Here is a 72,089-nt window from a genome sequence, read left to right as displayed (position 1 = left end):
TTTGAGGCATATTATCAAGCCTGTGCGCTAAAATTATCGCCGATAAAGCGGCGACAATGGGCTTGATAATATGCTCTGTGGAATTCCAATCGAAGCCCATTTTAGATGTCTTCACATCTAGCATGTGCTTCGATTGGAAATCCATAGAGCATATTATCAAGCCCATTATCGCCGCTTTATCGGTCGTTTTCGGCCGATAAAGCGGCGATAATTGAAGCGCACAGGCTTGATAAAATACCACATTGTTATGAATGAATCCTTATTGAGACACAATGTCTGCACCAACTTGCCTTTTTTACAATGCCACAATTTTGTCGTGCACGGCAGCCATTTTACATGCCAGGCTGGTCTCAGCCTATCACCTAGCCCTGCGAATGTAGGGAAATATTATCAAACCTGTACACTAAAATTATCGTCGCATTATCGGCCGAAAACGGCTGATAAAGCGGCGATAATGGGCTTCATAATATGCTCTGTGGAAATCCAATCGAAGCCCATGTTGGATAACATGGCTAAAAACTACTCAGCACCATTGTTTGGACATTATTAACATGGCTATGTAACTCCCATAATCAAAATTTAAATTTGCCAAGCACACTTGTGTTACTGCATGCCAGAATGCTACACCGAATATGCAATTACAATTTCGCAAAGTAACAAAATATATTTCTATATCACTACAGACAAAGCCACAATTTAAAAACACAGCTTTCTTCATCATTTTCTCCTTAGCGATAAAAAGCGGTAGCAATGCATCAATATCACGCTGAAAAGTCAGCGATATTCATGCATTATCCTGCAAATGCTCTTAGCCATCTTATCCAACCCCCCATTGGATAACATGGCTAAGAACTGCTCGCAAATTTAAAAAAAAACGGCCGCAATGTATGAATAACGCTGAAAAGTCAACGATATTCATGCATTATTCAGCAAATGCTCTTAGCAATGTTATCCACCACCCATTGGATAACATGACTAAGAACTGCTCAGAGCCCCATGAGGAACGCTTTCCATTTAAAAGAGAAAAAATATCATCATAGAAAAGAATCGTTTTTAAACACAGCATATAAATCAATTGTATACCTGCATTCAAGAGGAAATGACGGAAAATGTCCTTGAGACACACAAAAGCGTTTTCTGGAATGCCCTAGCACCATTTTTCCGACATTATTAACATGGCTATGTAACTCCCATAATCAAAATCTAAATTTGCCAAGCGCAGGTGGCAACGTATTTACAAGACACTTGCCCCATGAGGAATGCTTTCCATTTAAAAATGAAAAAATAACATCAAAGACACTCAAATGCCTTATAAATATGACCCAAAACAACCTATGAAGCTCTAACAGTACATATCCAAAATTTAATTCATTTCAAAATGGTTTTTAAAAACAACATATCTGTTTGAGCTTACATAAAAGACCATGGAATGCGCTTCATATACAACAATACCTTGAGTTACTACATGCCAGAATCCTACACCGAATATGCAAATACAATTTCTCAAAGTAACAAAATCTATTTCTATATCACTATAGACAAAGCCACAGTTTTAAAACACAGCTTTCTTCATCATTTTTTCCTTAAATCATTCTATTCTATATCTAAAAAAAAAAAATCTTTTCTCACCTTAGCAAATACTTTTTGGATTTTAAAAACAGTCTCAGAAATACACCAAATTGTCTTCAGCAGAAGAAAAAGGATGCACTCCAGAGGCTGCAGCTATTGAAAGCACAGAAATACAGATATTCATTTCACATATCTCTCATATTAGCCAATCATAACTCTTCCCTCACTTTTTTCAAATCAAAACCCTTCCCCCCCTCTGCCCTCTCTGCCTTTTTTCCATAGCAACGACCTCCTAGAAGACCTCTCATGTTTGCAAATTCACACAACAATGTTTCAATTGAACTCTGAACTCTCAGTGCACCTGCGTATCCAGTGCAATCTTTCATTAAAAGTTTCTTCCTTGACCATTGAAATTACATCTTTCAAGAACACATCCATGCACCCTAACTTTCTGTTTTCAGAAATGGAAATGCGCCAATCACTGCTAATGAATCATTAGCATTGGAAATCCACAGTTTTTTTTCTTTACAAACTCCTACTGTTTCAACTGCCCTTTCATTACCACACTTCATCTGACTGCAGCACAACCTTCTCCCACCATGTTTAACGTCTGGATTGTTGGACATAGTTACATCCACTGGGCTCAAAGGTATGCTGACAACAGAAATTTACACAACCTCAATTTACAAGATGTGGAAATTAAATGGTTGGGCCAAGAGGATTAAAATGTCACCAATTGATACCATTGGTGAAAACCTTTATGCATTTGCCAAAACCTGACCTGTTAATAGTGCATTGTGGAGGTAATGATTTGGGCACTTTAACAGGAGTAGGTCTGGAAATGCTTTTAAAGGACACCTTTGAGCAATTAATGGCACTTTTTCCTCAAACTGCCTTGGTATATTCCAATATATGCCAAAGACAGAAATGGAGGTGGTCCAACCAATTTGGTCCACAAATTGAGAAAGCGAGGAAGCATGTAAACAAATCTGTTTCAGCTTTCATGAGAGACCATGGAATGGGCTCCCTGTACAATAATAACTTGCGTTACTACATGCAAGATATCTACAGAGGAGATGGAGTTCACTTCTCAGATGAGGGCAACAGAATTTTCATTCTGAATTTAAGACTGTGCATTGGTACCTACTTATAAGTACCTAAATGGAACATAAACCCAAAAGCTCTTCTCAGAGCTACCCTTCATCTGATCACGCACAATTAATACTTTTCTCTAACTTATTTCTGAAATTTTCAACAAACTACGCTCAAAGAGCGCTACCCGGTACGCGAACTGGAAGCTAACCGTCCAAAATTATTTAAAAAATGTTTTTTCTTCGCACATATGGTCCTCCTCAGCCACCCTCAGAAAACCTGGGGGGTCAAAATACTTGTACCGTGTCCCCTTCTACCCTTTCTGAACATTATTTAACCTCCATTTTATATGTTAATTCGACCGAAACACAAAATGGTGGACTCCCGTTACGCTTCTAGTTCGCGGACTAAACTGCTTCCCGGGAAGCGGCCCAAAGAAAAGGTTGGAAAGTAATTCAAAGAAAAAGGACTGGAGACACTCTCACCAAATATAGATTAACTCATACTACATAACAATCCCTTTCATTTTCACAAATTTGATTGAAATTCCATTTAGCCATTAAGCCTGTAGACCTCTCTAAATACCTTGAGGTAAATTACTTCACAAAACACATCTGAAGTGTTGGAATTGACAACCAATAAAAATCTTACTTTCATTTTCTACTTTTATTACCTGATATTTGATTGGTTATATACCTGAATATATATAAAGGAACAGAAGAAAACACAGCCATTTTGACTGCTACTTCTTGGTGTACATCACATTTCAATACTTACCTAAGACTTCAACTTGTTTCTGAAGGTAAGTTGTTATTTTTAAAAATGAAGTTTATTGTACACTATAACTTGATATGGTAGACTTTTTCTGATACATATACACTATCCCTCTGTAGTAGTTATGGATTTAGATAGACTTCTCTGTTATAGTTAGGAATGGAGTTAGGCTTCTCTTCGTTAAATTACATACACTTTTTTATAGTCATATTTCCACTCTGATACTATACACTGCCAAAAGAAAAATTCACTGATAAAAACTACCTATCTAAAATTAATCCCAACAGTGCCCAATCTCTACTAATATATATTTTTTTATTCAAAATTTCAGGCAAAATGGAAGGCGAACAACAAGTTACATTTTCAATTGAACTGAAGGAAAGCAGCCAAGACAAAATTGATTACTTTATGGATGACAGTAGAGACCACAAACTTCTACAATGTGTTGAAGCAGTGGACAACCTGCTTCAAAATGAAAAAAAATTACACCCTATAATAAATCAAGACATTTCTGACAATGAAATGTTAGATAGTTTAATAAAGTATGAAACACAATCATAATAAAAAATAAAAAAAAATAAAGAAAACAAAAAAAAAACAACAAAAACAACAAATAATTAACCTACAGTATTAGAAAAATCTATCATTCTTTTATCCTTATAGTACGCTGCCCAGAGCGCTACCCGGTTCGCGTACTAGGAGCTCACCACGCATAAATAATAATTTTTTTTTTTTTTGCCCTGCAGAAACCTTTTACAACCTCCACATAAAACCTAGGGGGTCAGGGAGGATCTACTATGCCCCCTTATCGAAATTTCCCCCTTTGTTTTGGCCTCCTCTTATCTCTCGATCCTACCGAGAGACAAGATGGCGGCCGCACCGGACTGTTTAGAATGTTGACAGACACCGGAGAGCCAATCAGCTTCGCTTCGCATAGTTCCGATAAGCGAAAAGTACGCGAACCGGATCGCTGCCCGGAGCGCTGTTACAGATATATATCTTGATTTAAACGTTAATTTCTCAAAATCCACTGAAGCACATATATTGAGACCTAGCAAAGGCACATCGGGCTAACAGTCCCTACAATTTTGCCAAGTTTCGTGGAAATCCATTCAGCCGTTCGGGCTAAAAGTGAGTCCAACCGCCCTATGGAAAACTCAATGTTAAAAACGCGTTTTGGGACCCCCCTTTTTTCTCAGCCCCCCCTTGACGAAACACCCCCAAATTTCCAGGAGCTGCTCAGAAAAAAAATGTGCCATTTTCCTGAAAATTTCAGCCGATTCCGTCCACAAACGCCAACGTTATTGGACATAGAATTTTCAGAAATCCCATAGGGAAAAAATCCTAACTATATATACCTACTGGCGACCGCCAGTAGGTAATATGTATATATATATTGACCAAATCCAGTAACTCGCGCTCTCAGATTCTTGCCCAGAAACCAGGACGCCTGCACCAGATGCCATGACCAGCGATTCAGAAACAGACATCTCAGGGCATACCTCAAGCACGACCTCAGAAGTAGAAGTTCTTACACATCCAGCTATTTTTTTAGACGAATACCGAACGCTGAGGAGAGGCAACAATCGGTGAACATCACCCCGCAACCAACACCAAGAGGAAGAGACCAACGGGGACGAGGAAAAGAAAGAGGACGGGGAAGAGGCAGGTGCGAAATAAACAACAACGAAGCCGGCGTAAACACCAGAAACAGAAAATAAAAAGCAACAAAACTAGTGGGAACCGGACTGGGCATGAGAACGAGGAAGTAGCCATGAAGGACACAACCATGGTAAATAAAACTATCATCAAATTAACCACTTGCACTCTTTCAGCTCTCGTAAAAAGTACTTTATGCCTAGGGTTATCGTTTAGTCCCACTGAAATGTGCAACTATTCTGACACTAGAATAGACATTTTTAAATTTGTCAGAAAACTTAAGCTTACCAAATGGCATACCTTAAAAGGCAACATAACGCATGGCCAGTATAGCACTAACCCAACAAGTCTAACCATTGGTGATTATGAAGTACTCACCACCATGCAAGAACTTGAAGACAGACAAGAAATGGAGGAAGTCCCTACAGATAGGGCTGCCAAACCTCTTTCAAACCCCGTTCTATTTTCTATTCGAACCTCCCGCATGACAATCTTGATACATTTCACGATGTAGTAACCAAGGGCCCGATGTAGGTAAATCCCATTTACCGATTTTGAAATACCGAATTTTACCGATTCGGTATTTCAAAATCGGTAAATGGGATGTAGGTCCCAACAATTTCATGATTGGCTAAGAAATGCCACCAACACCCTAGTTCCTACTAAAAAAGTCTCCACGAACAGAACGACCCCATCTGCACCATGGTATACTGACGGGCTTAGGAGACAAAAACAGCTCAACAGAACCAGGGAAAGGAAATGGCGAAAAAATTACGATCCCGACGAGAAAGTGAAATATAAAGAGTCACTATCATTGTATAAAGACATGATTACGGAAGCAAAGAAAACTTTCTTCTCAGAACAAATTGACAAAGCTAAAAACTCATCCAGACAACTATACGATATCACTAGAACACTATCGGGCAACGCCCCAGATCTTACCCCGCCTGTCTCTCAATCCTTTTGTGATGAATTGGCTAATTTCTTTTATTCCAAAGTCAATGACATCTATCAGGCTTTCTCTTCTAACCCCTCAAACTCGTCTCCCCTTAAGTCAGTACTGGACTATGAATTCACGAGTTTTAAACTTCTGACCATGGAACAAACCACAAACATAGTCTCCTCCATTAAGACAGGAGCCATACTGGATCCATGTCCTTTCTCGGTCCTCCTTCCAGTGATGAAAACTCTCATTCCGATGATCACTTCAGTCTGTAACACAATATTAGGCTCTGGAATCTTTCCAGAATCCCTTAAAAATACAATTGTGAAGCCACTGTTAAAGAAAGCCAGCTTGGACAAGACAGATCCAAAGAACTACAGACCAATAGCAAGCCTACCATTCTTAGCCAAAGTGGTCGAAAAGGCCATGAATCAACAGCTGGTTGAGTACATCGAGACATACCATCTACTGGATGACTCACAATTTGGCTTTCGAAAACACCACGGCACCGAAACCGCCTTAATCAAGGCTGCGGACGACATTAGGACCATCCGAGATCTTGGTGGAACAGCGGTCCTGGTCATGTTGGACTTGTCGGCGGCGTTCGACACGGTCGACCACAGCACTCTAATCGACCGTGTCGAAAAGATGGGCATCCACCAATCGGCGAGCAAACTGATTGCCTCATTCCTAGCTGACAGATCACAAGCTGTCACCATTGGCCCTCACCAATCCATTAATCTGTCATTACCATGTGGGGTTCCTCAAGGCTCATCCCTAAGTCCGACACTTTTTAACATCTATGTGTCGGACCTTGCCAATGTCATCAAGGCATATGGGATGAGCATAACCTCTTACGCAGACGATACCCAGCTGGTTCTGGGTATTAAAGATAATGGACCTGAGGTGGCTGACCGATTTCGGCGCGGAATGCTCGCAATCAGTGAGTGGATGGCTTGCAACTGTCTCAAGCTAAACTCCGGAAAGACGGAAGTGCTAATTTTCGGACCCCTCAGACCCGACTGGTCATCAACTTGGTGGCCATCGGAAATGGGTGAGCCTCCAAAACCAACACCCAAGGTCAGGAACTTAGGAGTAACCTTTGATGTGGACCTCAACTTTATGGCACATGCTAACAAGGTAGCGGCAACAGCCCACCATAAACTGAGGCTGATTAGGAAGGTCCTTCCTTTTCTACCAGCTACTGCTGCAAAAACACTAGTTAGCTCGCTAGTGTTAACTTCTCTTGACTACTGTAACGGGCTATTTTTAAATGCCCAAACCAGGATTATAAATAAACTTCAGTCATTACAGAATGCCGCAGCACGGCTCCTTTCAGGAACACCTAAATTTTCCTCAGTATCAGACACCCTTAAAAACTATCACTGGCTAACAATCCGCAACCGCATAAAATTTAAATCTCTATGCATAGTGTATAAAGCATTACATGACCAAGCTCCCCAATTTTTTAAGGCAAATCTGATACCCTATAAACCAACCAGAATGCTTCGATCCACCACTTTGAATCATCTAGTGGTACCTCGATCCAAGACAGTATCTTGGGGAGACCGTCGCTTTCTAGTTGCGGCCTCAAAGCTCTGGAATTCCCTGCCGATCTGCATCAAGTCCTCCCCTTCACTTATGCAATTTCGAAAGTTATTGAAAACCTGGCTTTTCGATCAGTAGTCCAATATAGCCTGTCATGAGCGATCAGGGATTTTAACGGAATCAATTAGCGCCGAGACGCCCACGGGTATTCGCCGCGCTCAACAAATCACAAAAATAAATAAATAAATAAATAAATAAACATCTGGAATCGTTACCGATTCCTTACAAATTCGGTATTTACCGATTCGGTAAATACCGAATCGGTATTTGCTATTGAATCCTATGGGCCTTTGAAGCCCATAGGATTAAATTCAAATACCAAATCGGTATTTACCGAATCGGTAAATACCGAATTTGGCAAGGGTGCAGGGGGTGTCACTTTGACACCCTCTAGCACCCCCAAAACGGGCATGTGTGCAATGTGGCACACAGACATGCCCTAAGGGCACGTCTGTCTGTCACATGGCACATGTTTACATGCACATATGTGCATGTACACAGGATTCGGTATTTTACCATGGATTTGTATTCCATGGTAAAATACCGATTCTGTAAGCCATGTGCTGATGGAACATTGGCTACCTACATTGCATTTTCGGTAATTTTACCGAATCGTTATCATTACCGAATCGGTAAATTTACCGATTCGGTAATGATAACGATTCGGTAAAATTACCGAAAATGTGCCCCTACATCTCGATAGCCCTTTACCGATCGGAAATGGCCGAAAATCGGTATTTTCGGCCGATTCCGATCGGTAAAGGGCTACCTACATCGGGCCCATAGTCACTTATTGAACACAAACACACCAGATCTGCACATAACTTTGCTGCAGGTAACCTGACAACAAAATAAAGAGCCATTATATCTTCACTGGCCAATGGCAAAGATATTATCATTCGTCTCGCAGACAAAGGAGGGAACATTGTACTTTTGAGCAAGAATATGTACATAGCTGAGGCACATAGACAGCTGAATAACACCACATTTTACATAGGGACAGACACCAAAACTTTCAATGATAGCATCTTAGCAACATGGAGAAAACTCTCCAAATGGCAAGAAGACGGCCTAATTACATGGGAGGAATTCCTATTCATGAAAAAAGACTACCGCAAATTACCCATCATTTACTTTCTCCCGAAGGTGCACAAAAATCCTCTTGTGCCCCCAAGGAGACCGATTGTCTCATTATTGGGGAGTGTTTTTGAAAACATTTCTAAATATGTCGATCATTTTCTCCAGACATATGTGACCTCACTTCCCTCGTATGTCAAGGACATGAAAGAGTTTTTGTGTAAAATTGGTGATATAGTTTGGACACAAAATTACATGTTTATTACTATGGATGTCTCAAGTCTTTACACCAATATTGATCATGATCAGGGCATTTGTGCATGCATTCATTTCTTAAATACCCGAAATATAGTGTATTTGAAACACACTAGGATGTTAACTGACATGATGAACTTTTGCCTACAGAACAACATCTTTATGTTTAATGGGGTACTTTTTAAGCAAAAACTGGGGGCAGCCATGGGCACATGTTTTGCCCCCATTTTTGCGGGACTCTTCCTAGGTCTGTGGGAAGAATAAATCCAGGAAAGACAAATGTCTATCCCAGGATTTCAAGAAGATCAAAACTTGGATGTGTTACATCAATGACCTCTTCATAATCCGGGAGGGTAGTGAGGAAGAGTCTAATGACTTTATAAAGAAACTTAACATCAATGCCTATAATATAGTACTCACAAAGGACACCAACTAGAAAGAAATCGAATTTCTAGATCTCAAAGTCAGAGCAGTAGATCACAAACTTGAAACCAGGCTCTTTAGGAAGGACACTGCAGGTAACAGCATTCTTCATGCTCTCAGTAACCACCCCGACAAACTCAAATGGACCATTCCGTATGGGGAGTTACTGAGAGCAAGAAGAAACTGCAGCGCTGATGAGAATTACCAATGGGAATAACAAACTATGATGAAATGCTTTAGAGAACGGGGATACCCGGAATGGGTGCTGAACAGAGCAGTCAATAAACATAAAAGTATTGACATAACAACAACTCTCTGTGACAAAGAAAGAGATGCCAGCTCCCTTGACAGTAGTGTTATCCTCACTTACAAGAACAGCTCTCGTAAAATACTAAAAATCCTCAATGACAATTGGAATATCCTGAAAAGTGATAACATTGTTGGACCTACCATTAGTGACAGACCAGAAATACTTACGGCAAAAGCCGAAGACTTAGAGACATGCTTATGCGAGGTGACATCACTACATCTCTCAACACTAGCACACATGACCTCAAGGGCTTTTACCCTTGCGGCCATTGCAAGGCATGCAGATCAAGCCAGATGGTTAAAGAATTTAGCACGCCAGACTCAAAAAAGAAAAAACGATTTCCCAATTCTTAACATGTAGTACGAATTATGTTATTTACATCTTGACATGTCCATGTAAAAAGCGTTACGTAGGGAGTACTACACATATGGCAAAGAAAAGAGTACTAGAATACCTCAGAGTCATAAACAACAGTTACCCCCAGTACCCAGCTGCCGGACATTTTGCTGAATACCATCTACCCAACAGCTCACTTTTCAGTTACTTTGTTATAGAACAGGTACTAGAAAGCCCAAGAGGAGGCAACAGGGAGCTGAAACTCAGGAAAAAAGAGTCAAAATGGGAAACTTTGCCATTTTTTGGTTTTACTAAGTAGTGCAGTATAGAGATTCTGTATAAGAAAATCTGGTGTGTTATTGACATTCGTCTTAATCTACAAATCAATTTGAACTTGAGACAAGACATCCTTCTGGCCACAACGTAGATGAGGAATTGGCAATACATCTGATTGAGGAATAGTGTGAGGGACTCAAGTGGGTCTAGAATTACTCCTAGGTAGCTGCATACACATTCCATGCTGTTTCTTGCATTCCTATAACTTTATCTTGCAAGAATATGAATTTGAATATGTAAAAGTTATATTTTAATATGTTAATCCATTGTTCTTTCTCTTTATTTTTCACAGGAGGAAAGGAAGAGGCCCACCGAACATTCTCGGGCACTTCATGGGCCACCTACCCTTTTCTTCACATCTCCAAAGAGTGCACCACCTGAAGTATAGATAAGACTTCATTTAATTTTCTTCACTATTATCACTGTTTATAGTCTTGTATTTGGACAGTACTTGGTATTCTTTCCTCAGCCAGTTGGCGCCAGTATGGATTTGTTCTCACAAACTAATACTGTTTGCGATGTACAGTATGAACTTGTTCTTACAGAACTAATACTGCTTGCACTACACTTATTTTTATTACTTAGTCACTAGAGCAAAAGCATACGCAATCGGAGTAAATAATTGCAGCTCTTGCGCATCTCCGCGATCTAGGCAGTCCCTGTACTTACAGCTGACTTTGCTGATGGCCGGGGTTGCACTTTAAGAGCCCCGCCCAGTCACAATCAGTTGTGCTTAATACACATCTCTGCCCATGCACGTTGTAGCATCTATGAGTACTATCGATCTCTCTCTCCTGTTTTTATTCCAGGACAGGATATGCGAATACAAGTTTGCGTTCAAATTATAATGCAACTGTATATATTGTTGTAAATGAATCTAGGACTAGTGTAAATTTTCCTGATTCATGCCCTTATATAGATATACATTATCCAATCCTTATATAGGCATAGAAATCAGTACCATATTTGGCCTGAGCCTTGCAGCCCAAATACGGCATGGCTACTTCCACTACGTTCCGAGAATCAACAATGATTTTTTGGAAAAACCCGCCTTCAGCAGCTAGGGAATTCCCTCTGCTTGAATTGATTCATCCAAGAAATCCTGGAGTTTTCAAAGAATTGAGTCTTTGAGTGATGTTATTAAGTCCAATCATACGTCAAACTCTGCACCTTCAAGGTATAAATATGCCTACATTTGCCCAGACAAACACACAGTGGTTTTGGAGCAGATCGACTAACTACTTGCCGACGCCCTGCAGCAGCAAGTGCCAAAGGAAGCCAACCCTCCAGCTGACGCACTGAGAGACTCTGTTTTTTTCTCCTGCTGAGAAATCCAGCTCCAGTGTTTCCGGCTTACCCTTGCGGGTATCTGGGAAATCGAGTCCTGAGAGAGAGATACAAGACCTCCTTCATTCTAAAACCAAGGTACGGAGCTGATTAGACCCTTAGTGAATTCTTGGAATAGATTCTTGCCAAAGAACTACTAAACTTAAGCTACTCCTCACTTACTTCTTCCCTTGTACTAGACTTAGTTTAGGTACACTGGGGTAGGCATATTTTAGAAGCACCAGTTGAGTACCTTTAGTCATTATTTTATCACTGTATGTATGTTATACATTTTAAACAACTTATGGCTTAGAGACCATATCATGCTTTTACAGTACTACTTTATAATAATGTTCGTATTATATGCCTTGTACTTTATAACCAGTATCACTATTCTAGCAGTACATTTCTTATGCTTGAGAAAGAAATGTTCAATAACTACTTTTTATTGAAAACGCCCGTCTCTCTATTTTCTCAGTACCTCTGGTGAAACGAAGCATGCACGATTGTAGTAAAATAGTTATCTATTGTTTCCGCGACTCTAGAGATTGATTTCTTATTCTTTGGAAACAAAGTTGTCATGTTTATGCGGTTGTCAGAAACTAATCTCTTCTTGTTTATTCAAGAAAGATTCTAGTGACCTCTGAGCTGGCTGGCACTTACGATTAAGTTTAATATATTCGGTAGAGACCTAGTCGACCTACGTCTAAACTACAGTATATATTATTCCGATGCGCAGAGCCTATTGGGAATATAGGAACTACACTACAATATGTATAATGAGATGTGCAGACAGACTTATGAGTGGAACTCCAATGTTGGTACAATTGCATGTGCAAAGATGGCCGCTGATACAATGTTTTTCTGTCTGCTTTTGACTACCATTACTGTCTCTATGTAAACTCACGCTCTGCACAGGGTTCCTCGTGTAATCAAGGAAGTCTGCTTCCGAAACGCGTAACCTCCAAATAAACTCTTTTTGGGAAAGAATCTGAGAGCGCGTGTTACTGGATTTGTTCAAAATAATTGCATGGCGGTTTGTGCGCAGCCGGCGGTCATCGCGCCACCGGTCGATGGGTGGAGCTTCCAGAAGAGGCATAACCTACTGGCAGTCGCCAGTATGTAGTTATAGTTAGGACCTATTTTCCATAGGAAATCCGCAACATTCTATTTGAAATTACTTTGGCGCCGGTTGACGAATGTTCGCAAACTGTTCAGAACTGGCGGGGCGCTCCGGTCCCCTCCTATCCTGAAAGTCTTGGGTTGATTCGTGAAGCATGGGCTGAGAAAAAAGGGGGTCCCAAAACGTGTATTCCCCATGCAATTTTCCATAGGTACTGTTCATCGCGGCTACAGCCCAAATGGCTAAACGGAATTACACCAAATTTGGCAAAGTTGTAGTTCTTGGTTCAGACCCGTGCCTTTTGCTTACATGGCATAAATCTGTTCAGTATTTCCTGAGAAAATTACAATTAAAAGTACATATATATCTATGGCCTCAGTGGATCCGTACATCTTGCGCGGATTATAAGCGCACTGTCCCGATCACGCGCTGAATGCTGATTGGCTGTCAAGTGATTGTCAGCATTCGAAATCAAGAAGTGTTGGCAGCCATTGTGTGCCTCCATAGAAGCGAGGATCTAGAAATTAGTGGAACAAGTGTTCAAAACGTATAAAGGGGACAGGTAAGAAATATTTTGACCCTCTAGGACTGCTTAGGGGGTCCCACAAGGACAGAGAAATGTGCGCTGGGTGCATGGATCCGCCGTAAAAAAAAAAAACGAAGCACGGGCTTCTGTGCTTCTTTAAAAATTAGCTACGTGGGAAGGAGAAATCCCGGGTTATAAAGTATTGCATTTGAAGCGGGGGCCGAGCAAAAAGGGGGGTCCCAAATCATGTTTTCCCCATGCAATTTTCCATAGGAACCGTTCATCAAGGCTACAGACCGAATGGCTGAACGGAATTACACCAAATTTGGCAAAGTGGTAATCCTTGGTTCAGACTCATGCCTCTTGTTTAAATGGTGTAAATCCATTCAGTAGTTCCTAAGAAAATTACAATTAAATGTATATATATATATCTATGACCTCGGTGGATCCGCGCATCTTGCGCGCACTCTAAGCACATCGTCCCGATCACGCGCTGAAGGCTAATTGGTTGTCAAGTGGTTGTTAACATTCAAAACCAGGAAGTATTGGCAGCAATTTTGTGCCTTGGTAGAAGCGAGGTTGAAGAAGTCAGTGGAAGAAGTGTGGAAAACTTATAAAGGGATCATGCCGTACACAAACAAATAAAAGGAAGCGCTGGCTTTAATAATTAGCTACCGGGGGGCCAAAGTCTGGGGGCAAAAGTTTTACATTTTATGGGGTCCCAGAGGGGCTTCCTAGCACCGGGGATCGCCACCCTCCGGGGCTAAAACATTAATGGGTGGCGTTGGTGGCTCAACCACCACCCCACCAGTAAAATAGATAGGTGGGGGGGGCTTAAAGGCCCGCTACCCCATGGGGCTTTTTTGAAAATGGTTGAGGGGGGCTCAAAGGCCCCTCTATTCCCAGGGACCAACATTTCTGTTTGCTATTGCTCCCTGGTGTGCACGCGTTGGGTGCACAACTCTAACGCGTCAGGTGCTCGACTCCAAGGGAAAAAAAAGTGATATTTTTCAGATATAAGTGAAGCTTATGTGTTTAGATTTTGGGTGGCTCTAAAAAGAGCCCTTGTGTTTATTGAGATAATTTTGGTACTTACAAGTAGGTACCTATGCACAGTCTAAAGTTCAAGAGGAAGACTCTGTTACCCTCATCTGTAAAATGTACACCATCTGTCCTATAGATGCCATCCATATTGAAACGCAGATTGTTGTGGTAAATGGACCCCATTCTATAATCTCAGAGAAAAGCAGAAACAGATTTATTGACATGTTTCCTAGCTTTCTCAATCTGTTGACAAAATTTATTGGACCAGTTCCATTTCTGCCTTTGGCATATGATAGAATAGACAAAGGCAGTCTGGGGAAAAAGTGACATCAATTCTGTAAAGGTGTCCTTCATAAGCATTTCCAGACTTACCCCAGTGCAAGTGCCTAGGTCATTGTCACCACAGTGCACAATTATGAGGTCAGGGTGTTGGAGATGTAAAAAGAATTTAACCAATGGCTTCAATTGGTGCCACTTTATCCCTCTCTATCCAATCCATTTAATGTCTACATTTGGTAAACCTAGGTCTTTGTCAATGGCTCATTTTCTGTGTAGTTTTGGCTCCAGAAAATATAGCTGTGTCCCACATTCCACACTGTAGCATCTTGAAAGGAGGTCTGGATGCACTGAGACGGTCTCTGTAAGTGAAATGGCAGTTTGACAAGTAAGATTTTCTAAAATGGTGGATAAGGTGTAGTTTTGAAAAAACAATAGAAATGATTGGCTGTTTAAAAACATTGTAGTCTGAAAAGGAGGGTGCATGCTTCTGTTTTTTAAAAGCATATTTCTTATTGGTTAAGAAAAACTGTTTGAATGGACCATTACATTAGATTAGGTGATATTTTGAAAAGTCAAGCACACTAGCTGTTTGCATTAGCAACATTGTGTGCTGAACTTGTGACCTGTGTGCTTACTTCAGTGTTGCATGTACTGTTACCATGGTAACAGGCAGTAAGTAGATTGGGAGTAGGGTTCAAACCTATGTCAATTGGAAAGGGCTGAAATGTGTAACCAATAGAAATGTGTGTTAGATTTGGAATTATTTTGGGAAGCAATATGACTTGATATTTACATGTATATGTGTGCAGAATGACAGGGAAACTTTGCCATTTTTTGGTTTTACTAAGTAGTGCAGTATAGAGATTCTGTATAAGAAAATCTGGTGTGTTACTGACATTCGTCTTAATCTACAAATCAATTTGAAAGGTAAATTAGTAATTTGTGAAGAGTTTTATGTTGGGGTTTTTGTTTTTAATATAATTAATGTGTTTTCCCGGTAAAATCCTGGTAGTAGTGTTGCTTGTCTAGAATTACAAGTGTGCCTGCTGTTAGGATCCTGCATAAACCGCAATTAGCGAGAGTTTTGGTATCGTTCCTCAAGTGCAGGGTTACCTTTTAAATACAACGCTACTGTCGTACTCCCCTGTTCCATCTTCTTTTGTCATAGGAAAACGTACCTTGCCTCCGGGAACGCCTACATTGTAACTCATTGGAGATACGAGGCGAGACGTTATGAAACCAGCTGCTAACATTTGGTAATGCATCTTATTGTCACCTAGTAAATAGGGCAATATAATTTTAACCACATTTTTGGAATTTTTTTAAAAATTGCGGCGAAATGGCACTTGTTAATATGCCCTCAATTTTGCTATGACAGAGCGGGAACCTAAACTCCGCCTTGCCATAGCAAAGAGCAGTGGCAGTGTCCCGGGGATAGACACCCTGAGATACAGCAGGAGCTGGTCCTGGTGGGTGGTGTTCGCCAAGGCTTTCAACTGCTCCAGAATGGGGGCCACCCAGCCTCTCTACTACAATATAAAAAGCCCCAGAGGGTGGTGATCAGCGGGCTTAGAGGAACCTTTGAGCCCTCCAACCCATTGTTTTTCAAAGCCTCGAAGGTCTTTAAGGCCTTCCTACCTAAGTTTTTTTCTGGGGAGTACCTTTGAGTCCCCCCACACATTTGTAAATGTAAATGTATAGCCAGTACTTGTATAGCGCACAAATCACCCCCGAAGGGGTATCTCGGCACTGGGGGCCATTGGGAAGATTAAGTGAGCTATTGCCCAGAGTTGCATGGTGCTGGGCATACCCCTGCTGCTGTAGCCGGAGATCGATCCCCAGCATCCAGCATCAGTCACCCTGGTCGCGGCACCACACCTCTTCTCCATTTATTTCGTAGCACAGAGGAATAGCGATCCCCGGGCTACAGGGCCCCATTGAACCCCAAAGAAATGTAATATTTTAGACCCCGGGATTTGGCCCTCTCCAGGTAGCTAACTTTTAAACAAGCACAGGAGCCTGTACATCGATTTTATTTTTTTGACGGCGGCTCCATGCACACTGCGCATATTTCTCCATTTAAAAAAAACAAAAAAAAAACATGCTTTAGGACATGGACTGTTTTAAACTCCTATACACTATGCATGTACTGGTCTAATCACCTTTAAAGTTGTGTTTTAGGCCTACAATTCTCTAGTCAGTATACCTACACTACAGCAAACACCCTCTCACTGATTTTGCAATGCAATAATGAATCTTTCAGTACTATGTTTTAATCCATTCAGTAAAGTAAAACTCAACAAGTTATACATTTACTTAGGGGCATATTATCAAGGGGGTTTATCTCCGCTTTTTTGGCTTTAAACGCCAAGAAAGTGGAGATAAAGTTATCTCCTATCACCTAGCTGTCGCTAACACCAGTTAGCGACAGCTAGTAGAAGATAGCGACCATCTTGGGCCCCACTTTGCATGTCAGTGATATTTATCCCTAATGTCATGCAAAGTGGGCGTGCCAAGATGTTAGCGACTGGAAACAGTCGCTAACATCTCTATCTCCTATTACCAACTTTTGGAGATATTCGCGCTAAGCGAGAATATCTCCAAAAGCTAACACCTGCCCCTGAGCAGTTCTTAGCCATGTTATCCAATGGTAGGTGGATAACATGGCTAAGAGCATTAGCTCGATAATGCATGAATATCGCTGACTTTTCAGCGATATTCATGCATTTCGGCCGATTTTTATCGCTTAGGAGATAAACCTTGATAATAGCAAGGTTCCTAAGCGATAAAAATCACTGCAGCTCGGCGATAAAAATATCGCCGCTAAACCAACATAGCGATAATTATCGCTAGTTGTTGGTAATGTGCCCCTTAGTGTCTTTTCTTCTACTATTCTAATTATTCAGTTAGTATGCATGTACTCATATAGTGAGCCAGGCTTTAGGGCACTCCTATGCACTATGCATGTGGTGTAGTGTAACCACTTTCACATTTGTATTTAAGGTATACAATTCCTCTGTCAGTATCTGTATTGAATGTGTTTGCATAGTAATAGATAAGTATAATCATAAGATTAGTAATATACTTTTATTTATTTTTATTTTTTACAGATATTGTTTATCATCATTAAAATAAAGTTATCATGCCTAAAAAAGGTCAAAAAAGAAAAAGAGAGCTAAAGGATATTTACTGGAAGAAAACTCAACAACAAGTATTGGATGAGCAACATAATGTGGCCAAAAAGAGAAAATCTTCTGGTAAGATTACTAAGAAGTTTATTACAAATGTTTCTAGACCGAAAAATAAGGTTCAAAATTTTGAAAGCAGTGATGACGCTTCAACGAGAAAAAAAAATCGAAATAATAGGAAAGGAAAAAAAGCAAATGTATCATAAAAAAATCAACTTTTGGTAAAGGAAGAGATAATCTGTATAAAGAGATTCAAAAGAAAATATTTTATAATAGAGTAGTACATAATTTGCTGAAAATGCTGAAGAAATATAAAAATAGATCACTATTTTATAAAAAGAAGAAGCATATCGAATCCATTGTTGAAAAGGCTTTTGAAGTAAAAAGAAAATTATTTATTTTAGTGTTAAACAGAATTCGATCACTAGATAAACTAATCCATTCAATGAAGGCCAAAAGTAAGAGGAAAAGAGTAATCAACAGAACTTGGGGGTGAATGGAAACACAGTTCAAGTTCAGAGCCTTTTTATAATGAACAGAGTTATTTTCAGACCAATGATTTGTTGCATGCAGTTGACACCTGTGGTTGAGCTTATGAGGTTAGAAATGGTTTTTCAATTGACAAAGAAAAAATGGTTCCCAGAAATGCCGAAAGAGTGATAGCTGATTAAGTTCTAGGCAGACGTGCTAAAGCTCCCGTGTACACTTGGGATTGTAGTAGTATTTGTGGTGTACGACAAGAATCTATTGACCTTTTATGTAATTTTTCACAACAATATAGTAAAAGAAGTGTTAAACAAAAGATTAAGATGTTGCAAGGACTAGACCCTTGCAGAGTGAGAAAAAATACTGGTTTGCAAGGTCATTCTCTTGCTTGCCTTTCTAGACAAGTATGTCAAAGTGTTTTTTCATCATTTCAGGATGTTGGCAGTACATCATACTCAAATGCGGAAGTTAGGCAGAAGATTCTATTATGCAAAAAGTCCAGTACTAAAGTTAAATGAGTTGAACAGTGCTCTTTTGCGTGGGTTAGTTTCAGATGTGAAGAAGATTTGTGATGATATTGAGTTTTTTTACTTTAGTCCTGAACAAGAGAGTGAAGAAACTCAGACATTAATAGAAGAAAATGTTGAAGAGAATGTTGAACATGTTGTAAAAAAAATGTTAAAGGTGAAATTACAAAGTTTAAGGTGATTCGAGGTGAAATGCCAAATTACTCTTGTATTTCTTGCCGGCAAACTCACTTATAAAATCAGACTAGGAGTGTTGATCTGTATTTAAAAAGTGAAAGAGAAAATAATGATATGTGGAAGGAATTTGCAACTTATTTGTTGGCAGAGAATTGTTTTGATTTGGGTTCTGATCAGCGTATTTGTAAATATTGTTATAACACATTAGATGAGAATAAAATGCCCTCTAGAGCTGTCCATAATATTCTGGAGTTGGTTCCTATTCCTCCAGAATTGGTAGATTTAAATACCTATGAGTCTTTTCTCATTCAATGTGTGCACCCGTTTCAGGCTATTGTGCTTATGGAGTCTAAAACAGGTAAATGGAAAGGGGCGACCACTCGGTCCCCCCGAAAGTATGGTTGGGTGCCCCGATCCCCCCGGGAAACCATTTTGGGCGGGAGGCGTGTCTCGGCTGGTATGCCCGAAGTGGCGTAGCCGGGGCGCGCCTTTTTTCCCGCCCAAGAGGGGTTGTCCTAGACACCTACACCGTTGGACACGCCCCACGGGCGGTTGAAGGAAGGTCCACGCCCTCCCGAGGAAGAATAAAAGGAGCAACAATCCAAGGAAGCATCCTCTTGTTCCTGTGCTTGGAAGCTGCACCTCCTCGTTGCACGTGAGCCCGAGACGGAACAAGAAGCCAATTTTGACCCACCCACCAACCCCTGATGGCAGTGATTTGTATTGCAATAAAGTCGATTAATGAGGATATTATCTCTTTTTCAGGTTGTTTCTAATAAAGTTGGGAATGTTTGTTGTGACAATAAAATGGTTGCTCCTTTAGCATGTACTTAGGCGAAGTATCGCAGCTGAGTTGAAAGAAGTGTTATTGCATAGTTAGAAGTTTATACTTGAAATGCCCAGTATAACTGTTTATTCCGTCCTCATTAGGTTAAAAATGTTGTATTTATTTTTTGGTCGGGCGGTAAGGTCATGATCGGTGAGCAGTAATTGGAAGATCCCTAGAGGTGGGCGCCACCCATTATGGATGGGAGCGCCAAGAGGGAGGTGGCCATTGGCCCCTCACACGGGGAGGCGGTACCCTCTAAGGATGGGACCGCCGAAAGGGAAGGCGGTCATAGGCCCCTCCCTGGGGAGGAGGGGCTACGGGCCCCTCCTGGGAATTTCCCGGGGCCAGGACATCCGCTACGGCGGATGTGGTAAGCAGTGTGGGGTGGGAGGGGGTCTACGCTACCTTCTAGACACCTCACACGAGTCCTCGGACGACCACCAAGATGGCGTCGAGTAAATATGGGGCCCCCGCTAAGACAAGGGAAATTGGAAGTTGGCACAGAGGTACAGTCCTCTGTGCGCCCGCCCCTCACAAGTAAGGGGGGGAGTTCTGGTATTAGGGATCTGACACCGGTTATCACCTTGCCGTTGGCCCGTAACGTTAGGATGTACAATTTGAATTTTGAGAAATGCATTTACAGGATGTTTTAGAATCGGCAAGGAGAACCTTTGTATTAGAGATATGTTAAGGTTAGCCAATAAACATCGTAATGTGTAAATGAAATTGTACATGATATGAAACTGTTATTTTAATGTTTTAATTTTGTTTCATATTTTAATAAATACGGCCGGGAGGGTAACTCCCTCCCGCCTTCCAAAAGTTCAAGAACCGTTTCCGTCTTCCCATTCTTGGGGATTGTGTTGGGAGGGGGTGACGGGTATCCCGGCCATATGGAAAGGGGCGACCACTCGGTCCCCCCGAACGTATGGTTGGGTGCCCCGATCCCCCCGGGAAACCATTTTGGGCGGGAGGCGTGTCTCGGCTGGTATGCCCGAAGTGGCGTAGCCGGGGCGCGCCTTTTTCCCGCCCAAGAGGGGTTGTAATAGACACCTACACCGTTGGACACGCCCCGCGGGCGGTTGAAGGAAGGTCCACGCCCTCCCGAGGAAGAATAAAAGGAGCAACAATCCAAGGAAGCATCCTCTTGTTCCTGTGCTTGGAAGCTGCACCTCCTCGTGCACGTGAGCCCGAGACGGAACAAGGAGCCAATTTTGAGAACTTGTAATTTTTGTGTTTCTCCTTTCAGTGATTCCGAAGCTTTGGATCCAGGACCTCGAGTCGAATATCCGTGACGATGCCTGGCAAGAAAGTCGGAAAGAAGGTTGGGACCGAACAAATGCTTCACATGCTGGTGAAGGACATGGCGAACATGAAGAAGCAGATGGCGCCAATGAATGGTACGGGTAGACCGAAGAAAGTCATCGGACCAGCATTGCCGGGAGTAGTCCCTGCCGGGAGAGATAAAAGGGCCAGGAATAGGGCGGCAGGAGGGGAGGCCCCGGTCCCCGAGTCACCTCCGGCGAGCCCGGTCAGTCCGGTAGAGGCCCCAGTTCCGATACCGAACGCGGGACAGCCGATCCCTGTGGTAGTTACACTGTGAACGAGGGGGATATGCCTCCCGAGCTGGCCGCCCAGTTGGCGGCGTGGTTAGGCAGGAACAACGAGGGTGCTGAGGCACCGGGAGACACGGCCGAGGAGGCCAGGTTAATAATGAAGCAGTTGCGGCAATCGAGAGATGCTGCGAAGGCACCTTGTCCTCTTGTTTCCCCGCAGGTTCCCTCGGAACAACCGGCGTCGAGCGTTGGAACAGCATCGACAACAGACCCAGCTACTGGTTCGGGTAAGCAGCCATTGCCAATGGCGGGGGAGGGATCGTTACCCTCAAGGAGGGAAAAGGTGGTCCAACATATCCCGATGGATGTGAAAGAAAGGATTTGGGCTGATAAATATGTGAACATGTTTTCTCTGTTGACCGATCACTATGAGATAGAGCACGTTAAACATCAGAAGGAGTTGTTGCATCCGAGTGTATGGCGTGCAAAAATGGCGGGTTTCAGAGTGGATGAAACGATCGCTAATTGGGCCAGGGCGTTTGGAATGTTCACTGCAATCATGGGGGAACGTAGGCCTGAAGTATTGCCGGAATTAGCTTGTTACCAGACACGTATTATGGAATTTTATGAATCGTATGAAGGCAATCAATGGATGGGTTATGATAACAAATTTCGTAAGGCCAAGGAGCACGACTCATCCCTGACGTGGGATTGTTTCAACTCCATTTCCTGGCAGAAACAGGTTATGCCGAACACGACAAAGTCGTCATCTTTTGGCGGGAATGGGGCGGAGCCTTCCCGCCATTATTCGGCGGCGCCCTTTCGGGCGGGCACCAGCAATGATCAACACACAAAGAGCAATGGGAACTCGGGGAGAAAAGGGGTCTGTTGGAGCTTTAACAGAGGCAAGTGCACTAGGCCACAAGGGACATGCAAGTTCAGGCATGAGTGTGCAGGGTGCGGACAGTCTTCACACCCGAGAGTTCATGCAGGGCCAAGAATGGTGATACAGGAGGTAGAGGAGGGGCCAAACAGGTCTAATATCGACCGAGGGGCACCGTTACCTACTCCCGTTGACATCATGGCAATGATCCCTTGGCTGAACGAATACCCTGATCATGTCTCCGCCGGGGTGTTGCGAAACGGTTTCTCATATGGTTTCCACATCCCGGCGGGGGACTTTCGGGGGGAAGCACAGTGTAAAAACCATCTATCGGTTCAACAAAATACGGCGGTGGTACAGGTAAAGATTGCAAAGGAGGTGGCCCGAGGTCGGGTTGCGGGACCATATGTAAACCGGCCAGTTGTTAACTTTGTTTGTTCACCGTTGGGAGTTGTCCCCAAGAAGGACCCAGGTGAGTTTAGGTTAATCCATAATTTGTCCGCTCCTAGGGGTCTTTCGGTGAACGATGCGATTGACCCGGGAGTTTGTTCGGTGCGGTATGCATCCTTTGATGAGGCCGTCGCCATGTTGAATCGCCTGGGGCCCGGAGCGCTGATGGCTAAATCAGATATCGAGTCAGCGTTCCGGTTGCTCCCGGTACACCCACAGGATCAGCGTCTCTTAGGTTTTGTGTTTCAAGGATGCTACTACATGGATAAATGTATGCCGATGGGTTGCTCCATCTCTTGTGCGTATTTTGAGAAGTTCAGTACTTTTTTGCAATGGGCGTTCACCAGAGCCACGGGATTTACGCAGGTTATGCATTACCTTGATGATTTTCTGTTTCTGGGGGCAGCCGGTGACACCGAATGTGCACAGGCTTTGAGGGAATTCTGTAATCTCATGAAGCGATTTGGTGTGCCACTGGCACCAGGCAAGACAGTGGGACCATCTACTTCACTTGAGTTTCTGGGAATTGAGCTCGATTCTGTAGAGGGGGGCTTCCGTTTGCCCAAGGAGAACGTAATGAAATTTAAGGCCTCGCATGAGATGTGCCTCGGCGAGAGAAAAGTAACTCTCCATCAGTTGCAACAAGCTGTGGGTCAGCTTAACTTTGCCCTTAGAGTGATACTGATGGCTCGCCCCTTTTCCCGCTCTATCGCACAAGCCATGGTTGGCCTCAAGGAGGGGCACCACCGCACAAGACTGTCAGCAGAGGTTCGCCAGGATATGCGCATATGGCTGGCATTTCTGGCGGATTTCAACGGTCGCGTCGTGTGGAACAAACCGCCAGCTTCCTTCGAGGAGCTGGGGTTGTGGACCGACTCGGCGGGGAGTGTGGGTTTTGGCGCCATATTTGGTAATCAATGGTCGGCGCAAACATGGCCGGCGTGGTGGCACGATGGTGGGCTCACAGGTAACATTGGGTTTCTTGAGCTGTTCCCCATTCTGGTGGCCTTGAAAACATGGCCAGAGGGGTTTTGTGATTGCTCTGTGGTGTTCTGGTCTGATAATATGACCGTTGTTGAATGTATCAATAATCAGGCAGCACGCTGCATATGGATTTTGAGATTGCTGAAAGAAATTGTCCTGCTATGTGTGAGACTAAACGTCCACTTTAGGGCAAGACACGTGCCGGGGGTACTGAACCAGGCAGCTGATGCACTCTCTCGTTCCCATATGCAGGCCTTCCGGGGTTTTCTGCCCTCAGCGGACTTGGTGGCGGCACCATTTCCCGAAGCTCTCTGGTCTCTCGGTGCCCCGGATTACAAAACCTCGTGGGAGAGAGTCTAGCACCCAGGACAAGGAAGGCATATGAAGGAGCGTTCCGTTCCTATTTGTCATTTTTGGGTTCAGCTAGTGGGGAGCATTGGGGGCAGGAGGAGTATGTCCTGAAATTTCTGGTATCATTACATCAGACAGGCAGATCAGTGGCTACAGCCAATAGGCACCGGGCCACCATTTCCTTCATGGCGCGGGCTCATGGCATCCAGGACCCCACATCGTCCTTCCTCGTAAAGAAGGCACTGCGTGTGTGGCAACGCCTTGAGGGTCGTAGAGTGGATGAGAGGCACCCGATAGGTCTAGCAAGGTTGTCCCTGTTAATGTCCGTACTCCCTGCGACATGTTCATCTCAATCAGAGACGGTGCTGTTCCGGGCCGCTTTTGCATTAGCATTCCATGGGGCTATGCGGGTAAGCGAACTGGTAGCGAGGAATAAGCAGGATACGAGGGGAGGTCTGTGTCGAGAACACATTCAAATTAAGGGGGAGACGATGGTAGTCTCAATAGCCAGGTCCAAGACCGATCAGGGAGCGATCGGGGACAGTGTGGTAGTCCAGCGGATTCCGGGGTCTCCCATGTGCCCGGTAAAATGCGTGGAGGAATATTTAGCGCAGAGGGCGGCATCATGGGGGGGAAGCTTGCTGAGGCACACCGACGCCACCCCACTGACTAGGTTTCAGTTTCAGCGGGTGTTAACAATGGCAATCGCGGCAGCGGGCTTGAACCTGAGCGATTTTGGGACCCATTCCTTCCGGATAGGGGCTGCTACAGAGGCTACAGCCAGGGGTCTGAGTGTTGAAAAGGTGAAACAGTTGGGGCGTTGGTCCTCGAATTGTTATAAAAGGTATGTGCGGTTGCACATGTTGTGAAGCTAATGTCATGCACTCACGCTTCTTGTTTTCTGTTTGGTTTACAGTTTCGCGAGCAGGCTTTGCGGGGCGGACTGTGCAGTTGACCCGACACCTGGGGACCAGCAGTCAAAGATCACCGGCTGAGGGAAGAGTGGTGTGGGTCGTTGGCTACTCATACGTGAGGCGCGCCGCAGACGTATTCAAAGCAGGTGACATGATTCACGTGGCTGGGGAATATGGGTACAGGGTGACCTTCCACGGAAGGGGCGGGCTCTGTATTGACCAGTTTCAAAGTTTTATGGAGGGACTGTTAGGGCGGACGAGGTCACCGCCATCTGTAATCATAGTGCATCTTGGGGGCAATGATTTGGTGACCATTGGGCGACGAATACTTCTCGAGTTAATTTTATCCACAGTAAGTTGGTTGGCGAGAAGGGTTCCGGGGTGCACGATAGCATGGTCACACATGATTCCTCGGAAGGTGTGGCGGGGGGCCCTCTCTGTGACAGCTTTGAATCAGTCGGTAAAGAAGGTTAATAACAAACTGGGTAGGTTGTTTCGTACAGAAAAATTGCATTGTATTCCACATGGATGTTTCCGGGGGGACCATATATATCTGGAGGATGGGGTCCATTTGTCCCGGGTGGGGAATGTCTTATAGGAGACTTCATAGCTTGGTTGAAGAGTTTGTGTAGCCATGACCTTTAGCAGGAGTTTTGTGGGGGGTCCGGATAGCCGGTCAACTATCCGGCCTGTGGCGGTACGGTCATGATCGGTGAGCAGTAATTGGAAGATCCCTAGAGGTGGGCGCCACCCATTATGGATGGGAGCGCCCGGGGGGAGGCGGCCATTGGCCCCTCACACGGGGAGGCGGTACCCTCAAAGGATGGGGCCGCCGAACGGGAAGGCGGTCATAGGCCCCTCCCTGGGGAGGAGGGGCTACGGGCCCCTCCTGGGAATTTCCCGGGGCCAGGACATCCGTGACGGCGGATGTGGTAAGCAGTGTGAGGTGGGAGGGGGGTCTACGCTACCTTCTAGACACCTCACACGAGTCCTCGGACGACCACCAAGATGGCGTCGAGTAAATATGGGGCCCCCGCTAAGACAAGGGAAATTGGAAGTTGGCACAGAGGTACAGTCCTCTGTGCGCCCGCCCCTCACAAGTAAGGGGGGGAGTTCTGGTATTAGGGATCTGACACCGGTTACGACCTTACCGTTGGCCCGTAACGTTAGGATGTACAATTTGAATTTTGAGAAATGCATTTACAGGATGTTTTAGAATCGGCTAGGAGAACCTTTGTATTAGAGATATGTTAAGGTTAGCCAATAAACATCGTAATGTGTAAATGAAATTGTACATGATATGAAACTGTTATTTTAATGTTTTAATTTTGTTTCATATTTTAATAAATACGGCCGGGAGGGTAACTCCCTCCCGCCTTCCAAAAGTTCAAGAACCGCTTCCGTCTTCCCATTCTTGGGGATTGTGTTGGGAGGGGGTGACGGGCATCCCGGACATATTGCCTCCTTCAGATTTACAGAGAGGATTAAAAGGGAGAGTTGGATATTTACCATTAGATTTAAAGAAAAATGTTGAAACTATTGGTCTAGAGTGTGTAGAAAATGAACCACTAGTGATTCTAGTTAATGGCATTCCTACTAAGAGTGAGAAAATCTGGCAGAAGTTAGTGGATGTTAGGAAAGTGCAGAAGGCGACTTTGTATTTAATAAAAAACAATGAGTACTATAAAAATGTGTATATCACAAAGAAATACTTTTAGCAGAAGATACTGAAACGTCAAGTGGACAAATTGAAAAAGTGGATATGTCAAGATGTGAAGAAATCTATGAAAATTACAGTGTACATCCACTTCATTCAAAAGAAATGATGGGGAACACTATTGAGTTGTTTCAAATGAAAAAAGGAAAGGGAAGTCCCATGAGTGTATGGGAAGAAGTTTGGAAGCTCGTTTTCCGCAGTTATTTCCAACAGGAAAAGGAGGACGATATGATGAACGACCTGTGCAAATTCCTGCATCTGAATATCGGATAACAAGATCATATGCAGAAGATCCAAGATTTATATATTTCATCTTTTGTTTGAAAGTGACTTGTATGGACTTCCATATGCAGTCAATCACATATTAAAAACAGGGGTACATCTGCAAAATGTTTCTGCAAAGGATTTTATGGATAATGTGCACCAGAGGGATGATCATTTAGAATCTCAGTTGATTAATCTAATGGCATGTCAGCGTGGCTCTAATGAATATTGGTACTGTCGTCATGGAGAACTGCAATGTATGCTACGGAACTTAGGAACTCCTACATGGTTCCTTACCCTAAGCTGTGCTGAGTACGCTTGGGATGATTTACTTGAATTTCTTTGAGAGGCAAATCCCAATATAAAAATATTGAATACAAGACAGCTGGAGAATTGTGCTCTTTGGATCCTGTCAATGAATGAAGGTATTTCAATCATAGATTTGAAGCTATGAAGTCTTTTATCTGCAATAAAAATCCTCCTCTTGGAGAAGTTGTGGATTTCTTTTTGAGAAAGGAGTATCAAGCAAGAGGTGTTCCTCATATACATATGCTATTATGGATCGAGGATGCCCCCAAATTAGGAACAGATTCGGATGATACTGTTTTGTCTTTTATTGAAGAATATGCCACATGTGCTGTACCCAAAAGCACAGAAGAAAACAACTTAAGACAGCAAGTCTTACGTTTCCAAAGCCATCGATGTGGAAAATTTTGCCGACGAAAGTACAAGTCTAAGGATAAGTTCTATACCAAATGTCGTTTTGCATTTCCACGTCCTGTAATATCCAAAGGAAGAGTGAACAGTTTTATGTCAGCTATGTGACATATCAACACAAGAAAGTCTCTAAAAAATACCTACAATTTAAGAAGAAGCGAAGAGTCGAAATACAAAAATGACTACAATCCAGTTATTCTGTCCATGTGGAATGCTAACATGGATATTCAGTATATTTTGGACAATTCCATTGCTGTTGCTCGATGTGTAACGTCCTAAATTACAAAATCAGAAAAGACGGAATTGAAAGAAATGTGGGAAGAGATTTCTCACGATAAGACTCCAAGTAAGAAATTATACAGTTTCAGTTTGAAGATGTTATCCCATTGAGAGATTGGAGCATATGAGTGCTCAGATCAGTTATCATCTGCAAGTCTATACTCCAAATCTAGAAGAATTATTTGAGTGAGTCTAGGTCTTGTTGCAATGCAAAATCAGATACTGAAATCTGTTAAAAAATGTAATATTTAAGAGGAAAAGATCCAGAAAGTACAGATATTTTGAAAACAAATATGTTGGACACATTACCCAAACAGAAGTCATCATCTTGAGAACATGTGTCTCTATGAAGTGCTGCAAAACTACACTTTTAAACAAAATACTACTGAGAACATCAATGATGGAAAATATGCAGTAATTGGTTCCGAAGGATGTTTGGTGAAACAAACGAAAGGGAACTTGGTTAATCACAGGAAGCTGAGTTGTGACACTGCTGATAAAAGGGAATTTTACTATTTAGCCCTTTCGCAACTGTTCAAACCATGGCGTTCAGAATTGGAATTACTTGGAGAATTTCAGAGCTACGAAGATTCCTTCAATGCTTGTAAAGATACCATACAATGCACTGTTTTTGCAAATGATGTGAAAATGTTGAACGATGAAATTGATCAAGAAGCTTCTATTGCATCTGAGATTGCCAGAGACAGTTCTCAAGACAGTCAAAGTTCTGCTGCGCTCAGTCAAGAGCCACTAGGACAACCAATTGTTGAAAATTAATCAGCAATCGCCATGAATGAGGTGGAAAGAGTAATGCATCAAGCTCAAGAAGATGTAACGGACTTAGCAAATTTGAAAGAACAACTAAATGTTAAACAGAAAGAAATATATCAGCAAGTGAGACAACAGATTGATCATGGACTTCTTCATGAAAAGAAAGAATGTACATGCACATCTTTTCAACCTATCCAAATGTATGTGAGTGGACAAGATGGAACAGGAAAAAGTTTCTTAATTAAAGTAATAACCAGTTATCTACAGAAAACAACGGAGTCACATTTGGCTTGTGTTGTAACTGCACCAATTGGATTAGAAGCACACAACGTTAAATGAATTACATTACATCGTTTACTGATGCTACCTGTGGAGCATAAAAACAAATTGGAATATCACAAGCTATCTGGAGAAGTTTGTTGTGAAGTTTGAAGAGTGCTGAAGAAAATGAAACTTCTGATTATTGATGAGGAAGCATGGTCTCAAACTTAAAGCTTGCTTTTGTGAATTTAAGAATGCAGCAAATTCTTAAAACAGAGTATGGCGTGTTATTTGGAGGTAAACATGTCATAGTTTTTGGAGATCTACTGCAACTTACTCCCGTGAAAGGACAACCAGTATTTACAACACTTGCTCATGAAGACACCAGAAAGTCTCTGGGTAGTGTTGGAAATGTAAACATTTGGTCATATTTTGAATGCAAGGAACTCATTACAAATATGCAACAAGCAAATGATGTTGATTATGGAGCTATTCTTCAAGATCTAAGAACTGGCGTACTGACAGAACATGGCAAAGAAGCTTTGCAGAGTCGATTACTTACCAATTTGTTTCCAAATAAAAATGTAGTTCCTGAGAAAATATATATGAAAATTGCAGAAAACAAATCTGTAATCTGCTTAATGTCAACTCTGCGTGAGTATTCTATATTCAACAAACAACTTTTGAAGCTGGAAAATGAAGAATTATTAAAAATGGAAGCCATTGTTAAAATTCAGCATGAAGGAATCACTATTATTTTGACAGAAAAGTTATAAAAAAAATTGTATTCTTTAGATAAATCGATATCTAAAACTGATGGTTTAGAAAATAATTTATATGTATGTAGAAACTGTCGGGTAATTTTAAGGCGTAATTTGGATGTAGAAAAAGGTTTAGTTAATGGAGCAATGGGCAAAGTTGTGTTTTTTTTTATTATCCTAATAAAGATGGTACTGAATTTTTAAAAATTAAATTTGATCAGATTGAAGAAGTAAAACAAATTGGTCGTTGTTCAGTTAATTTTTTGCTAGTTAAAGATTTATATGTCAGCAAAAAAACAGTTTCCAGTTTCTCTGGCATATGCAGTGACTATTCATAAATCTCAAGGTTTAAGTGCAGAAAGTGCTTTGATGAACATTGAAAATACTGTGTTTAAAGAGGGTATGGTATATGTTGCTTTGTCACGAGTCAAAACTGTATCTGGTTTGTTTTTAATTAATTTTGATGACACAAAGGTTACTGCAGATGCAAACTGTGTAAAAGAGTATAATCGGCTAGGACGAGTTTATGCTCCTAATTTAGGTCAATATCCTGTATTTGAAAAGCGTGTAGTTAGAAGAAAAAGAAGATATGAGAACATTTTTAGTGCAGGTATAGAGAAGGGAAAAAAGAAGATAATTGTGTGATTGCAAGCAAAAAGAAAAAGGATACTGTTGAAGAGATTGATGGCTATCAGTTTGAAAATAGTTCAAGTGTCAACTGCTATGCTAATGTAGTGGTCAATGTTGTTTTTTTTCTTGAAGGTTTGCAAGAGCCAATTATAGAGAATCGGGAAGAAACATTTTGTTCATTGTTGTATTGTGTTTATGAAAAATTGAGAACTGATAAAAGTAAAATACAAAGGGTTTGTGATTTTCCTAATCTTTTTGATGTATGTTCTGGTTCTACACAATTTACGCAAAATATCCAACAAGATGCTCAGGAATTTCAAATGTATATGCTTACCATATTGGAAAATGAAGGTATACAAATTGAAAACCTTTTTGGCCTTTGTTATCAATGGGAACATCATTGTGAAAATTGTATGTATACATGTAGCACTAACATAGACACTGAAAGATTTCTATATTTGACATTGCCAGACTATAAATCAGTGTCGTTCAATAAACTACTTATAGCAGCAAATCAGAACATGGAGTGCAGCCAATGAAATCGAAAATGTTATCAACATTATTTATACAAAGATATGGACAATATATAATTTTAATGATGCAACATTGTACAGCTGATGGAAGAAGTTAGAAACTTTAATAAAACATTTTGTAGCAAGTCAACTATCAATATCAGGAAGGACTTTTGTAGCAGTAGCAATAGGCACCCACAGCAACACCCATGAAACGCCCAATCACCGCAAAGTGCTGCATGTGAACGTGCTGTATTTACAAGTTAAAAGGAAAAGTCCAGCAGGGTGACTTCTTCTCTCCTTGTAAATATGAAGGAGCCCCCTGCGCCACCAGTACATCAAGAAAAGTGACGTACTGGTGGCGCAGAGAGCTTGTAAAACTGCCCCAGAGTGTCACTGGGGTCCAACTAACCCAACTGATATGTATAGAAGGCATCCTATGCCAACAATATGTCACTTTTTGTAACATAGTGATAGCGTAAAAAATCTTTCATATTTACAAGGAGAGGAAAAGGCTTTCTGGGTACCTTTTCTTTTCCATGTAAATACGACTTCATCATACACACCACTTTACGTTGAAAGGGCGTTCTATAGATAATGCTGTGCATGTTTGCAGAGAACACTCACAGAACAAGACACATCACCAGATTTATCAGAAATGATAAGTCTGGAAATGTGTGTAAATACAGCACCATCCTTCAATTGATGTAGCGATACACAACAAGTAGAATTCTTTTTATTTCTCCTAATTTTTTCTCTTTCAATATATGCTAAAATGCACACCATACATTGAAGGAGAAAAATATGTTAATTGATTGTTTTTGTGCAGGATGGTGAGCCTTTTTTGTACAAAATTAAACTACACATGACACAGACATTCTTGCACCACGGTGTAATCCTGCCTATGTCACCACATGGATGTATTTTAAGCAGCAGTGCAGAGAGAAGCACAGAGTTGCAATATATTTATGTATATATGTTGCATCCCTGTAGTTCTGATGTACCTTAGCATGCTGTAGGTAAAGAGCTTACAGTAAAATGCTACAGCACTTACTTATAGTTCTGCAGTTATATATTCACCATACACCACAAATTCATTCTTGCATTCAATTATGTAGTATGTATACATTCATATAAACTTTCACACACTAGTATACAAATGTAGCTCTTTCTTTACCCAGAGTAGTTAGTTCTGAAAATAACTTTTTTTCCTTTTGGTACTTTTATTTTTTTTTAAAGAAAAAAAGTCAACAGGACGAACATAACCATGAACTTTGAAGGAATAAAAAAAAAACTTAGCATCAATGGTTATCAATTACTCTGCAAACTAGGTCTACTGACTGCTCCCCATAACAAATTAAATGATTGCATTTCACGCAGTGCATTCTAACTTTCACAAATTGGGGATGTATGTCTGATGGTGATGTTGAAGGTGATGCCCCAGTGGTACTTGGTATTGCCGGTGGTGGAGGTGCATTTTGGCGCAGTCTTATACATTCTTCGTGAGCATAGTTCACAGGATGCAGGGATTGGAGGTGCTTGCGCATACTAGCAGTGCCATAGGAGAATTTTTTATTAGGATCTCCTCTGGACAGCACTGCCTGGCAAATCTTGCATGTCTCCATCGTGGCATTACATTTCTTTTGCCCCTCTGGAAAAGTAAAATATTTCCATACGATGGATGTGTACCTTTCGGGAGTGGGAGGTTCTGGTAGAAATTGTTCAGCAACAAAATCATCAGAATCAGATGATTGTTCCAACAGTGTAGCCATTTTGTTCCCCAAAAAAAGAAATTCAGATTTCCAACAAAGAAAAAGTTAGGTTCTTCTCAGAACAGGTCTTCTCCTAAGGACGGTCTAAGAAGAGTAATTAAAATGGGTGGGGTTCCTCAATGGTTAGAACAGTAAGTGTTATAAACCAATCAAATCTATTTTTTTTGGTCACAAGGGATCTGCGTTGGGTGCGTACATGAAACACGTACTAGCGCGACTCTGCAAAATTGCATTTAAAAGTAATATAGGTTTATTACAACTAAAAGAATATTTTTTTTGCCTTAATATTTATATTAAATACATATATATATACCTTTTTTCATGGAAGTCGCGCGCCCACCGCATTGAAGACGTAGATGATGTCATGCTGAAACGCGCAAGTGTGGCGTGATACGTATATGTAGTATATGCGCTTGAAGTCGCGTACGGGTCGCATAGTGATTGCGCATTAAAATACGCACCCATCGCACACCCATACGCGGATGCCACAGAACAACTGTAAAATGGCGGCTATGTTCCATGCAGTAATCGAGAGAGGTGCGCATTGGGTGTGGACTCCTTAAAAAAAAGAAAATGAAGTCATTATGAAAATATTGTAAAAAAATATAAAAAATAAATGTATTAAATAAATTTTTTAATTTAAAAAAAAATATATATATATATATATATTAAAAATGTGTTATGTAATCTAAATAAAAAGATATCTTAAAATAAATAGATTAAAAAAATGTAGTAAATCAGTACCAAAGAAATAAATATAACAATTAATACATTTGAAAATTGTCATTGAAAAAAACTTTGAAATTCACTGAAAAAACAATAGGTTTCACATATGTTATAGTTAGGAATTATCATTTTAAAAACCTTTGAAATTCACTGAAAAAACCATAGCTTTCAGACAGGTTATAGTTAAGAATTATCATTTGAAAAACCTCAGAAATTCACTGAAAAAATCATAGGTTTCAGACATGCTATAGTTAGGAATTAGCATTTAAAAAACCTTAAAAATTCATTCAAAAAAACCATAGGTTTCAGGGGTGTTATAGCTAGCTGGACATTTCACTCATACAAAACCATTGAAATTCCTCCGTTATAGTTAGTTGTACCAACTTTAACTCTTGCGCCTGCAATCCACTTGTGATGATGTCACATATTACAGCATTTATGACATGGTCAGTGACATCACTAATGACATTACTGATAACATCTGAAATGAATCACTGATAACATCATCCAGTGAATGTGGTTTGGTCTGTTATTTAAATGTGTATTATATATACACCAATAGGCATTGAAGAATCAGTGGATATATAAATATCAGGATAGAGGATTTATTAGCAGTGTGATTGGTTGTTTACTTGAGCAATTTATAGTGTCTCACTAAATATATTGGATAGTGACTAAACTGTGTGAATATCTGTATTACTTGGTCAGTTGTTGTGTAAACTGCTCCACCAGTTGCATGCTAGATACGTGAAAGTCTATATTAGTTATTGATTAGTTAACTGACTATTTGTATGGGAGAGTGAATGTGTGTGTGGTTTGGTGGGGGATCTGTGACTGCCCAAAGATATGTGAATAGTTAATTCATTAGGTATATGACGTTAAGACTACATGTTATAATAGTTGTTTTGGTGAGTGAATATCTTTATGGGTGTAGGGATAAGCAAATATATTTCTCAATGGCACATGTCCAACAAAGTAGAAAAAATAAAAAGCAGTGTATGTGACAGCTGTTGTATATAAATTAGTATACAGAAAACTCATTGATTGCATGAGTGACTATATAGATAACTGTGTACTTGTAATAGTGATTTCATAACACACTAAGTTCAAATTACTATCTATATGAATAAATAAAGTGCTATTGGTCTAAGTGTGTAGCTGAGTAAATGTAAATATGATACATTGTTTTCAAAAGTGAGTAGGATGACTGCATAAGTGAATAGGATGTGTGCTGGTCTGTAATGTCAATATAGGTGTATAGGTATATTTGATAGTGTTCTAATGATGATTGACAACATGTATGAGTATATCTATAGTTAATTGATTAGATGTGTGTGTAGATCTAGGAATCACTGAGTGGGTTTTTAGATACTTGTATTTCTGTGTCAATGGATTCAAATATGGTACTCTGTATTTTACAGTGGGTGATGAAAGGTTATAGTAATGTATGATGAGGTGTATCTGATTGTCACGTGGATGATGTCATCAGTGATGTCATTTGAGATGTCATCAGTGATGTCATCAGTGATGTCACGGACCATGTCATGATTGATGTAATATGTGACATCATCACCAGTGGATTGCGGGCGCGAGAGTCACAGTTAGTACAACTAACTATAATGGAGGAATTTCAATGGTTTTATATGAGTGATGTGTCCAGCTAACTATAACACTCCTGAAACCTATGTTTTTTTCAATTAATTTCTAAGGTTTTTTATATGATAATTCCTAACTATAACCTGCCTGAAACCTATGGTTTTTTCAGTGAATTTCAAAGGTTTTTTAAATGATAATTCCTAATTATAAGGTTCATTAAGCATATCTTTTTTCTATCTTTTTTAATTAGCATCCTGTTCTCAATGTAGTAAAAACTGCAAATATAACCACTCTTCAAATGATTCCTTCCACCAACAAAATCGCCACAAACCACTAAAAAAAGGCGATCAACATTTAACTGGTGTAAAGACGTTGACTATCTACTTTGTGAATGACACCGAACTCACACCCATATTTAAAGACGAATATGTGATAGACGTTCTATTATGCACCTCTGAAACCCAACAAAATCACAACACCCAGCGCCACTAACCGCATAACAACCCCCCCCACCCCCGATCCCTCCCCCCTACAACCTCAGAGGCAGCGCAAAACAGGACAACGGACCTTCCCAAGATACCATATCCACTCAAACGCATAATAGCTGAATGTTCAGAGATGTGGCGACCAACTATGTATAATGGACTAAATTCGCACATCAACAATAATTTACAGAATCACAAGTGTACCAGTGATATGCTATACACAACTCATTATAGAAACAAAAAGCTTTTCCATGTGAAATATAGTATTGATACCTGTATTGTACTGCACAGTGGACACAACCATATTATCTCAGACTCTGGGGAATATCTCGGTCATGTAGCTGTGTTGTCTCCCCCCCCCCTTGAAGCAGAAGCGGAGTGGGCTGGTCCAACATATGCAACTTCAACGTAAGAGTATACATAATTAGCCTAAGCCTTGGGCGTTGTTAACTTCTGCAAAGAGAAAAGACCCTGCCACAGCGAAGGTCCTCACCCTGCCACGTGGCTGCCGCCATGACCACGTGCCTCCTCGATACAGGCCCATTCCGAACTCAACACCACAGCACTGCAGACTTATGTCTGTATCGACTACTGCCTTCGATCTACAGTGTGGACAGCAGGGTTTACAACTTGAATTCAGTTTTGGAACTACACTACAGGCAACGTTGAATCAAGCCGTGCTTTTTTTAATGCAGAGACAATTGTACTACATGTCTTTCGATTTTGTAAAAGGATGTCACAGAAAGCATTCGTCTATAACTGTGCTGACTACTGCCTTCGATCTACACTGCAGACACCAGGTTTCACAACTTGAATTGAGGTTTGGATCTACACTACGGACTGGATTGAATTTAGCCTTGCTTTATTTAACACCTTGGCTGCTGCCCAGATTTATCCCCGGTGCTGAGCCCCAATGTTAATGGGTGTGGTCATGACGGAACGGTTCCGTCATGAGCACAGCTCAACCGATGCTCATGACGGAACCGTTCCGTCATGAGCATCGAAGGGGTTAAGGCAGAGGCAATTAGACTCTATGTCTTCCGATTTTGTAAAAGGATGTAACAAAAAACATTTGTCTATAATTGTGCTGACCACTGCCTTCGATCTACACTGTGGACAGCAGTGTTCACAACTTGAATTCAGCTTTCGATCTACACTACGGACACCATTGATTCAAGCCTTGCTTTATTTAAGGTAGAGACAATTGTACTGTGTCCTCAGATTTCGTTAAAGTATGTGACAAAAAAGCATTCCTCGATGTTTGTGTCGACTACTGCCATTGATCTACACTGCGGACAGCAGGGTTCACAACTTGAATTCAACTTTGCAGCTACACTACGGACAGTAGGGAATTCACCCTAGATTCATTTAATGCAGAGACAATTGTACTTTATGTGTTCAGATTTTGTTAAAATTAGAGACAAAAATCATTCGTCCCTATCTGTGCTGACTACTGCTTTTAATCTACAGTGCGGACAGCAGGGTTGACAACTTGAATTCTGCTTTCGATCTACACTACGGACAGCATGAAATTCAGCCTTGATATATTTAAGGCTCAGATAATTGTACTCTATGTCATCAGATTTTGTAAAAGGATACGGCAATAATAATTTCTTGATGTCTGTGCTAACTCCTGCCTTCAATCAACAGTGAGAACAACAAGGTTCACAACTTGAATTCAACTTTGGATATACACTACTCAGATTTTGTTAAAGGATGCGACAAAAAACATTCCTCTATGTCTGTACTGACTACTTGCTTCGTCTACATTGTAAGGCCTCACGATTCAGGTGGAATGGCGATTGCACATGACGCATTCCAATAGGCAAGAGACATTGTACCAGTGCAACCCACCTGAGCCATGAATCATCGCAGGGTGCGCACACACTGAGTTCTGCAGGTACCACTAACTCAATGCACCACAAGTAATCTCCCCGTGGCCTTATTAAGGCAGAATTCACTAGGCAAAAAAAATTGTTACCAGTGCGCCCCCCTGGACCACGCATAATCGCAGGCTATGTACAAGCTCAGTGCCAAAGATACTACTAACTCAGTGCACTATAAATCATCACAAAGAAGATTGAACAGTTTTATGTCACAGTCTGGCATACTATCACTTGAATGTATGCAGAATTCAATCGACAAAAGATATCATCACAGGGTACGTACACGCTCAGTCCCAACGTACCACTAACTCAGTACACCATAAATAATTGCCACAAGGCTTTATTAATGCAAAATTCAATAGTCAAAAAACATTACCCCAGTGCGGCCTGCCTAGACCACGCATCATCGCAAGTTACGTACACGCTCAGTCCCAACAGTACTACTAACTAAGTGCACAATAATTCATTGTCACGTGGCCGTATTCAGGCAGAATTCAACTGACTCTTCATTCATTATTTGGAGAGTGCATTACCAAACTAAGTAAAACATCCATCAAACCCTATACACTATACCTTTAGTAGCCTTCCTCCTAAACTTCTTTTTTATCAGTTCTAGGTTTAGTTGAAAAATTGAATTCACGCTGCAAGTGCAAAGGCACACTCAATAGTCTATACTGCGAACGACACAGGTCACAACTTGAACTATGTTGTCCCTGAAACATGCACATATCGACAATGTATTCCATACATGTTTCATCTTTTATTTCAATCGTGACCCCTGAGATTGCGCTTGGCCGTGAATCACGGACGTCAGGGCTACTGAGTGAGCGTGCACGCGGGTAGTGGCGTGGACGCGGGCTGTGGGCGGAGCGGAGTGGAGCACAGGCGGCTGTAGGCTACGGAGGCGGTTGCGACAGCGGCGGTGGGGTCGGAAGAGGTCGTTAGAGGCAGCGAAGGCGGGGGACGGCGAGGACGAGTAAGTTGCTCGAGAAAGTGGCAATTGAGCATCTGAGGGCCGGCTGTCATGGCTCAGAGAGCCAAGGTGAGTCTCAAGTCCCGAGTCGATTTAGGATTATGGATTCCCGGTGCAGTTGAATCGCGCTGCATTTGGGCTCACTGTCAGTCAGCACCATGTTAGATCTTGCCCTTTTTACTGGGCGTTTGAAGTCCTAGCCAAAACCTTGACCCTTTGTTCTGCCCCCACTTGCCCCCCGTACTGTCCCCGACCCAGTTCGGTTTCACCCCCAGCAGCCCGGTGCAAGTCACCTGTCCGGGCTGTTATTCAGCCTCTTCTAGCTGCCTCAGCCTCAGTTCTGGTTCCTCCAGTTTCTGCTCTGTGCTCTGCCCCCTCTTTCCGCCCCCCTTCCCGTCGGCATGCCACTCTCGGGTGCCTGCGTGCCTAGTCCGTGTCAGCCCTGATTCTGCTCCCCCCGTCCCTAGCTACCCATTGCCATCACTGCCGGACCTACCGCCAGACGGGAACTGGCCCGTGGTGGCTCACCCAGTACCCCCCCAACTGCGTCTTCACCTGGTTTTGCTTGGCCTGTTAGCTGTGGAGGCTGCACTAGGGGCGGGGGCCTGGGAGTCAGCCCTTGGTGTCAGGCCTTTGGATTAACCTTAGGAGTAGCGGACAGGTGGTTGCAGACAGTGAACAGCGAGTGGTTGTGCTGGGACAAAGACATCGGGAGGTGCCTGCGAACCACGCTCATTGCCAATTGCTCTTGCCGCCCAGGACAATTCAAGATTCAGCACTCCTGGGTTCAGGGCCAAGCTGTTTATTCATGACTCCCCCTGACCTTCGGGACCACATTTTGGTAGAACAATTTTGCATCCAACGGAAGGGATGAGATCCGGGAAGATAAGAAAAGCACCTTCCGCACTAAAAATGAAAGAAATCAAAACGGCCGTCCACAGAGGTGGAGGGTGCCCCAGTCAACCTCACGAACCCATTGCCCTCTATGGTCACACCTAAGGCTTTTAATTCCGTACCCAATGGAAGTGTCAAGATTTGCAGGGCATAGAGAGCGGGGATCCGGCTACCGCGATTCGGAACCGTAGGAAGGACAAAGAACTACGAATCCCATGCGGAAACAAAGAGCCTCCGATGGATGCAAGTGGTGCCGATAATTCCTCCAGTACCTTGGTGATGGTTGGTTTCTTAGGATGTGCGGTAAGAAAGCGGATCTTACCCATACAGTCCTGATACTTGCTTAAATAACTTTTGAGAAAAGAAAGAGCCACGTAGTCGGCGTGGTTCTTTGTTCAACTATTGTTTTTTCCTCTCAGCTGAGAGGGAACTTGGTAAGCCTCTAGATTAGCGGACAAGGAGGTTAGAGTGCTATTGACTTTGAAGTCTCCCAGAGAACCGCAGCGTTTGCTCTCTCCTTGTAGCAGACCACAGTGATTATCCCCGGAGACACATTGACGGTGTTGGAGGTCAGGGGTGTGTGATTAACACCCATAAGAAGTGACCCGTCAAATACACATTGACTGAACTAAGATTTGTCAACTCTGTTTGTTGTGATACTCTTTGATCACCCTTTCACAACATTATTTATGATTTATCCAATTCAGGAGACACAGGAGGGGCACCATTACCGAAGGATTGTTAACACCCATTGATGTGTGTTCATTGCTGGTTTAAGGTAGGTGTGTAGTCCTCCTTGAGCATAGCGTAGCCCTCATTAGGTTAGGGATTTCATAAGTTGCCTATCTGTTTGTTCCCCTACAGCTGGGTAGCGTTGCTGGTACTGCCTCACTCCGTGTCTCCTAATGAAACAGTCTGTTATGTATTTTCCTTTACAGGTATGCGTGTAGCTTTTAAGGAGGCTTTTTGATTTAAGGGGATACTGAGAAGTGGGTGGGTTAGAATTGCACACACGGGAGGGTTTTCTAAAATTGCGTATTCTTTGTCGTTACAGATCTCCCTCCCTGCTGTCCCCTTCCTTTCCCTCCCCGGTTGGACTCACTTAGTGGTCTGTGTTATAACTTCAGACTCAGAGGTCGTTCATAGGGGAGGTTATAGGCATTTCAACGCAGCCCCGAAGAGGCAAGAAAGCAGAGCCTGACAGAATTATCGGCCCAAGAATTTTGGGCCCGATGTAGGTGGTCGGTAACGGCCGAAAATCGGTATTTTCGGCCGTTACCGATCGGTAAACAGGTGAATGGCATGTAGGGGGCATTATTTTACCGAATCGGTAAAATTACCGATTCGGATTTTTTACCGATTCGGTAAAATAAAAAATCGGTAAATTTACCGATTCGGAGCCACCCATATGTAGGTGGGACACTTCAGAGTCCCAGGAGCCTTAACGAATCGGTATTTTACCATCAAATCCAATTTGATGGTAAAATACCGATTCCGGTGTGCATGCACATGTGTGCATGCACACCTATGCCATGTGACAGGCAGACCTGCCCTTAGGGCAGGTATGCCTGCCACATGGCACCCGTGCCTGTTTTGGGGGTGCCAGAGGGTGTCAAAGTGACACCCCCTGCACCCTTGTGAAATTCAGTATTTACCGATTCGGTAAATACCGATTCGATAATGCCCATTCATTCCTATGGGCTTCAAAGCCCATAGGAATGAATGGGCATTTCCGATTCGGTATTTACCGAATCGGTAAATACCGAATTCATCCGATTCGGTATTCCAGCACATCTGGAATACCTACATGTCGGACCCATTGATTTACCGATTTTAAATTACCGAATCGGTAAAATTCGGTAATTTAAAATCGGTAAATCGTTCCTACCTACATCTAGCCCTTTATCCCCTTCTTGGCTGTGTTGAACCTTACTATGACCACCTTAGATGACGTGTTGGCAGCGTTAGCGCAGGTTCAGTTAGAATTGACGGCTTCGAATAGAGAGGTGGCCGCCTCTAGGGTGGAAAATGCACAATTAAGAGCCCGATTGGATAGAATGTCAGGAACCCCAGCGGCGGAGGGTGGTAGTCCCCCTGCCTCCACCTCAGTGGTAGTAGAAATGCCCTCTCAAATACCATTGACCCCACCTGAGCGGTTTTATGGAGATAACAAAAAGGTGCAGGTATTCCTAACGCAAGTGTTGCTACACTTTATGTGTAAGCCAAAAATGTTTGCCACTAATCAAGCCCGGGTAGCCTTTTTGATCTCATATCTGGGGAGTGAGGCAGCACAATGGGCAGTCCCTGTGGTTAGGAGACACAATCCTCTCCTTTATAAATGGTATGAATTCTGTGAAGAATTCGAAAAGACATTCGACAGAAGGGCAGAAACCTTCACAGCGGATCGTGAATTGCTGAAACTTAAGCAGGGAGATTCGGACTTAGTGACCTATTTGAATAACTTCCGTCGGTTGGTGGTGGAAACGGACTGGCCCGAAGCAAAATAGACTGCATTGTTTTATCAAGGGTTGAGCAGGGAGCTGAAAGATGTGTTGGCGCAAATCGACCCCCAACCACGTACCTGTGCAGCCCTTATAGACCAAACCTTACGCTTGGACCACAGGATTAAGGAAATAAAGGGGGATCACAAGAAGAGAGACCAGACGGTCGCACCCTTTGAGAGCCAGAGCCATGTAGAGAAATCACCCGCAGGGCCGGAACCTATGGAAATAGGTACCGTGAAGGCTTCCCTGACTTTAGGCGAAAAAGACTATCGACATAAACAAGGATTATGCCTCTATTGCGGCAAGAAGGGGCATTTCTTTAGGGAGTGCCCTGTGGAACCCAAACCCGGCCGGTTTCGGGTAGGACAAACCGCAGCAGGCACTACCGGAAAGGAGCTGGAAAACTCCAAAGCTTGAAGGTGAATGAAGGGGAAAAATCAAGCAGGAACATCATCCCTTCCATAACACCAGATGTTAACCAGGAGAAGAACCATTTATTTCTGAGTATGACGTTGGTGATGGGTTCCGAGGAAAAATGTGTTAGGGCTATGGTGGACTCGGGAGCTACCGGCTGTTTCATGGATGATTCAGAAGCACGCCGGTTAGGAGTAAGTCTCATCACCAGGAAACAACCGGAAATTGTGTACGCAGTCGACGGGAAAGAGCTAGAGCCCGGACCCATTATACATCACACACCGGAATACGGGCTTTCCTATGAAGGAACGCATCACAAGCAAATGGCATTCAATATTATCCAAGCACCTCAATATGGGATTATTTTGGGGCTTCCTTGGTTACAGAAACATGAACCAAACATACAGTGGACTACCAAGAAGGTACAATTCCGTTCTCCTTACTGCATAGAACATTGCCTCTTTAAATTACCTAATCCATCGCAAGCGTTAGCCTCAATTTAACAAATAGCCACGGCTGCAGAGAAAGAGTTGTCGCTTCCTCCATGTTATCAGGACTACGAAGCTGTATTTAACAACAAGGAAGCGGAGGTACTCCCTCCACACAGGGCATATGACTGCCGAATCGATCTGCTACCAGGAGCAGAGATACCCAATGGTAGGATTTACGCTCTCACACTACCTGAAAATGAAACGTTAAGGGCATATCTAGACAAATACCTTGCTCTAGCATTTATACGTCCTTCTAGATCCCCCGCAGCATCGCCGTTGTTTTTTATCCCGAAAGCGAATGGAGAAAAAGATGCTGCATCGATTATAGGGCGTTGAATACAATCACCGTTAAAAACCAATATCCCCTGCCTTTGATCCCTGTTTTGTTAGAACAAGTGTGAGAGGCGACTATTTACACTAAGTTGGACCTCCGAGGCGCATACCACCTTGTTCGTATACGACAAGGTGATGAGTGGAAGACGGCCTTCCAGATGCGATATGGGCTTTACGAATACCTCGTGATGCCCTTCGGGCTATGCAATGCCTCGGCCGCATTCCAATAATTCCTGAACGAAGTATTAAGAGAGTTTCTTGACCATCACGTCGTAGTGTATATCGACGATATACTCATACATTCAAACACCACAGAAAAACACGTAGAACACGTGTGTTTGGTACTACAAGCGCTACAGAAACATCACTTATACTGCAAAATCACTAAATGTGAATTCCACGTGGCAACTGTAGAATTCCTGGGAGTGATGCTCACCCCTCCGGGCAAGTGATGGTGGAACGGAAGGTCCAAGCAATAAACAAATGGCCTTGTCCCTGTAACGTTAAGGACATCCAGAGCTTATTAGGGTTTGCTAACTTTTACAGGCGCTTCATCCAAGGATTCTCGGGCATGGTGGCCCCTATGACCCGGCTTACAAGGAAGAACAAACCTTTTGTGTGGAGCTCAGAAACACAAAACGCCTTGGACCAGCTGAAAACCTCTTTTTCTACGGCACAGGTGTTAACCCACACCAATCCTGACCTGCCTTTTATAGTGAAGGCAGATGCATCCGAGGCTGCGCTGGGTGCGGTGTTGTCTCAGAGAGATGGAGACTCTGGCTTATTGCACCCCATCGCCAACATGTCGAGAAAACTCAGTCCTGCGGAGTATAATTATACAATTGCGGAGAAAGAATTGCTGGCCATTCGAAATGCCTTCTTGGAATGGAGACATTGGCTGTTGGGAGCAAGACATCAGGTTACTGTATATTCTGATCACAGAAATCTGCAGTTTATGCAAGCCGCCAGACATCTGACTCCACGACTACTTCGCTGGATGTTGTTCTTTGAGGAGTGAAGATTCACTGTTAACTTTAGACCCGGTACCCAAAACAGAAAGGCGGATGCCCTAACAAGACAAGAAAATCCAACGCTACATACCGCTAAACCTGTTAGGGCCAATATCGAACCAACCAAAGTCATCTGCGTAACACAAACACATGACTTCCTGATGGGAGTGTAGACTGGAGTACAAACCTGTGTGTGGAGAACCTGGCTGAGATTGATTATTTAACCAAAATGGGGCACTTTATAGCTTGTAATCAGGTCCCCACAGAAGGGCAGTTAGCTCACCTTCTCCTTGTGAATGTGGTTAGGCTACATGGTCTCCCAAGAGACATAGTGTCCGATGGGGGAGCGCAGTTTACTGCATGCTTCTGGAAGACTTGGTGTTCAGAGTTGCAGATTACGACCTCTTTGTCAACCAGTTTCCACCCACAGACCGACTGTCAGACGGAGAGACTGAATCAAACTTTGAAACAGTATCTCCGTTGTTACGTGCAGGACAACACTGATTCTTGGGTAGATTGGTTGTGGGTGGCAGAGATAGCCTACAACAGCACTCAGCATTCCTCTACTTTGCATACACCCTTCTTTTGTTCTTATGGGCATCATCCCCGGTTCTACCCTATGTTGTTGCCAACCACCAGTACCAAGCTGCTGGACGTCAGGGAGAGATTGATGCTTGTTCGCAAGGTACTCCTAGCTGCACGCAAGAACCTGGTATGAGCCAAGGCTAGTTACAAGAAGCAGGCGGACAAACACCGCAGACCCAATCCTGTGTACGTGAAGGGAGATTTGGTGTGGCTGTCCACCAAGCACATCAAGTTCAAGAAGCATAGTGTATTCAATCCTCGGTTCATAGGACCCTACAGAGTGGTGAACACACATCAACCCCGTGGCTGTTCAGCTACGCCTGCCGGCGCACTTTCGGATACACCCTGTTTTCCATGTATTGCTCCTGAAACCCTCTCACTGTCCTGTGCGCTGTGCTCCCTTGCCCATCTGGGTGCAGCAGGATAGGGAGTACGAGGTGCAGAGAATTCTTGACTCCAATTTGATGAGGGGTCGCCTACACTACCTGATTTCTTGGAAGGGCTATGGTCCGGAGGAAAATTCCTGGGAGCCTGCTGGAGCTGTACATGCTCCCAAATTGGTTGCCAGATTTCATCATTTGAATCCGGCCAGTCCCGCTGCCGGTCCCCGCCCTTTGTGAAAGGGGATGTACTGTCAAGATTTGCAGGGCATAGAGAGAGGGGATCCGGCTACCGCGATACAGAACCGTCGGAAGGACAAAGAACTACGAATACCCGCAGGCTGTGGAAACGTCACCTAAGTGACGCGCGCAATGCGGAAACAAAGAGCCTCCGATGGATGCAAGCCGTGCCGATAATTCCTCCAGTACCTTGGTGATGGTTGGTTTCTTAGGATGTGCGGTAAGAAAGCGGATCTTACCCGTGGAGCCCTGATACTTGCTTAAATAACTTTTGAGACCAGAAAGAGCCACGTAGTCGGCGTGCTTCTTTGTTCAACTATTGTTTTTTCCTCTCGGCTGAGAGGGAACCTGGTAAGACGCTAGATTAGCGGACAAGGAGGTTAGAGTGCTATTGACTTTGAAGTCTCCCAGAGAACCGCTGCGTTTGCTCTCTCCTTGTAGCAGACCATGGTAATGATCCCGGGAGACACATTGGCGGTGTTGGAGGTCAGAGGTGTGTGATTAACACCCATAAGAAGTGACCTGTCAAATATACATTGACTGAACTAAGATTTGTCAACTTTGTTTGTTGTGATACACTTTGATCTCCCTTTCACAACATTATTTATCATTTATCCAATTCAGGAGACACAGGAGGGGCACCATTACCGAAGGATTGTTAACACCCATTGATGTGTGTTCATTGCTCGTTTTAGGTAGGTGTGTAGTCCTCCTTGAGCATAGCGTAGCCCTCATTAGGTTAGGCATTTCATAAGTTGCCTCTCTGTTTGTTCCCCTACAGCTGGGTAGCGTTGCTGGTACTGCCTCACTCCGTTGCTCCCAAAGAAACAGTCTGTTATGTATTTTCCTTTACAGGTATGCGTGTAGCTTTTAAGGAGGCTTTTTGATTTAAGGGGATACTGAGAAGTGGGTGGGTTAGAATTGCACACACAGGAGGGTTTTCTAAAATTGCGTATTCTTTGTCGTTGCAGATCTCCCTCCCTGCTGTCCCCTTCCTTTCCCTCCCCGGTTGGACCCACTTAGTGGTCTGTGTTATAATTTCAGACTCTGAGGTCGTTCATAGGGGAGGTTATAGGCATTTCAACGCAGCCCCGAAGAGGCAAGAAAGCAGAGCGTGACAGGAAGGCAACATAACCGCAGCATGCATTCCTCTCACGCAACACCCCCGAATGCTTCAAAATCTTTCTCTCTTTTGGACTATTTCAGAAAAGCACCCGGTGGAGTGAAGCACTCTTCATCCCCCAAGCCTCCGAGGCAATCAAGCTTTGTGACCTTCATCAATCTACTGAGCCAAGTGAGCACTTGTTTCAATCGTCTCAAACATCAAACAACAAGCCTGTTTTAATACCGGATGTCTTTATCTTTGGATCATTAGTTGATGATCAGAACACGGCTTCGGAGTGCTTCATGAGGGCAACTCTAAATTCTTCACCAAGTCATCAACCCTCACCAAGTCAGTTTCTTCCCCCCATGTCATCTGTAAGCAAGAGGTCCGTTCTAACCAACCGCCCTCCGCGAGACCCATTCATAATTTCAGTTCCAAACCACTGCAATCTTTTCAAATAGAGAATCTCTCATCTATGTTACCACAAAATTCCCTTTTAAATTTCCACAAATTCATACACAAAAAGATGTAGTGCCCAACCCTGACATATTTAGTCCTTGCTCACCACAGGGCTCAAGTTCCCTTGAGGGGAATTCAGAGTCAACCAAATTCCAACAACGACCATTTTCACCTCCAGTAGCAGTAACAGCTTCTCCAAAGTCTCCACACGAAAAAGATCCAAAAAATGCTCAACTGTTATCGGACCTGTCCTTCTTTTTCAAAAAACCTCAAATATCACCTAATCCCAGATTAAAATCTAAGTCACACCCTGATGACTCTACAACAATGAGTATCTGGCCTCAATTACTTCAAACTTTTCAATCGACAGTCACTGCCTTAAACTATCATTCTGACAAATTGGACACGCAGGTTGAACTATTGAACACTCTAGCTTTGTTTACAGCAGGGATTGACAATAAGTTGGAAAAATTGAATAATCTAATAATAGGAGTGCAATCGTCATCAAAATTAGTCTAGTCATGGGGAGGAGCTACGACAGCAAGCAAGATGGCCGCATAGTCTCCCGGCTCCGCGGACCTCAGTCTTTCGCTCGAAGATCCTGTCATCTATCCTGATGTCCCGCCCCATATCCGTGTATATGAACTAATCCGCAGTCCGGTGGAGCAATCCCGAGACTTTTCCGACATTGTGGAGTGGAGTAATGTCGAGGGTTGATTTGAGGCCTAACCCAGTCTGGAAGCCGGGGTCTCGAGTGCTGGTCCAGCCGGGTCCTAGTTGAACAACAGCGGACCTGTGAGGGCGGCAGGTTCCGGTCCATGGAACTTTCGACATCTTTTGAATTGCTTTGCTGCAGATCTGCTGCCTGGTCCCGTATCGGAGGTGAGGAGACAAGTGACGCCCAAGGCGGTGTGGCTGGGGTCCCTGGCCCAGAGGCCTAGCGTTCGCATCGCCGGTGCCTTTGGGTTGGAGACATGGCGCGCACTAACGCATGTTGACGATCTGTCCCTCACGGTTCATTCCTGCTCCGACTAATCTTCCCCCGCGGAGGGCGACTCTCCATGGGGGTCACTATGCCTGATGTTATGCGGAACCCGGCGGAGCGGGCTAAGTGTGGCCCGTCATTGCGCTCAGTGCTGGCAGCCTTCGAGGCACTTCAAGTGACTATGGAGACCCAGGTCTGGAATCTGATGTCGGCAGCGGATGGAATTAGAATATCGGGACAGTACCCTGACTCGTTGCCCGGGACCCGGCGGCCAACTCAACTCCCGTCAGCCTCCCCAGCAGTGCATTCAGACCCGGTGCTTGGAGCTGTGCCTGCCCCTATAGAAGTGGAACTGATCGAACATGCTGAGATCGGCGCTTCAACTATATGGTCTCAATCCTTGGTTTCACAGCCGGTGGAACATTTAACTGCTGTTCCCATTCTGGAAACTATTGCTCAGAACTGTGATCTGTGTTGGATTGTGTCGCACCCCCTTCCCAGCTGGTCCATCAAGATGGCGGATGGGACAGTGTCTGGCCTTGGAGTCTGGGAGGGGCATTGTTGGAACCGTCCGTCTACTTTGGGATTTGCCATCCTTTCTCCATCTAACAGACCATACTTCGGCAACTTCTGTGTATATTCTGACAATTTGACGATGGGGCTCTACTTATCGGAGGGAATCAGCAAATTTGATCGACGGGGCCAGGGCTGAGACTGTTGTTTGGGGTTTCACACTATGGTTTCATCGGTAACGGGATTGCTTTACTAGGCCAACGGAGACCGGGCGGGGTTTATAGTTTTCTCCGGTGTACTTTTCTATTGTGTTCTGCTCGATTGTGTCAGCTTTGTGGGGTATTCTTTGTTAAGGCGGTGGGGAGAGACCGGGAATGCGTATGATAAAGCCCTCCTCCATTTCTACTTTTAGTGCAGGGGTTTAGTTCTTCTTTCTTTCTCTTTGTTCTTCCTATATTTCGGGTTTCAGTTATTTGGGGCGACAGGCACGCTGCTAGGGGGGTAGGCCGTAGTCATCTGCAGGGGTGCAGGGTGGGGAGTTGGGGGAGGGGAATTTTGTTTTTCCTAATTGTTTCTATGGCCTTTTTCTCTTTCGTGTTTTTCCTTTTGCCTTTCCTTTCGCTTCTTCTTTTTTCTTGTCAGCGTAGTGGGTCCACCCTTCTGTCAATTATCGACTTTTCTTATCTGTGCCTTTACTTTTCACGGTATTTCAGTATCATTGGGCGGGCGCTTAACTGGTGCGAACTGTGATTGTATGCTGGTTTATCCTGAATTGTATGCCTTAGCGCCACTGTCTTAAATGAGATCGATCTAATTGTGGAAATCCTACTATTTTGCCCGCCCTTTATGCGACTTTGTGATATTGTATGGCACCTGATCCTTCTATTTTTATTTTGTAAAATGGAGCCTTTAGAATCCTGTGATTCGCATGGTATGCTCTATAGCCAGTTTCAATTGAAGTCGTGGTACATTTGCCTCCCGGTTCGGCCGAGTCTTGTCCTAACTGACTTGCTGTGATGAAACTGATTAGCGGCCGGCCCTGGTGGTTGTAGGCCCATATTTGTAACTGGTTGAAGTATCAATAAAGGTTTTCCCAAAACAAAAACAAAAAAGAATTAGTCTAATCAGTCTGCTGCTGCTCGCCCATCATCGATTCTCTCTCCTCGCTTCCAGCTTTTTTAACCAGTGTTATAAATGAAGTTAAGCTGTTGAAGGGAGACCGAGTAATGGAATGTCTTGACCAATTACCTCAAAAACCCCCAACACACTACTCGGAATCGGTCGACTCCTTGAACTTACCCGCAACTGGGACTTTGGTGAGCGGGGAACTAAGATCTTCCTCGAAACAGACCGATCACGCCCAAGACTCCCTCCAAGACCAAGCCCTTCCATCCTCTGCGGCATCTATACCATCATCGGCCTTAAGTCCTCAGACAGCGAGTGGGAAACCTCACAATACCGGTAACAACGTGGTAGGGTCTTCCGTTAAATCAGCTGCTGTTGCAGCTCCCAACTCCGAAACACTACCTGTCCCCTTGCCAGCCTGCAGCAAGAGAGAGTGCAAACAAAGAAACAAACTAAGACTAAACCCAACAGTCGAACTTCCTAAATTATTCCCACTGTTTACAACCGCTGACAATAAAAAAGCCTTAAGCGTTCCACAACCACCACTAACATCAACAAGTTTTTGTCAAAGTCCCCCCAAGGCCGACCTAGCCTCAAATGCCAGTCAACGGATTTCTGCGCGGTATCATGATCTAAATGCTTTACCCGCGGAAATAGAGGCACTAGACCCACAGTCTGGCACCGAAAAAACAAGGGGTAACTCTAACGCTTCAACCTCAAGGAGGATGACAGATATGATAACCCAACTACAACCAGCCTTCCCTTCAAGTCTTCCTCACTATGAAAAACTAAATACTGGATACAACCCCTTAAAAGTAACCTTTAATAACGCACCAACTTTATCTAAAGACACCCAGACATCCAGCCAAGGTTCACAAGACCCCCCTCAACTCTATCAGGGATCAGACTTAGGCTCCCTAATTGATAAACCCACTTTGACTAACTTAAGCCCTAGCACTCAGAGTGCCAAAAGTGACTTACAGCATTCCAAAATACTCCTTGTTCTTGAATATAAATCAAAAGGACGGCACAATATCCTCAATAGATCAAATATAATCAAATTAGTGAGCGGTGCCCCGGGCTTTGAGGCACTGACATCCGATGAAATTGAGAGAATTGAAACCTATGTCATGAGTGATGTAATATGTGACGTCATCAGCAGTGCATTGCAGGCGTGCAAGTTATAGTGAGTCCAACTAACTATAACGTGGGAATTTCAATTGTTTTATGTCAGTAAAATTTCCAGCTAACTATAACTGGTGTCAAACCTATGGTTTTTTCAGTGAATTTAATAGGTTTTTAAAATGCTAATTCCTAACTATAACTGGTGTGAAACCTATGGTTTTTTCAGTGAATTTCATAGGTTTTTTAGATGCTAATTCCTAACTATATATAGGGCCTCAAACCTATGTTTTTTCAGTGAATTTCAAAGTTTTTTTAATAGCAAATTTCTATTGCTATCAAATATAATATTGTTTATAATGAATCCTATGTTGTATATTTATGTAATACTATTTTTTATATGTATATATATTTTTATTTTTTATTTTTTTGCCCTGGAGCGCTCCCGGTGCGCGTACCGGTGTGCGCACCGGAAAGCGCAGTCTTGCGGCGCGCTTCAGTGCGTGTACCGGGGAGCGTCCCGTTTGCGCTATTGCTGTGAACGAAAACATCATTGTGACGTAACGCGTAGCCGCATCCGCGTGATACGCACGGCGTAAGCGCACCCGGAAACACCCGAGCGCATACGATCGCGCTACGTAAGCGCCCCGGGGCGCGTAGCGTAAGCGCGTCGGTCATGTGACCTAAAAATAACACTTTTTATTGGTTCAGGACAGTTTTGTTTTCCAAATGATGAAAGCCCTGGTCATGTGACCTGAAAATAACACTTTTCATTGGTTCAGGACATATTTGTTTTCCAAATGATGAAAGCCCCCACCTTTTTTCTTCATTCTCACTTTGTACTTTGAGTGAGGAAGACCTGTTTGCCGACCTATTTGTACCTATTTGTACTGAGAAATGGCTATAGTAGCAGCAGCAGGAGCATCTCAACCACCACCACCACCACCACCACCACAAGGACTACCACAACACCACAGTGGTGGAGATGAAGAAGAGGAGGAGGAGGAGGAGGAGGAAGAGGAGAGGTGGTTCCTGCCTGAAGATACTACCCCCTATAAGCCAAAGGAGCACATTGGCCTGGGAGTTTTTGAAAATCCCAAGGGGCCTCAAGAAAGTTAATGCGCCAAAGGTTACTTGTCTGATCTGTGGCACTGTACTTTCCAGGGGGAACCCTGCCAAAAAGTATTCTTTTGGCAACAACACCATGATTCGCCACATGCAACGCCGGCACCCAAACAACTATGCTGCGGCAGAGGTCAGAGAACTGACCAGAAACCCTCCCCAATCTTCTCCCAGCACCTCCCAAAGTAAACAACCCACTCCATCGGGTCCAGAGACAATGGAGATGGTCTCAAACATCCAAACCCAGTTTGGTGATTTTAAAATAGTTTGCAAATTTTGCGGAACTACAATTTGCTATGGAGAGCAAAGTATTAAACTCATCAACCGTGCTGGAGACAACCACAACTGTAAAAAGAAACCTTAATTTTTTCCTGTTTTTTTTTGCTCCAGTTGAGCTGTTTACAATTCCCTGTTTTTTGTTTGTCCCCATAAAAATTACAAAAAAAATATAAAATTGTTCATAAAAGCCAAAAAAAAGTAAAAAATGTTCCAAAAAACAATAAAAAAAATATAAAACAACAAAAAGAATTTAAAAAAAGCTCTTTTTAGAACTACCTCCAATTTATAAAAAAATGCTACATTTTTAAAAAACGATGTCATTCTTTTTTTCCCCATGGTACGCTCCCCGGTACGCTCCGCGGTGCGCGTTCCGGGCGCTCCCCCCGCACAAATCGAAAAAAAATATTATTTTTTTTTTGCCCCGCGTGGCCATTTTATGGCCCCCACATCAAACTTAGGGGGTCAGGAGGGGTCTACCCTGCCCCCTTTTGGTCATTTCCCCCTTTGTTTTTGCCACCTCTCGTGTCTCGATCCTACCGAGACACAAGATGGCGGCCACTCCGGACTGTTTGGAATGTTGACAGACACCCGAGAGCCAATAAGCTTTCCGCTCGCGAACTCGCGTAGTGCGCTGAAGCGCGCCCCGGTGCGCGTACCGGGGCGGACTTATAGATATATATTTTTTTTTAACCTAAATTACTCACAATCCACTGGAGCACATATCTTGAGACATAGCAAAGGCACATCGGGCTACCAGTCCCTACAATTTTGTCAAGTTTGGTGGAAATCCATTCAGCCGTTCGGGCTAAAAGTGAGTCCAACCGCCCTATGGAAATTAACATGGGGAAAACACGTTTTGGGACCCCCCTTTTATCTCGGCCCCCGCTTGACGAATCCCCCCCAAACTGTCAGGGAAGGAGCGGAGCGCAGCGATGCAAATCTCAGGAAAATTACAGGCAGATCCCTCAATTGACGCCAAAGTTATTCCCAATAGAATGTTGCGGTTTTCCTATAGAAAATAATCCTAACTATAACTACCTACTGGCGACCGCCAGTAGGTAATATATATATAGATATATTGTAGTTCACAAAGCACATGTGATTGCCTCAGTGAAAACATAAACAAAGAACAAAAAAGTCAAAGTGCGGTGGCCATCTTATAGTGGTGTTTGGGCATAGCAAAACATTGTAAAACACATATAGAAGAAACTATCAACCATACTGTGTTTGCTAATCAAAAAGATATAATATTTCAAATATTTTAAGTATTTAAACCCTATTTGAAGCAGGACTTGAAATTCAAGGGAGACAATATCAAAATAAATTGGAAAGTTCACGTCATTAATACATGAATTTGTCGGGTTGCTCACAGTGTTCAAAATTAAATTCATTGTAAGATTAATTTATCCATTGAAATGCCCAACATTTAGAATCAATATACATAGCGCCAGTGCGTAGAATATTTGTAGATCAAGTAAATTCCAAGTGTATTAAGGTAACAAAGCAAATCATCAACTCTAAATTTGTATATTTAGAGAAAGGAGAAAAAACACAGAAGCAAACCAGAAGAAGTAAAGGAGAGAACATCCTGCTACCCCAGTGGGAAGGTATTAAGAATGTCTCTCAGCAAACAAATTCCTCCGCAGCCCTCTGCCTGTCAATGCTAATATCCATTCTTGACACATATACTGATGACTTAGATTGACTTTCTAACAGTGCCTTGGATGTTGCTGTTTTTGGATCTTATCGTGCTAATTTCATTATGACTCACTTTGGTTCTCAATGAGTCTGCCCTCCGGTATGTCATACTGGGATTGTCACCCAAAACGTCAGTCAAAGCTGATTCTGTCTTGAGCACTTTCCAGTGTCTGATAAGACTTTTCTGAACTTTCCATGATTTAGAATGGTAAGTTGATATAAACCTGATGATTTCTTTATCCTGCCCCTTATCTTTTCTTTCAGGGTTCAATAGAGATTCATGGCTGATCTTATTAGCCTTCTGAAATGCCTCTTCAATGACTCTAGGATGGTAACGTCTCTCTTCAAAACTTTCCTTCATACACTTACTCTCATTGGCAAAATATTGATCCTGACTACAGTTCCTCCGAGCCCGGAGGAACTCGCTGTATGGAATACTGCGGATCAGTGCTTTAGGGTGTCCGCTATCTGCATGAAACAGAGTATTCCCGGCTGTCTCTTTGCGGAAAAGTTTTGTCGTCAAGTTTTTGTTGGACACCTCGACGGATAAATCTAGAAAAATAGCTTCAGAGCTACTGATTTTTCCTTCTAGCTTCAAATTGAGAATATTGTCATTCAGGTCTTGTATAATGATTCAGTTTGTTCTCTAGGGCCATCCCACACAATGAATAAATCATCTATATACCGCAGCCATATTTTCACATGGCTACGGTATAGGTCGTGGGTCCTTGCTACTTGTTGCTCCCAGCTAGCCATAAACAAATTAGCAAAGCTGGGAGCAAAACAAGTTCCCATCGCCGTCCCCTGTTTCTGACGATAATAGATATCGTTGAAAACAAAAAAGTTTTTTTCTAGGCAGAAGGTCATCATCTGGATGATCATTTCTGTGTGTTCTAAATAGGAGATGGATCTGGTCTTAAGGAACCTGCTACAAGCGTCAATTCCATCATTGTGTCTTATTGACGTATATAAGCTACACACGTCAAGAGTAATCAGCAAATAGCTCTCCAACCAAACAAACTTCTGTATTTTGTTAATGAAATCCCTACTGTCCTTAAGATAGGAGGGAGCTCCTTCCACAAAAGGACGTAAAAAAAAAGTCAATATACTTCTATGTGTTCTCCAGTAGAGAACCCATAGAAGACACAATGGGTCGTCCTGGTGGGGAGGTAGCATTTTTGTGCAGTTTCGGCAGGAGGTATATTGCCGCTACCTTCGGATTTCTGTTGAGTAGATATTCATATTCATTCCACTCAATGATACCCTTACTCCTCCATTCTTTGAGGAGCTCAAAATAAATGTCATTAGTTCTCTCAATACCAGGTAATGAGGATACTTCATAACATTCTGTACCGTTCAATTGGTGCATGCTCTCCTCTAAATAGTCATGTACATTCATTAAGACAACGTTGCCCCCTTTGTCCGACGGTCTTATAACAATGGAGTGATCATCCTCCAAAGATTTGATAGCAAGTCTTTCTGATTTCAGCAAGTTGTCATTAGGCCAATAGCTCTGTTTGGCCAAATCCTTGAAGTCAGCAATGACCAAATACTCAAATGTGTCAATGCTACATGTGGGTAGGGAAGGATTGAATGTAGATTTGGGTTTAAAAGGGTTAGGACAGTTCAAATTAGTGATATAACCCAGGGATGTCGCATTGCCTGATCCACCCTCCGGAGTACCATGCTCCAAACTGTTAAGGGCTATTAATGATTCAACTTCATTGATGCTTATGTCCGCAAAAAAAAAAAAAATATATATATATATATATATATATATATATATATATATATATATATATATATATATATATATATATATATATATTCACTGAAAAAACCATAGGTTTCACACCAGTTATAGTTAGCTGGAAATTTTACTGACATAAAACCATTGAAATTCCCACGTTATAGTTAGTTGGACTCACTATAACTTGCGCGTGCAATGCACTGCTGATGACGTCACATATTACATCACTCATGACATGGTCAGTGACATCACTCATGACATCACTGATGACACCATCCAGTGAATGTGTGTCTTTCTGAAAAATAAATATTAGTGAGTAATGTTTACATTTTTAAATATATGTATTAGTGTTTCACTTTGTGTATAAGTGGCTGCATGGGTTGGTGAGTAGCTACATGTGTATGTACATGGGTTATTAGATGTTTTTCTTAGTATCAGCATGGGTGTCTATATGGTTTGGTGGGGGTATTACTTAGCACATAGATGCATGATTGACTGACTCTCTGTTTGTATGTGTTTTGAAGACAGCATATGTGCAGGACTGTATGGGTGAATGAGTGTGTATATGTGTATGTTAGTGAGTGAATGACTGTCTCACTAGTGTCTTTATCAGTAACTACATATGTTTTAATCTAGTATATGTGAATATGGATGTATAAGTGAGTATATGTGAGAGTAAGAGATTGTAAGAGTTCCTTTTTAAATACGTATGTGTTTCTATAAGGGATTGTTTGAGAGAATAAATATGTTTAAATTTCAATAGAAGTAAGGTGGTAGTGTGTGTATAGCTCTATATGCAAATAAATGGATGTTCAATTGTTTATTTGCATGTGTGAGTATGTGTGTGAGTAACTTTTGGATGACCGTCGGTGTGTAGCAGGATGTATAGGTGTATCACTACATATGATGAGTGAGTATATGTATGAGTGAGTATATTGAACTGTTTGTGAATGAGTAGATGTGTATATAGATGGTGGAATTACTGAATTGCTTGTTGTAACTGATATGGTTATCTCCATTTTTTTTTACATTTTAGTTTCTATTTTTGAATATGTGTTTCAAGGGTTACATTACAGTGAAAGGAGGTCTGTCACTCTGTCACAAACTTTCAAGGAAGGAGCGGAGTGGAGAAGGCCATTTTCTTGGAGAAATTTGCGAAGATTCTTCCACCGGCGCAAAAGTTATTCCCAATAGAATGTTGCGTATTTCCTATGGAAAGTAGATCCTAACTATAACTACCTACTGGCGACCGCCAGTAGGTAATATATATATATATATATATATATATATATATATATATATATATATATATATATATATATATATATATATATATATATAAATTCATTGAAAAAAGCATAGGTTATAGACCATATATAGTTAGGAATTCGCATTTACAAAACCTTATTTTACTCACACAAAACCATTTAAATTCCATATATAGTTAGTTGCACTAACTATATATCGCGCACCCGCAATCCACTGCTGATGATGTCACATATTACATCATTCATGACATGGTCAGTGACATCACTGATGACATCACTGATGACATCTCAAATGATATCACTGATTACATCTCAAATGACATCACTGATGACATCTCATTTGACATTACTGAACACATCACTGATGATATCATTCATGTGATAATACGATGAACCTCTTCAGACTCTAATATAACCTTAGATACAATCAGTGTAAACAGACACTCACAGACTGTCACTCATCCATGGAGTTACAAGTTACTCACACACCTAGTCAGTCATGCAAAGAATCAATCACACCTCCATTTCCTCAACTATACAGTTATACAAACTTTACTTATTCAAACATATACTAACACATATTTACTCTCTTATACAATCCCTGATACATGTTCACAATGATCCATACAGCCACTCACACATTCACTGGCTCTTATGCACAGTTATTTATATATGTCAACTCTCACATGTACTGTGTTTTACATATGTACTTACTTTGACATGTAGCACTGAGATATCCATTCACTCACCAATACACTCATGCACACAGTCAACCGCCCATACAGCTGTTTCCACATGCACTTTTGAAACCATACATCTAGTGAATCAACTGCTCACACATCTATGCACAGAGTCATACACCTCCCAGCCACCCACACACACACTCAGTCTCCCATACAAATACTTGGGCAACCAATCAATAACCCATATAGTTACTCATATAGCTACTTATCAACACATGCAACAGTTTACAGAACAACAGACATAATGATGCACAAATTAAGACAGTTTAGTCACTAACCCATGCACTCAGTGAGACACATTTAATCACTCACTCATACAGTCAGTCATACACCTACTAAATCCTTCATCCAGACACTTATACATCCACTCATTCTTCAATATGTAAGACATATTTTAACTTTACAGAAACATACAGTCACTGGATGTTGTCATCAGTGATGTCATCAGTGATGTCATTTGAGATGTCATCAGTGATGTCATCAGTGATGTCACTGACCATGTCATGAATGATGTAATATGTGACATCATCAGCAGTGGATTGCGGGTGCGCGATATATAGTTAGTGCAACTAACTATATATGGAATTTCAATGGTTTTGTGTGAGTAAAATAACGTTTTGTAAATGCGAATTCCTAACTATATATGGTCTATAACCTATGGTTTTTTCAGTGAATTTTCAAGGTTTTGTAAATGCTAATTCCTAACTATATATGGTCTATAACCTATGGTTTTTTCAGTGAATTTTCAAGGTTTTGTAAATGCTAATTCCTAACTATATATGGTCTATAGCCTATGGTTTTTTCAGTGAATATATATATATACATACATATATAAACATATATCATCTGTATATCTATATAAATACAAACATAAATGCATGCATACATATACTTATATGCATACAGATGAAGTAGTGTGGCTCACTGGTTAGAGGCGGCAGACCCGAGAGCAGCGGACGGCTCGGGACCAGGGTTCGATTCCCGGCGCGGCAGGTTTCTGGACCAGGGTCAGCGGACTCGATAATTCTCTCGCCTCGGTGCCCACTCTGATCAGCGATCACACTCGGCAACTCTGGGCATTAGCTTGCCTCATCTTCACTAACGGCCCCACCAGACCGCCGGGGATGCCTGGTCTCACCCTGGAGATACCCATTAAGGGACCATCTCTCAGGGAAGCCAGGAAGGGTTTCGCAGCGGTCGAAGCGCCTTGGGACCCTACGGGTAAGTAGTGCGCTATATAAATGCCAATACATTTACACATTTTACATTTATTTACATGAAAGTTGAAAAAACACTAATAAAAGCAAAGCTAAAAAGCCACCTCATTACAAACAGAATGGCTTTAACTTAAACGAGGGCGAGATCTATTGCATTTTCACTGCTTGTTTACTTTGGTTCCATCAAGAAGGCATTCAGATGTGTCACACATTTGCCATAAATTCTGAATGTTAGCACTCTAGTTGCACATTAGATCACTGTAGTAAAGCTACTGCTCACCAGGGACGTCTGCTGCTGGTATTCAAAGTGCATGTTTCAGTCTGCATGTCAGAATTTTTTTAATGAAATAGAAGAGGATTTGAGAAGTCACTCAAAATGATCCCTAATTTTTCTTTCTGAAGCACTAATCATACTTCCTATGGCAAAATTAACCCCCTCATGTTGTTCCTTTTTAAATTGAGTGTTTTCAGACTTACCACTTCATTCCAATCAAGATGGCTTCTGGTGTGCCATACTTTTGTCATAAGTAAGACTGTTAGCGCTCTAGTTGTTCTTTAGAACACTCTGGGACATTCTGTCATTGGGCTATACTTGGGGTACATCTGGGTGATATTTGGGCTACATTTAGGCTCTTTTGCCTCTGGTGGCCATCTTGGGAGACTGTATGTCAGAATTTTTTAATGAAATTGAAGAGGGTTTGAGAAGTCACTCAAAATGTGCCCTAATTTTTCTTTCTGCAGCACTAATCATAATTCATATGGCAAAATATACCCCCTCATTTTGTTCCTTTTTAAATTAAATGTTTTAAGAGTTACCACTTTATTCCAATCAAGATGGCTTCAGGTGTGCCATACCTTTGTAATAAGTAGGACGGTTAGCGCTCTAGTTGTTCTTTAGAACACTCTGGGACATTCTGTCATTGGGCTATACTTGGGCTACATCTGGGTGATATTTGGGCTACATTTGGGCTCTTTTGTCTCTGGTGGCCATTTTGGGAGACTGCATGTCAGAATTTTTTAATGAAATAGAAAAGGATTTGAGAAGTCACTCAAAATGTGCCCTAATTTTTCTTTCCGCAGCACTAATAATACCTTCTATTGCATAATATACCCCCTCATTTTGTTCCTTTTTAAATTGAATGTTTTAAGAGTTCCCACTTTATTCCCATCACGATGGCTCCAGGTGTGCTATACCTTTGTAATAAGTAGGACTGTTAGCGCTCTAGTTGTTCTTTAGAACACTCTAGGAGGCTGCAGTAGAACACAAAGGAATCAACTGACAGTCTCTGTCCTTGTTGGATGCACATGTTTTACTGAGAATGTCAGATTTCATTTTCACATGACTGAGAAAGATAATGTGAATTTACAAAAAATATGCTTTCAGTTTAGCTTATAGATCCCCTTCCAAACCACTGTGGGAAAATCATGAGATATTAGTTTTCTTTCAAACAATATTCATGATATCACAGCAGAAGGTTTTTTCACATGGTAAAATCACCTTATAACCCACCACAATTCCTAAAACGAGTATGGTACCATCAACAAATGATTTATAATGTAACTAAAGTCCTAAAACCCTCTATTAACTACAATGCTTTTTAATGAGGTGCTATCATGTATATTGGTCCCAAGATGGCTGCCAACACTTCTTGGATGAAGTGCTGACAGCCAATCAGCTCAGATGTGTGGTTAGGCTCCGCCCAGATATATATCTTTTTTTGAACCTAAATTACTCAAAATCCACTGGAGCACATATATTGAGACCTAGCAAAGGCACATCGGGCTAACAGTCCCTACAATTTTGCCAAGTTTCGTGCAAATCCATTCAGCCGTTCGAGCTAAAAGTGAGGCCAACCGCCCTATGGAAATTAACATGGGAAAAACGTGTTTTGGGACCCCCCTTTTTCTCGGCCCCCCCTTGATGAAACCCCCCCAAATTGTCAGGGGCTGCTCAGAAACAAAATGTTCCATTTTCCTGGAAATTTCAGCCAATTCCGTCCACAAACGCCAAAGTTATTAGACATAGAATTTTCAAAAATCCCATAGAGAAAAAATCCTAACTATATACCTACTGGCGACCGCCAGTAGGTTATATATATATATATATATATATATATATATATATATATATATATATATATATATATATATATATATATATATATACATATATATATTCAATGAAAAAACCATAGGTTATAGTCCATATATAGTTAGGAATTTGCATTTACAAAACCTTATTTTACTCGCATAAAACCATTGAAATTCCATATATAGTTAGATGCGCTAACTATATATCGCGCACCCGCAATCCACTGCTGATGATGTCACATATTACATCATTCATGACATGGTCAGTGACATCACTGATGACATCACTGATGACATCTCAAATGACATCACTGATGGCATCTCAAATGACATCACTGATGACATCACTGATGACATCTCAAATGACATCACTGATGACATCACTGATGACATCTCAAATGAAATCACTGGTGACATCACTCATGATATCATTCATGTGCTAATACAATTAACCTCTTCAGACTCTAATATAACCTTAGATACAATCAGTGTAAACAGACACTCACAGACTGTCACTCATCCATGGAGTTACTCACACAACTAGTCAGTCATGCAAACAATCAATCACACCTCCATTTCCTCAACTATACAGTTATACAAACTTTACTTATTCAAACATATACTAACACATATTTTCCCTCTTCTACAATCCCTGATACAAGTTCACAATGATCCATACAGCCACTCACACATTCACTAGCTCTTATGCACAGTTATTTATATATGTCAACTCTCACATGTACTGTGTTTTACATATGTACTTACTTTGACATGTAGCACTGAGATAACCATTCACTCACCAATACACTCATGCACACAGTTAACCTCCCATAGAGCTGTTTCCACATGCACTTTTGAACCAATACATCTAGTGAATCAACTGCTCACACATCTTTGCACATAGTCACACACCTCCCAGCCACCCATACACACACACTCAGTTTCCCATACAAATACTTGGGCAACCAATGAATAACCCATATAGTTACTCATATAGCTACTGATCAACACATGCAGCAGTTTATAGAACAACAGACATAATGATGCACAAATTAAGACAGTTTAGTCACTAACCCGTGCACTCAGTGAGACACATTTAATCACTCACTCATACAGTCAGTCATGCACCTACTAAATCCTTCATCCAGACACTTATACATCCACTCATTCTTCAATATGTAAGACATATTTTAACTTTACAGAAACATACAGTCACTGGATGTTGTGATCAGTGATGTCATCAGTGATGTCACTGACCATGTCATGAATGATGTAATATGTGACATCATCAGCAGTGGATTGCGGGTGCGCGATATATAGTTAGCGCATCTAACTATATATGGAATTTCAATGGTTTTATGCGAGTAAAATAAGGTTTTGTAAATGCAAATTCCTAACTATATATGGACTATAACCTATGGTTTTTTCATTGAATTTCAATGGTTTTTTGAAAGCTAATATTTGTATCTGTAAAATGTATTCTTCTTTAAATCATAAAATATATTGTACATGTCTTTTATACATTTAAAAAAAAAAAAATATATTGTTCCGCTCCTAGTCCGCGAACCGGTCAGCTTCCCGTTAGCTCAATTCAAAGCCGCGACTTGGTGCGCGAGCCGGTAATCGTTCCTTAAGCGTAACTGTTACGTTATCATGACGTTTTGCGTTGTCGCGTAATACGTTATCCGACGCGCCAAGTTAGCGGACCCGGAAGCGGATTGGATAGCGGCGCAAAGCGCAAAACGTAAAGACAGCAGGTCATGTGACTCGGTAATAACACTTTTCATTAGTTCATTTCACTTTTGGTTTCCTAATGATGTAATACTAGGTCATGTGATCTAAAATTAACACTTTTCATTGGTTTAGAACTTTGGCTTTTCCCAAATGATGAAAACCCCTCCTTCTTTCCTCACTCTGACTTTCATCTTGGTGAGAGAAAGACCCTTGTACATTCCAGAGAAATGGCTTCAGTTGTTGCTTCTGGTAGTGTTCCCCCACCACCACCTCCACCTCCTCATGGAAAAAAAGGACCACCTACTCAACCAATCTTTCAAGAAGAGGAAGATCAGGAAGAGGAGGAAGAGCCTGAATATTTGCCAGAGGAGCCCAGGAGATACAATAGGAAGGAAAATTTCATCTGGCAATTTTTTAAAATTCTACCAGGGCAAAAGAAAGTGAACGCCAGATATGTCTTCTGCCGTATCTGTGATGATCGCCTTTCAAGGGGGACGGACAAAAAATATAGTTTTGGGAATTTTACAATGCACAGGCACATGAGTAGGTGGCACCCAAATAATTATAGTGCTGCTCAGCTTCGGGACGAACAACAAAATTCCCCAGCAATAGCCAGAAGATCGGTCGTGCCAGAAGTTTCGGGACCAGAAGCAAGGGAGTTGATCCCGAATATTCAAATGGACATGGGGGAAGTGAAACAAATGTGCGTGTGGTGCAATCAAATATTATGCTACCGAGAAAGTAGCATAACTCTTATAATGAGAGCAATCAAAAATCATGTATGTCCGAAACGCCCCCAAAAATAAATTCTTCTTTTTTTTGTTGCTCCTGTTGAGCCCTCTTCGATGAATCATTTTTGTTTCCCCCCTCCCCCCAAAAAATAAAAAAAAACAAAATGTTCTGAAAAAATCAAAAAAATATAATAAATGTTCAGAAAAATAATAAAAAAAAATTAAAATAACAAAAAGCCAAAAAAAAGTTCTTTTCAGAACTACCTTCCCATTATAAAAAAAAATTGGTAGAAGTCTTTGAACTCTGCCAAGCTCTATTTCTTTTAGTTCGCTCCTAGTTCGCACTCCGGTACGCGAACTGTAAGCGAACCAAAAATTTTTTTTTTTAAAAAGAACAGTAAGTATAAGGAAAGGAAACAGACAGTTATGTTACAAAAAAGACAGCTATAGGGAGTAAAGAAAACATACTGTTACCCGCAATTCACTTCTGATCATGTCATATATTACATAATTTTTGACATAGTCAGTGACATCATCAGGAGTGGATTGCGAGTAACAGTATCTTTTGTTTACTTCCTATAGCTGTCTTTCTTGTAACATAAATGTCTGTTTCCTATCCTTATACTTACTGTTCTTGTTTTAAAAAATTTTGGAGATCATTCAGAAACAGTAACATTAAAAGAGACAGAATTAGTGAATAATAATGAAGAAGTATGAGAAGAGAGGGAGTGAAAAAAATACTGGATGGAGTAGAATAATTAAGTAATAGAGAAAGGAATGAGAGAAGTAGCAAACACAGGAAAGTAAAGATTAAACAAATGAAGCAGGAGAACTGATAGATGTTAAATGTGATAGACTAAATGATTGATTGAGGGTCACGATAAGGTGTGTCCTCTCTAAAAGTTTGTTTAAAGTGAACCGTACTCAGGGTTGCATATCAAAATTAATGCTTGTTGAAGAATACAGAGGAGATAATAGCTGTCAAGACCTACCATTGTAGTAAAACATGCCCACTTCTTACATCATTCATAACATAGTCAGTGACATCATCAGCAGTGGAATGCAGGTTAAAAAAGTACAAAACATTTACCTTATAATTCTTGTTAACTGTAAAAGAAAATTTTTCATACTTTCAATCTGTAAAAGAGAGAACAAACATTTCCAAAAATATTAGAACATGTATTTAAAAATTAGAAAAAAGAAGGGAAAAGGATCAAGAAGAAACAGTTTTTAAACAACTTTGACACTGACAGAAGCCTCTGCTTCTCTACGCCCCGTACACAATCCTAAAGATATATATTTTAAAGTAACAGTATCTTCATGCTGAAGAAATGAGGCCTATTTTGGAACATGGTGCTTCTTTTGCATTGCTAATGTCTCACAATAGTGATGCAATAGCAGCACAAAAGAGATGTAAAGCTATCATAAAATTGTGTCTAACATTTTAAATGATTGTTTCAGGATGCAAATAAGATGTGTCCTTTCAAGAGGTTTCTTTAAGGTGAGGCCTATTCAGTTTTCAAAAAAAAACAGTACACAGAAGTACAGCACTGTAAGCATTAAAATTGACACTTACAGAAGACTCAGTTTCTCCATATCTACCTCACATTTCTAAATGTATTTCATAAGTACAAAAAGCAGAATATTAATTATACATGTTAAATGGTTTATTTTTGCAGTTCTCAGAATGTATCAAATTTCACTTAAATCAGTGACTTGAAGGTATTCATCATGTAACAGCGGGGAAAAAAAAACACAATCAAAATGATTGTGTTTAAAAAACCCATACAACCTAAGAAATCTGAATTCAAAACTCCTTAAAATTAACTTACTTTCAATGACGTCGAAGGATCTCCTATGAACAGCTTCCACTCTGTTGTGCTATAAATATTTTCAGCCCGCCACTTTCTGAAAGAAAACCTCGATCGATTCGAAAAATATGTTACATACAAGAAAAGACTTCTCGCATTCTATCACATGTTTCCACTAGGCCAAATCATGTTGCCGCGATTCGCAAGTCTTGTAATTCTTCCAATCAAATCCCGACATTTTCTGTTTTCGCAACTTTCAAAAAGAAAACATTTAAGATTATTTTCACAATCCAGGACTAATAATATCTTACCCTTCTTTGTCACTCATGTTCTCCTTTTCCTATGACACTGATACTGCTTACTATGAAGCAGACTTACTTGCATCAGGTTTATATAGTTGGATTTTTAAATTGACATTATAATTAAAACTTTTGCACCAATAATCTAGACAGCATTGCAGACTTACATTCCCTCTACTTCATGAATCTTTTGCAATTCTTCACAGGAAATCCCGAGATTCTTTCATTAAAATTTTGGTTTTAAAAACAACAGGTAAGAATTTTTAAGGTCAAACGGCAATTTTTTTTTGAAAGTTACAACGGAATCATTGCAGAATGACCAGCCGTTTCGAGCCTTTAAATAAGCTGTATAATGTCCTGATGTTGTTGAAGGACCATCGTGATAGATAATTGCTAGAGTTACAAAAGTCCTTCCTGATATTGAAAGCTGAGAAGCCACAATTTTTTTTATTAAAGTTGACAATTTTGACCCATCAGGCCTACATCGTTGGATCATTAAAATGACATACTGTCCATATCTACGTATAAATAATGTTGACATCATTTCAGATTTACATTGGCTACTCTCCATGTTGTGATCCGCTGCATTTACTAGCTTATTAAAGGAGACTGATTTACTGTCTGGCAAAGTTAAATATATAAATCTTTCTGAGTCTACACTAGTAATACTTGATACCATACAGTTCTCGCAGTCATGCTGCCATTGATAAGAAACCCCAAACAGGTGATCTACATCTACACCCTCATCTTGCAATACATCAAGCATATACATTAAAAACTCCTGACAATCTTGCTGATTATTTTCAGAGAAGTCTGTTTGACCTGAACATTCATCTAACAGATAACGAACTTCAGACACACTTTCTACTTTTGTACGATCAGTGCTACATTTCTCGAAAACAGAATTCAACAAACAGCATAAAATTTGTTCTGAATTCAACAGAATCTGTTCTTTTAAACTCTCTAGTGAAAAGAGAACATTAACCACTACATTTGCATAGCAGTTGACACCAGAACTGTTTTCAAATTGAAAACCGACAACATCTTCAACAGAATCCACTTTCTTTCTGCTAACAATTTTCGGTTCATCGACTTTTGGTCTTTTTGCTACAACCTCCCTACTATTACTGATATTTCTACGTTTCCGGCCTACCACACGTTTCTCAAACAAAGGATATTGAGGCAAATGTGGCGCATACTCTCTTCTTAACCTATTGTATTCCTTAACACAATCTAGATCCGCACAAATGTTTGTGACATCACAGTCAATCAAGTACAATCCCGATAAAGTTCTAACTCGTGACAATGCCACATATGCCATACCCTCCTTGAACACAGAACTGCCAATATTCACCAATGCACTGTCTACACTTAAACCTTGAGATTTATGGATTGTTACCGCATATGCCAAGCAAACAGGAAACTGTTTACGGCGAACATATAAGTCTTTAACAAGCAAAAACCTAGCAGAACAACGACCAATTACCTGTACTTCCTCAATGCCATCAAATTTAATTTTTGAAAATTCAATTCCATCTCTACTTTTGTATTTCTCAAAATCAACAACATTACCCATTGATCCATTTACCAGACCTCTTTCAACATGTAAATTCCTTCTCAAAATGATTCGGCAATTTAAACACACATTCAGAGTCTTTTCAAAACCCGCTGTTTTAGATATAGTCTTCTCTAATGAATCTAATTTTGATTTCAAATTCTCTGACAAAATAATAGTTGATCCCATATGCTCTATTTTGTCAATAGCTTCAAGTTTCACAATCTCTTGCTTTTCTAAATTCAACATTTTGTTGTTGAAGATGGCACATTCTGCAAGAGTTGGCATCAAACATATTCCGGATTTCTTCTCAGTAATTTTCTGAAAAATATTCTCTGCCACAATCTCTTGTCCGGGATATAAATTTGAAAGTAATCGTGCATTTAAAGCTTCTTTTCCATGCTCGGTCACTTTTCCAATTCTAATATCTTGTAGAATATTCTTGTAATCTTCATCTTTTGCCTGACGCATATTTTCATGCAGTTCAGCATAATTGAAGTTTAACCATATATTGACGTTGCCAATGCTCCCTAAGCACTTCCTGGTATCTTCATGCGTGAGTATTTTGAACACAGGTTGTCCTTTTACTGGTGTCAGCTGCAGCAGATCTCCGAAAACAATGATGTGTTTGCCACCAAATAACACATCATATTCAGTTTTAAGTACTTCTTGCATTCTCAAATGCACAAAGGCAAGCATGACATTGGAAACCATGCTTACTTCGTCAATGATAAGTAGCTTCATTTTCCTCAAGACTCTTGAAACTTCACAGCAAGCATCCCCAGATAACTTGTTGTATTGTAATTTGTTGTCATGCTCCACCGGCAGCATCAGTAGACGATGCAAAGTAATACCTTTAATGTTATGTGCTGCAAGTCCAGTAGGAGCGGTGACAACACAAGACAGCGATGACTCAGTCCTTTCCTGCAGATAGCATGAAATTGCTTTAATGAGGAAACTTTTTCCAGTTCCCGCTTCTCCACTCACATACAGTCGGACAGGCTTCAACGATGTACATGAGCACTCTTTCTTCTCATGACTTAATCCATGCTCAATTTGCTTGGTAACTTCATCATATATTTTCCTCTGCTCAACGTTGAGTTGTTTTTCCAAGTCTTCTAACTTAACTGAATCCTCCTGAGCATGTGCCATGGCTCTTTCCACTTCATTCATAGCAGTGGCAGCTTCATTTTCGATAATAGGTCCTCCAAGTGGATCTTGACTCAATGAAACAGAACTCTGACTGTCCTGAGAACTGTCTCTGGCAATCTCGGCTGCAATCGTTGCTTCCTGCTCAATTTCCAAAGTTAGCATTTCTTGATATTTGTGAAAAGCAGGACATTCTATGGTCTCCTTAGCAGCAGTGAAAGAGTCTTTGTAACAGAGGAAATCTCCAAGCAGTTCCTCTTCTGCACGCCAAGGCTTGAAAAGTTGCAAAAGTGCTAAATAGAAAAACTCCTTTTTTTCTGGAGATTCGCCACTCAATTTTCGATGGTTTACTAATTGGCATTTTCTTTGCTTGACCAGGCATCCCTCACTTCCAATTACAGCATACACTCCTTTCTCAATATCTTCTTTGATGTTCCTCTTGAATATATAATTTTGTAGAACCTCATATAGACAAACATTCTCAAGGTGACTGCTTCGATTTGGATAATATGTATCCAATATGTTGGTCTTCAAAATGTCGGTACTGTTTGGTTCCTTTTCTGCCAAATATTCAATTTCCCGGACAGGTTTTAGAACCCGATTTCGCGTTGCAGCAAGACCAAGACTCGCCCAAACAATACTCCTGGATTTGGCATAGAGACTTGCTGAAGACAATCGATCTGAACATTCGTAAGCTCCGATTTCTCGATGCGACAACATCTTCAGACTGAAACTGTACAACTTCTTGCTGAGGCTCTTTTCATGGGAAATGTCCTCCCACATATCCTTCAGTTCTGTCTTTTCTTTTTTGGTGATGTAAGATGTCACATACCGAGCCACAGCCATACAGTTGTCACCCACAAACTGTATATCCATGTTAGCATTCCACATGGACAAAATCACTGGGTTGTAGTCGTTGATGTACTTGGACTCTTCGTTCCTTTTCAAATTGTATGTATTTTTGGGTGATTTCCTCGTCACATTATGTCGTAGTGAAGACATCAAACTGTTCACTTTTCCTTTAGAAATCACCGGTCGTGGAAAGTTGAAACGACATTTGGTGTAGAACTTGTCCTTGTTTCTGAATTTACGACGACAGTACTTTCCACAACGATGGCTTTGGAAACGTAGAACTTGTTCTCTTAGGCTTTTCTTCTCCATTGCGTTTGGAACAGCACACGTAGAATACTGTTCTATGAAATTCATCACTAAGTGATCCGGATCTGTTCCAAATTTAGGTGCATCCTTGATCCACAACAACATATGTATATGAGGAGCACCTCTTGCTTGGTACTCCTTTCTCCAGAAGAAATCCAACACCTCTCCAAGAGGTGGATTCTTCTTATTTGTGATGAAAGACATCATAGCTTCAAATTTATGATTGAAGTACCTGCATACATTCACAGGATCCAAAGAACACAGTTCTCCAGGTGTCTTGAATTCAATGTTTTCAATATTTCCATTTGCTTCTCGTAGAAATTCAAGTAAGTCTTCCCAGCCATACTCGGCACAGCTCAGAGTGAGGAACCATGTCGGAGTTCCTAAGTTCCTCAGCATACATTTTAAATCACCATGACGACGGTACCAGTACTCATTAGTACCACGCTGACACGCCATGAGATTAATTAAGTGAGAATCCAAAATACTATCTTGGACATTGACTTTATGCATAAAGTCCCTTGCCGAGATATTTCGCATCTGTATACCACTTTTTAAGATGTGGTTCACTGCATATGACAGTCCAGACAGATCGCTTTCAAACAGGAGATGAAACAAATAGGGAATGCATTGACGAAACCTAGGATCTTCTGCATACAATCGTAAAGTCCGGTATTCAGACGCAGGAATTTGATGAGATCGCTCATCATATCTTCCTCCTCGACCTGTGGGAAATAGCTGTGGGAAACACCGAGCTTCCAAACTTTCCTCCCAAACACTAATGGGACTCCCTTTGGCTTGTTTCATTTGAAACAACTCAATAGCATTCCCCATGACTTCCTTGGAATGCAAAGGATGAACACTATAATGTTCATATATTTCTTCACTTTTAGAGGCCTCTACTTTCTCAATTTGGCCAGCACACAAATCGCTATCCTCTTCATCACTTACTTCCTCTTCTGCAACATACACATTCTTATAATACTTATTATTTTTCTTCAAATACACTGTTGCCTTTTTCACTTTCCTAACATCCACTAAATCTTGCCATATTTTCTTATTCTTTGTCGGAACCCCATTAACCAAGATAACCAGAGGTTCCTCTTCCACTTCTTCTACTCCAATTGTGTTAATGTTTTTATTCAAATCTAGAGGCAAATAAACAACTCTTCCCTTTAATCCTCTCTGTAAATCTGCTGGAGGCAACTTCCCTGTCTTTGGCTCCATTCTTACAATAGCCTGAAAGGGATGGATACTTTGAATCAAAATAGATTCATAAGTATTTAAATCCTTCAATTCAGAAGGAATCTCAACCAATTCCAGATTATTATGAACTGCCCTAGCAGGCATCTGGTTTTGGTTTAATTTATTACAACAATAAGTACACACACGTTGATCCGATCCCAAATCAAAATAATTTTCTACCATCAAGTATGTGGCAAAATCCTTCCATTCACTATTATTTTCCCTTTCACTTTTTGCATATAAATCCACTACCTTAGTCTGATTCTTATAGTAAGTGCGTCGACAACATACACAAGTGAAATTAGGCCTCTCACTTGATTTCATCTGAAACGTGGCAATTTCTTTCTGAAAATTATCTGTACTGTAAACCTGTACATTATCTTCAACATTACTCTCTACTTCAGGGTCAATTTGAACATTCTCATCTTTACTACTAAAGTAACAAAACTCAATTTCTTCACAAATATTCTTCACATCTATTTCAGAACCATGCAAAAGAGCAGCACATAATTGTTTAAGCATAATTGCTGGACTCTTTGCATAATACAACATTCTCACTAATTTTCTCACTTTATTATGATGCACTGCTAGCATCCTGAAATGATGAAAAACACTCTGGCATACTCTCCTGGAAAGACAAGCCAGTGAATGACCACGCAAACCTGTCATTTGTCTCACTCTGCAAGGATCTAAATCTTGCAACAACTTCATTTTCTGCTTCAAACTTTTCTTATTAAATGTCCGTATAAAATCACAAAGCAAATTGATGGAAACCTGTCGCACACTGCAAATAGAACTACACTTCCAAATGTACACAGGACCCTTAGGACGTCTTCCTAAAACCTCATCACTTAGCGCCTCTTCTGTCTCTGTTGTCACAAGTTTTTCTTTTTCAACTGCACAACCATCCTTCACTTCATAAGCTCGACCACTGATGTCAACTGCATGCACCAAATCATTATCCTGAAAATAACTCTCCTCATTAAAAAATGCCTCAGAACTTGAACTATGCATCCATTCTCCGGAAAAAACTTCACAAAAGTTGCTACGATTTACTACTCTCTTCCATCTACTGTTTGTTTTGAAATCAGAAATTACCTTGCTTAGTTTCCTAATTCTATTGATTACCAAAATAAACAACTTTCGCTTAATTTCAAAAGCATGATCAATAATTTTCTCTACATTTTTCTTCTTCTTATAAAATGCCGCTTTCTGTTTGCATTTCTTAATATTATTTATTAAACTAACTATTATCCTATTACGGAACATTCGTTTTCGAATCTCCCTAAACTGTTCTTTCCTTCTACTATCATGCACAGAGTTATCTCTTCCTCTACCAGTAACATTTTTCATGGGTCTTTCCTTTGCATTTAAATTACTCTTCTTTTTCTGAACTGAAACATTTTGGCGATAAATACTTTTTTTACTACAAATATTTTTTAAGAAAGATTTTGTGCTCTTACCCGGAGCTTTCTTGGTGTTTTGATAAGTATTTAGGGAAGAGGACTGCTGCAATAAAACATCACCGTGCTGTCTTTGACGTTTTCTAGCCTTTCTAATTCTATTTTTTGTAGGCATTTTCCAAACTATGAAAGAATCTGCAGTTGAATCTGTTGAAAAATATAATAAAAAATGTTAATAACCACTATTACCAAACAGTAAATGAATAACAGTCATCAAAAACTTAATGCCCTACTTATTATT

Source organism: Lissotriton vulgaris, chromosome 11 (assembly GCF_964263255.1).
Source record: "Lissotriton vulgaris chromosome 11, aLisVul1.2, whole genome shotgun sequence".
NCBI lineage: Eukaryota > Metazoa > Chordata > Amphibia > Caudata > Salamandridae > Lissotriton > Lissotriton vulgaris.
The sequence above is the reverse complement of the archived record's forward strand: the minus strand, read 5'-3'. Positions refer to the sequence as shown.